This window comes from Gallinula chloropus (genome assembly GCF_964237585.1).
Source record: "Gallinula chloropus genome assembly, chromosome: 15".
NCBI lineage: Eukaryota > Metazoa > Chordata > Aves > Gruiformes > Rallidae > Gallinula > Gallinula chloropus.
Window position 1 is genome coordinate 2,271,058 of NC_140100.1, and position 72,089 is coordinate 2,343,146.

Sequence of the window (72,089 nt, forward strand, 5' to 3'; positions counted from 1 at the left end):
ATCAACATGGGGTCACCCAGCACCAGGCATTAAGTGCTACATGTCTCAAAGGAAAGTATGAGTGCATGGTCATTTCATTGACCAGTGTCAGTCAGCCCACAAGAGAGTACAACCATGCACTACAACCAAAACTTAAACACACACTCCCACACCACCTATTCCCGTTAGGTAATCTTGCGATGCTTTCAGCCAGTTGACACCAGCTTATAGGCAAAAATGGTTGAACCCAGATCAACAGAAAATTGTCTAAATCAGGTTTTTTTTTTGTTTTCTTTTGGAGCCGAGCCTCTTCAGTGTGACAATTCACTGTGTCTTGGAATAAAAGAGAAAAAATTGTCACCGTTCAATACTGTCTTCACATCCTGGAACCTCGTTCTTGCAAAATCTGAAACAGACCAACAAAAATTCTGTGAATGAAAACTGGCTCAATGTCATTCCTGAAGCATGGAGGTCAGAGAGCAACGGAACGACTGCTTCAAGTAACTGATAAAGTGCCAGGGAGCTGGTTGAAGGCCATTCCTGAAGTCTGAGCTTTAAGGCTGGAAAAACACAGATTGATAGATACAACATCCACCATCAAACATAATGAACACAGCTGTACATCACCTCTAGGAAGGGAGTATGATTAATTTCACCAAAGCTTAAGGGTTGGTAGATGTAAGAAGTAAGCCATTTCCCTCATCCTAGTTCTGAGGTAAATGAAATCAGGTACTTTACTAGAAACGGAATTTAATCTTCATTTTTCCTGTTCCAGTGAAGTGTCCTCACCTGTCACAAGTTTCAGCTGCAAAATGTGTCCCACAGATGAGTACTGAAAACATGCTCTAGCGACTCAGCGTGTGCACTGGGTGAGATGATACAGTTTTCAAAGGCCAAGAGTACAAACTGGCAAGAGCTGAATCAATGGACTGATTAAAAATCTGAAATAGATGCCCAGGCACGAGCTAAAGTGAACCAACTACCTGTCTTCACAGATTTTTACTACACTGCTCAGACGTACAAAGCTTATCAGCTGGACTGAGCAGCTATATGCAAAGCACTATGGCAGCAGTTTCAAAATATTATTTGCTCATGCAAGTTCTCACCAGTTTTTTTGGCATCCTTGTCCACATGAAAATTGTTTCTGTGGACACAGGACATAGCACACTGACATTTTCAGGCATTACCTAGTCCATTATTGTACTTTGAAATGCACAAGCCTGGCACACAAGAGGCAGTGGGGGCTCTGACTTCATGAGGAGGAATATATTTCTCCAGAATTCTCTCTGAGAATATGATTCTCCCACTGTTACCATGGCACTGAGATTCCCCTCACAGTGAGTAATGGGATTTTTTTTTTCCCCTAAAAGCAGTTGATTTGTGTAACGGTCATTTTAAAAGGCATGTACTAAACATACGGAAAACAAAATATCTACCTCGGGAAAACCTGGGAATCCTTGTCTATAGTATCTTACAGGGTAAAGGCCACCTATTTTACTTCCTATCTGGCTGTTTTTTTCCTTTTCTATTTCAGTTCTCTCTGGCTCCTCCAGTGAGGAAAGGATCCAAGCCTCAGGATCGACTGCCCAAGCAGCATTTCTCACGCCGCCTCTCCAACCTGAATGGCAATCAGCAAGCATGAAGTCAACTCTCAGGCTGTGCAGTACTGCAGGGAAGCTGCTCAGCAAACAGCAGAACCAATGTGACAGCAGCCCAAAAAAAACCCCAAAGCACCAAGCAAAGCTTCAAAAGTACTAAGCAGAAAGAAGTACTTCACAATGTTAATCTGTAAGTAAGAGTATTTCCAACAATACTTATTTTCTTTTCCTTCTTTAGAGTTTTCCTAGTACTAGGAAGGGCTCCTGATTTCAAAAGCAAAGCACAATTCCCAGACAATGGCATGGTTGTCTTCAATGTAGAATCTCCTATGATGATTTCAGTGAAGTTCAAACACCTGATGCTCGTAGCAGGTTCCTTCCCAGAAGACTCACAGAACCTGACAGCACACAAACACTTCAGTCTCTGTGCTTGCAGGGTGACAGCTGGCAACCACTTAACACAGCACAGCACTTACAGGGACAGTCTTAAATTTTAAGAGAAGCCTTTGGTTTCTTGTAATACTGTGGGAATGTGGACAATGTAAATCATCAGCCTCTATCAGTCAGGAAGCCTAATATGTCTTTTATAGTGACTGGAGACAAGTAGGATCTCACCTGCTTTGCACAACTCCAGGGGATTTTATTAAGGACTGGAGTTCACAAAGAGCCCATCACCATTTGTGTGCCTCAGGGACAGTTCAGCAGCACTTCAGTGTTAGCTTAAGGAAATACTCAAAACTCCATCACTTGCTCACTGCACTTCCCACCCTCACCTGGATCTCCCTTTGTTGTGGAAAGTTCTTTTCCATCCACAATTCAGCATTCACTGTGTGAAGTTCAGAAGCCAGATGTCACTGCAGCTACTCTGGTCAATTTTCAACATACAGAAAGATGTTTCCCAGGGCTCATGGCATGCTCTAGGGGGTATTTTAGATGCAAACACTGCTTATTTCATGAAGATAATTTACTATGTGTACTAAGCAAAACCTCTAGGAAGGATACAAGTGAATTCTAGAAGGAAAAGCCAGGCCCTGGAAATGGCCCAGCAGCTGCCAGTGTAATATATTCAAAAGGGATTAGACAAGCTTACAGAAGACAGTGCCACTGATACCTACTCATGGTATCACAGTGTCATTGTAGCTTTCATGCAACAATATGGATGCAGGCTTGAAGCCAAACTTCCTACACTGAGGTTTACTGGAAGGTGGGAAACTGTATCAGGAGTTAATTCTAGAAATGCTTTGTTTTTAAACTCTTTCCTCAATTATTTGCTGTCTTTCACAGCTGAGAATAAAGTGCCAGAGTAAATGTCCATCCACATAACAGGGAACAGACCCAGCAAATGCAGTCAGCAAGTGAAACAGCCTCCAATGGAGACAAACCCATGGCTGAAACAAGCACCTGTGCAATTAGGAAGTAAAAGTGGATCTCTCAGTTTTGTGATCCTTTCCAAGTTAAAATGCAAGAGTTGAGTTTATTCCTTCCAGGAAGACAAAAAGTACTTCTAAGATTAATAGATTCAGAGCTATTTTCTAAAGCTTCAGGTAGATAAAGAGAAGCCAGATCTGGAGGCTGAACTTTGCACACTTTACTGAGACAGTAATCCCAGTGTGAGGCAGAAAATTCTAGCACATCAGGTGATATTTTATCACACTTTGCTTGGTACTGCTGAACAGGTGACTTCCCAGATAACGCTCCTCTGCCTGTACACTTCAGACCACAGAATCACTGAATGGTTTGGGTTGGAAGGGACTTTTTAAAGATCATTTAGTCCAACCCCTCCACTGTGCACAGGCACGTTTGTCACAAGATTAAATTCCTGAAATGATGCTCAAACCCCCACCCAACCCACCCTTGAACACTTCCAGGGATGGAGCATCCACAACTTGTCTGGACAACCTGTTCCAGTGCCTCACTACCCTCCTAGCTAAGAAATCTGTCATTATATCCAATCTAAATCTACCTTCTTTCAGTATAAAAACCGCTGCCCCTTGTCCTGTCACCACCAGCCCTGGTAAAGCCTCTTTCTCCATCTGTCTTACAAGCTCTTTTTAAGGCCACAACATCTCCCTGGAGCCTTCTCTACTCCAGGCTGAACAACCCCAACCCTCTCAGCCTGTCTTCACAGCAGAGGTGATCCAGCCCTGGGACCATCTTCGTGGCCTCCTCTGGACCCACTCCAACAGCTCTGTGTGTTTCTCATAGTGGGAACGCTGGGGCTGGACTCTGTTCCAGGTGGGGTCTCGCAAGGGTGGGGTAGAGGGGGAGGATCCCCTTCCTCGACCTGCTTTTGATGCAGCCCCAGATCACTGCCTTCCTGGGCTATGTATGTGCATGTTGCTGGCTCATATCCAACTCACCCACCAGTATCCCCAGGTCCCTCTCTGCAGCACTGCTCTCCATCCACTCATCATCCACCCTGTACTGACACTGGGGACTCTCCTGACCCTGGTGCAGACCTGCTGAGTTCAGAATTTTCTCTTTTCACATTACTGTTCTGTTTTCCCTCTGGGTGCACCAGTCTCAAAGTTGTCTTATAAACTCTAAGCAGTGCTGAATGAGCTCTCATACCCTTGATGCCAGAGTGTGATTGCTTCTTCGGGAGCAGAACGTGAGAACTATTTCCTCCCACTCAGAATAAATCAGCTGTAGGTAGAATAGCATTTTAAGGACTGTTTCTCTCTCAGGCAGCTTAAGAATCTTGCATTCAATTCCAGTACAGTGCCAGTTTGTTTTTTCAATAAAGCTTCAGATTTGATCCATTCCTTGCAGCCATTCCTGAAGATTTGGCAAAAGGCCTTATTTTACCTCAGCAGTAGGTTCAGTTTGCATCAGTTAAGGAAATAATGTAGGTTCTTCTTCATCCATGCAGAAGCAACACTTCAGAGATAAGTGTAAGTCTGCTTTACAGCTAAAATGTTCAGGTGTGTAGGTGAGGAGCTGGAGTTCACTCTCATGCAATGGTAAATACCTTCAATTTATACAGGCTCAAGTGACTACCTGCACACTGTACCACTGAGCATCCAGTGATAAGTTATCTTCTGGAAATTGGAGAGCAGAGTAAATATGAGCAGTGCTTGCAGACACCTTAGGAAAAGCTCGAAAAGTTGTTCTTTCTGATGCAATTTTTGTGTTCTTCCACTTGTGCCTCTTAAAGTACCCTGACCTTCAATAAGATGTCAAACTAGGTGGAAGGGACCCGATCCCTCCCCAGAGAGAGTCCTTGCCTGTGATAAACGTAACTACCCCACAGGAATCACACTAATTACTTATTACTTGCCAAGGCTTGATTAAAACATTGTTAGTTTCAAAGTTATGGTCTTACCTAATCTTTTGACTAGGTTGCATTTCAGTTTGCTAATTTATTGCCAAATTAGACATTTGCTGGAAATGTAACTTTGTATCAGATGCCTCTGCATGTAAAACCCACATTTGACAGAAAAGCTAGCACACAGAAAATAAAAATGAAAAGCAATTCTGACCCTGCAGCCTACATGAGGAACTCTTCTTCTCAGCAAAGCTTTAAAGGAACCAAACACAATACAGCTCATAACAGCAACGCCAGTTATTGTGTCAAAGAAGTAATATCCAGAACAGGAATTCTATCTCTGCTAACCATGCCACAGCTCTAGTCACGAACACACACACTACCAGGACTAGCCAAGGACAGCACTAGTGGGAGCAGGAATTGGATGGGGCAGAGAAGCATCTGGGTAACATCCCAGGGCAGCTAGTGCTCACCATGACATTTACACTTAATCTGAGTCATTCATATCGTAATCCGTCTCTTCATCCTCACTCTGAGTGGCATGCAGCATGCAGCAAGTATAGAGAAAGGAAGGGAAAAGAAGAGATTGCAAGTGAGTCAAAGCTGCAGCAAAGTACAGTCCACTTACACCTGAAGCATCTGGGAATTATATTTATTTACTTTTCTCTAGGAGCCCCACTGATCAGGGAGTACCACAGCAGACAACTTCAAGGAGGAACATTACAGATCTGTGAAAATTTCTTTTTTCAAGTGTCCTACAGTCAGCAGAGAGAAGCCAATAGTGCCCAACAATGTAACATCAGGGACCAAGAGTAAAGAGGAAATTTAAATCAGACTGTAAAGCTGGAACCTCAACTCTGTGTAGTCTTCATCACAGATGGGAAAGGACAGTGCTTGGAGACAGACGTTATGAACACGCTCTGTCATTTATCCCAAGAGTGACAGGTGAATGAAGTGGTATGAAAGAGAAGAATGCTCATGGGAACACAGGTTATCTTTCAGTAGTGCCCTGGCTATCAGTAAAAGCCACTGGAACAACTTAAATTCAATGTCCCAAATGGCATTAACTTCCTTTGCTTGGGTGTATTAGATGGTCACACTGAAGTCAACTACTACCTTACTATGAAAACTGCTTTCCAAAAAAAGAACTCACAGAAACAATCTCTAGGAGGGACTGAAGGTGAAGCTTGGTTAGATGGGCTACCAGAAAATGCTTTATCCTATTCTGAAAGTCCAGTACTATTAATTAAAATTGAAGTGCTTGTCAATAAAAATTACACACTAACACAACCTGCTGTAAAAGTAACAGAAAAACCCTCTTGGGGTTTCTAAAAGCCAGTCCCAGTACACAAATTATTCTGCACATATAACTGGTTACAGGAATTTCAATTGTATGAACTTTATGAAGACACTAATGAACAGATTGCAGATTAGAGGATTAACACTGGCTAAGAGGGAACAATTGATACAACAGCTGTCAAGGTCCAGACAGGATTCCTGAACACAGTCACTAGAAACCTCACAACAAAAAAGAGTTTTTCCCCTCATGCACAAGATACTCAAATAATAAACCCCCTCAACTATTAGAAACAGAATATATTAAAAAAATATTTTTCAAGTATTGCCATTAATTGCTAGCAACAGCTCCATTCTTCCAGGACAAAAGAAGTGAATGTTTACACCACCAAAGGAAATGAACAGTACATCTTATTCATCACCCTGGTCAAGTTATGCTCTGGTCTCTTCTCTGAAACAATGACCAAGAAGCACTTTAATGGAGAGGTGTAAGATTTGGCTTCTCTCAGAGCCACTGAATTTCCAGACTTGTACTCCACTCTTAACTAGTATTATTATTTAAGGGTTAGCAGTTTCATCTGATCTGGATTTTCTTTTTCATTAAGGATGCAATGGAACTCTGCTTCAGCCATGCAGAAGCAACACTTCAGAGAGAAGGTGAGTTAGAGCTCAAATGTTCAGGTGATAGGAGAGAAGCTGGAGTTCAGTCTCATGCAGTTGAGAAGTTCCCTGCAGACATACTACCAGTCCTTCAGAAGATGTTTATTAAGTTCTAGAATTCCACTTTTTATTTCAGGTACGTATCTCAGCTCTAAATTATTACTACACGCCTCTAACATGGCATTTTTCCCTGAAGCATCCTGGCAAAAGCAGACCTTAACTAGGGTTGTGGAAAGAGTGAGCTGTGGTTTGCTGACACCCACTGTTTACCCTTGACTACATTAATCCCTTACAATTCCTTAGGCATTTTACCTCAACAGTGATAAAAGAGAATAAAAAGATCATTTCACTGAGAATACAACATAAAACTTGGAGTATTTACAAAAATGGCTCTGTATGTGTAGCTACAAGCTCTCCAAGTTACAAGGCACAGACAGCAGTGAAGTTTTATCCACTTGAGGCCTCAGTGCCAAAACCCAGCTCAATTCTTAGCACCATTTGGAAAGCTTTTAAGCCAACTACAGAAGCATCCAGTTTGTCTGTGTCACCTGCTCATACAAAGCAACAATACAGTGATAAGAAGTGTTCAGTGTGCATGGAAGCACACACTTCCATACCTCACTGGTCTGCCTTATTGCTATGCAGTTGTGGGTTCACATTCCCCTTGTTTACTCTGACCAACAGCTGAGGAAATTCTAAGATGTGTGCCCATCACAACCTCACAGAATCACAAGGTTGGGAAAGCCCTTTAAGATCAAGTCCAACCATTCCTGTCCTGTGCTAAACCATATCCCTAAGTGCCTGATCTCCTCAAAAAGCTGGCTGCAGAAAGCAAAGAGAAGTAGGTAGAAGCCTGAAATTACTGTTCACAAATCCCTTCACTTTATACCACACTGCACATGAGACTGCTTTTCAGACACAGCCTATTACCACCTCTGTTCTTGACAGTCAGATTTCTTCAGTTGAACTGAAGCAAGAAAAACAACTTTCAGCTGAACCAGTGGCAGAATGAGGAAGCATTCAAATGTAAGACACAAAACAGATTCTCATCTGCGAGCAGCAAAGATCTGCTGTTATTTGGAAAAAGAAGGACAGGTATCAGGAGCAGCAGAGTGCTGCACTTATAGAACCCATTTGGTGTAACAAACACATGCTGACTGTACCATTTACAGTCTCTCACACAGTGGCCAGGGACCCATTAGTAGTCACAAGTGAGGGGTAAAAATGCAATGAAATAGAGGTCCAGAACAGAGGGAAGGCCTAGCCTTAGTGAAGCCCACCCAACTTGACACCATTTCTTCACTCCAATGCCTAGTAACTTACCTTTGCTTTTTCACTGGGTTCACTGGTTGTGCCATAGGGAGTGTTATGCAATTCCTTTGAGACAACACACAGAAATTCAGCCTGATCTTCATTGCCATAGTTATAGGAAGAACCAATACTGACCAGCTGAAAGAGGAAAAAAGAAGGGAAAGTCAACTGCATTTCCACATAAAGCAAATTCCATGAATTCTCACCATTAGCACAAACACCCCAAACTCTTCAGACTCTTGGCTGTGCCTGAAGCATGATTCTCCACTTCAGTGCAAACACATTTTGATGTTGACGAATACACTGACACTCTGAAGATAAGATAAACATAGCTTTTCTTTTCCAAGATTTACTGGATTAATGATTTACAGTTATGATTATACTGTGAAAGAAAAGGCTACAGAGGCAGGCCAGTGGAGAAGTAGCCTGTCCCGTTTCAGTTATTTACTGGAAAGTTTCCCATCCTCCCAAGTTAATTTTTAAAAACTTTGTATGTGGTACTTTAAGGTGGTGTGATTTCACATGGAAATGGCTGCATGCAGGAAGCACTTTAGCCTGAAGGGATACCCACCACTTTACTTACAGCATAAGGGCACTTCTAGTAAAACATACTTCGAGTGGACAAAGACAAAATTTGCATTTGATTGGAAAACAAGACACAGCATGGTGGGACACCAAGATTAACATCTGAGATTCTATGTACTGCTACAAGAAGTTAATTGAGGAAGCGCTACAAGCAGAAGCCATGTGTAATGAAATGTGACAGATTTACAAGCTTCTACAGATCTTGATACCGAATGATAAGTGACACTTTACTGAGAAAGAAGGATATACTCAACATCAGTACTACCTTGTATGCAGCATGTTTATCAAATGGCAGAAATTGCATGTAACTTGTCTTACCTTACACACAGCACGCTTCCCTAACGCTAGGAGCTTTGTCTAGCCTGCCTTTCCAAGCCAGAATCAATTCAGATGTAGCTGGTTCGTTTATTTTAAAGGTTTATTTCAAAAGCATGACAAGATAATGTATGGTGCTATCAAACTGGCACAGATCAAAGTCCTAAATATCAGCCTCTTGCACAGATCCCCTGTATCTAAATGTCATTATCAAAACTGCGTTAAACCTACCTACCAGTCACCTCCTACATGTGATAAGGCAGTCCTATTCCCCAGTCTCTATTACATCACTCAAGTGCCCTGGTTATAGCCCCACAGAAAAGGCCTGATCTGTGTCCAGGGCTACAGCACTTGAAGCACTGTAGTTACCTGTCTAAGAACAAAGTGTGTGCTGCCACTAGCCTAGCGCAGCACTACAGAGAGTGAAAGCCTTGTTACAGCAGGGAAGATGCAGCCAAGACAAAATCTTGGTCCAGAATCAGTACTTGAGGGATAGGATTATTCCCCCAACACAAGTGGAAGGCAGGCCAAGGTTAAAAGCAGCTTCCACATAGCAACCCTCGTTGTACTTTTAAGGAGAGAGGGGAGAGAGATGCTCAGATGTTCCAGCACTGTGGTAAGACAGCCAAGCAAGCACCTCCACAGACAGACAGAGCCAATGTCTACAAAGAGCAGCAGGCAGTGTGTCTGCATAACAAACCAACTTGATGCCAGGCCTAGGTGATGCAGAAGTTTCTGGACCCTGATGGTATTACAGCAGGCAAGGCTCAGCCTGCATTAAACAGCACTGGCAATCAAAATTCAGCCCTCTCAAACTACCTACTTTAACTACACTGCCTTGGCGTGATCACCAGAAACCTTCCCCTCCCTCCTCCTCTCCTCACATCATTCTAGTTCTGCAAAATATATGCATAGTCAGTAACAAACACAGGCTGGTCAAAAATAAATGTGATAAAGACATTTTTTTTTTTCCACCAAAACCATGTAGTGAAGTTACAAAACCTGAAGGTTTTAGAAGCACCAACACATCCTCATTGGAATACAAAGGCACCGTTTACCTTGAGCTGTTAATTGAGCTAATCCTTCCCAATGGATGCTCTGCAGTCTGCAGCATGATGTATTTGTGAAATACAGAATCACAAACCCCATCAAGTGACTAGTTGCTTAGTTGCACAAAACAGACTGAGAACGTCCACTGAGGAGTTGGAAAATCAACCCAGGCTTACTTCATTTGCTGATTCTCTTCCCTATCAACAAAAATACCATGCACAAACGTTCAGAAAAAAGGAGTTAGCTGGCTCTAAGCATCCTGAAGTGGTATAAAGTTTGTCCTATATATATTATAATCACAAACCACATAATACCAATACAGTGACTGCTTCAATTATTAAGTGTAGGACTATATATTATATATATTATATATAAATGTATATTCTGTATTATACATTATACATGAAGGTAGGACTGTTACTGTGTAACAGTATTTTTAGCTTGCCTACAGGCTAGAAAACATTCAGAAAATGGGATACATGCTTAAATAAAGCCATTCACCTTCACTGAAGAGAAATTTGAAGTGCATGATTTGATTTAGTGCAGTCATCTTTTTTCCTTGCAAAATGGCAAGAACTTTCAATCATATAAACTCTGATAACTACCAGAAGGAAAAACACTTGTTTAGTCAGTGACACTCAAAAGAAAGAAATGACCTCTCTGAAAGCAGACACGATACAAGATCCAGACCATTAATCCTGGTTCAACAAGGTTGATGGGTCCTCAGTTGATAGCTACTTACATCCCCACCGGTGCTTCATAATCCAGATATGATGACCTTTTGCAGATAAGTCTTTAGGAGACTTGGCAGACTGACTACTTATTAGCTACCTGGATAGGACTATTGATTTAGCTGACTGCAAAACACCAGGATGACTTTTTGCCATTATTAATCAGCTGGTGCATTTCAAGATAAAGTCACTTTTGCAACATTAAAAACAGGCTCTTCAAAACTCCATCACAGGATTCTCTTGTGAGCAGTTCCAAACACGTTCAGCTCAGAATGTAGGATCTGCATAGTATCACTACCATACTAGAAACTTCATCGTAGCTTTCTGAGATGCATCAGCAGCAATAAGGGTGATGGTAGAAAGAGAAACAATGGAAAATGATCGTAGATCAGAACTGGATTGTATTCCAAAAGTGGGCACTGCTCCCAGTGTTGGTGGCAGCACTTTAAGAAGGATGCTGATAAACTGGAAGAAATTGTCACACTCCCCCCCACCCTCTGCCCTCCTGTTCTCAGCCCCAGCCCCCACCCTCCCAAAACCCCAAACACAACAAATCAGAGTAATCTGAGGTCTGTAAAGCATGCATTACAATGCAATAGCAAAAAAGGACTTCAGATTATCCAGCCTACTGTTTCTCAGACTTCCTGAAAGGACGTTTTTGTCTCGTGGGGCTTAAGCAGTAGAAAGTTTTAGTGACCAGGAATTTAAAGTAAAAAAAAAACATTTTGAAGCTCTGAATTTTACAGATTTGCATGTTTATAAATATACATATTTTTCCTCATTGTTTTTTTCCTTCCATGACTTGTTTCATTACACTTCTTCCTGCTTGGGCATCCCTGTGAGCCCCAACAGCATCATTACCAAGCACAGGAAAATGTCAGTCCTACTTATGGTAGAAAATTCATTAGATTATGATCCGTTCACTGTTTGCATGGAATAGGGGTGCTGACACTAGTAGGCTGTAACTTAAAAAGGCAGGAATGGAAAGCATTATCATTATTATTACTACTATTACTCCTAGTACAACAAAACTACAATTATTTGCATTATAGTGCTTGATGTGCAAATACTGGTCAGGATTTCCCTGGAAAGACAAAGACATAACAGGGAAGTTTCTGTCTCCTAATGTCTGAACTTACTAGTGATAAGTAATAGAAAATATGAGTTTGGCATAAGTAAAATGGGACAGGGACAACCTGCTGCCTGGCTATGGTCAGGCCTGTTTACAAAGAGGAAAGATTTGAGAATTAATTCAGAGGCAATAATGAAGTAGCTTTCTGAATAATTTCCCAAGTCTGTGAGAGGATAACTGTGTCCTTCCAAAAAGACTATTTAAGAAAACCAGACAGTAATAGTGGTGTAACAGAGAACAGGTCAAATGACTCTGCACCGTTAGTCAGCAGCAGCAAAATACATGAATCTCTTTCTGTCTTAAATCAATGACTATATGCCCCAAAATATCTCTATGAACTGCCATAATGGTTGGTGCATCACTTTTAGCATCCTTATTTTTGAAGTGAACAAATTTCATGCCTAACTGAACTGAGAGAGATCTCAAAGCCAGCCACACTTCAGTAACATGCCTGCAGAGATGCGCTGTGCGGGTTTTGCAGTATCGATTCAGACTCCATACAGGAAATTTACAGGACAGATTAGCAATAGTATTATTACCTTCACACACAACCACTCCAATTTACAAAAACAGCATCCATGTCTGTTGGTGCTTCCTAGTGACTAGCTCATCTACTTCATGACTACCATCTCCTTCTGTGATGATCTGATTCTCAAAACTAAGTTTCCTAACAATTATTCTTAAATTATATTTTAAATATTCTTACACTTTGAGTATTACAGCTTCCATTTCAGATGTGGTGAACTCCTCCTGCACTAGAAAGCTTGTCCTTTTTATTTTTTGATTATGCTAACTGCTAAACTCCTCCCACCAATCTTTTTTAGAGAATTAAATGGTACGAATGTAAGAACGTTCTCCACACCTTTTAGAGTCCTAACACATTGATTCTACTGCCTTCTCCAAGGGTTTGCAAAAGGCCATGAAGATGCACACACATTAAACACAGCACTGATCACTGACATCAGGACCTCCAGCATATTTATTTCAGGGCTCTTCATACAATTGCCAGAATTCAAATCTAGGAGGAGGGAAAAATTTATTCCCTTCCAGATTTATCTATTTTGTACCTGCCTTCATTTCCTCACTGCCTTCCCTCACCACTTCCTATGCTGAATGTTACTTTTAGCTATCTAGGACATGAACACATGAATAACATCATGCTGCCTGTACCCTACACATCCTTAACAACAGGCCACGCTTCCTACTCAGTTCCAGAAAGTCTGCAAACCCAGCGCATTAATGCCACATTCCAAATGGTACCTATGCAACTGCAAGAAACACAGTGTGGGATATTGAAAGCAGATTCTGGAGTACAGCTAGGCAACAGTCTATGTTTAAAATCTAGAACTGCATAGCTAAGTGTCCATGTAAAGTCCCAGGGATGGTGCTGCTCAGAGCAAGTCACTTTACTGCCACGTTATCTTCATGATGTTTTATACTGATCCTTTAGAGTGAACAGCCATATATATATATATAAAGGAAAAGAACAAGTGCCCCAAGCATTTTATTGATGAAAAACACTAAGGAACATCAGGTTCCCAAATCAATTCATGTGAGACACTTCAAAATTGAGCAGAGCTATGGGAAGATCTGGAAGCTGCCTCCAATGGTACTGGTTAGTAAAAAATCCTTCCCAAACACTTGAACGCTGGGAAGTATCACAGCAATTTGAAAAGCAGTGACCCGAAGGCAAGGGGAGCAGGAAGGATGAGACAGCTTAAAAAGCCAGTGAGTGAAGGTATGATTCTTCAGTTGGGTTTAAAGAAAATAATCATCTCAAAGGGAACAGCCCCCTCTTCCCTCAAAAAACCCCAAACCCTCAAAACCCACCACTCATTATGTTCTTTCCACTTGAGAGAAGATTTAAAACTGCTGGTTTTGTTCTCTCCTCACTCCTCCATATTTTATTTCTGAAAAAAGAATCCAGTGTTCGTTGCTCCAGTTTGAATCTATTTTTTTCCACCTAAAGCCCCAGTTAAGTTCTGAGTTACCAGAAATAAAGGGTTTGAACTCAGAACTTAACTGGCTATTTGGCAGATGAAATACACTCAAACTGGAACAATGATTAACACAGAAATATCCTTTCTGAACCCAGTGAACTCAAAGCTTTATTTACAGGGCTCCTAATGTTCAAATTGCACTGTTTTTACTTAACAGGTATTGATCAAAGGCTGTTAACTTTGGAGGAAGTGTTAAGGAAAAGTAGTTAACTACAGAGAAGGTAAGAACTCTGCTTATGAAAGACCTTTATCTAAGTAACTGGTGTGGGGGGCTGTTATTTATTTGGTCTTTTATTATTTTTTACAATATGAACATTCATAATGTATAATGAAATACTGTGAATATAAATAAAAGCCAGTCACAAATACACACAAATTACTATGTGCTGTACATCCAGGAATAAAGTGGAATGATTTGAAAGCAGCAGAAACGCAAGGAGGCCAAGCATATCAGTGTGAGGGCAAAAAGAATGGTGTGACACACCTCACTGCAGCATTTCTGGAAGCATCTCTCTTCCCCTTTCACTTCCCGTGACACTATCAGCAGATACTCTGACTGCTGGGCCCGGCCACAGCTGTACTGGGAACCTATACTGACAAGCTGAAATAACCAATCAAAGCAAAACACAAAAAGAAACCTTTGTAAAGCTGAAGCACATACCATTATCCAAATCGTACAAATAACAGAGGAGCTCAAACGTTCAGGTAACATTTACTTGCCACTAGAACAGTTGCTGTCAAGCTACAACTTTCATTTCAACATAAAATTTATGGAGGCAGTTGCAAAGCCCTTTGTAACTTAGTTAGGAGTTACTGATAGTGAGTCAGGACTCCCCATATCGTTGTGGGGAGTTTGATATCACAAACTACTCTGAAAAACATAAACCAAAGTTTGGTGCATTATGAAAGTGAGCATTATTGTCCTGTCATACTTGCCAAGTGCAGAAGGTAACGTGGATATAAGACTGGAAGGTGTTATGCAAAGCAATATATCAAGCCTGGGTATGAAAGAGCTTCGTCTTGTTCTGTACACTGATAAGCAAAATATGGCTAAGGAAACATATGAAGTCAACCAGAAGCAAAAAAGTTGAGTGCTCTAAATTGGTTTTAGAAGATGTAATTTACAGAAGATCCAAGATAATAACTGGAGGGGAGAAAATTGTCTGTCTTGTTCCCATAAAAATCAGTACCAAGAACTCTGTTCACACGTGCCAAACATCTAATAAATCAGAAGTTCAGAACAGCCTCAGCTACATTTCCCAACTTGTTATTACAAAAAATATTTGATGTTAGTAACACATGGCAATTCCTAGACTGTTTGAATTAAACCACAGCCAGTCAGTGCACTTCAGCAAGATTAGAGCTTTAAATTAAGTGTGAAGAGCTAGACAACAACCACCTATTCTGAGTAAACTAGAGAGTACTTCTGATGAGATGTCTCACGAGCAGTAAATTAATTTTATCCTGCTATTGTTACATGAATAATTTTGAAGGCAGCAGCTAAATACTGTCCTCATACAGGGAGCATATTTAAACCAGCATTATGGTGGCAGACTCAGGTTACATTAATCATTAAAACGTACATGACTGACACACCACTGCTGTCTAAAGCCTCTGTATGTAGTAATTTTGTAGAGCCCAAAGCTTCTCATTATGCAGGTATTTGCCAAAATACTGTTTTTTTTCTGACTGCCTGAAGAAGTAACAATTGAAGCTAAAAATCATCTACAAAATAACCCACTGGAATCACAAAAGTGGGGCAAGCACGACTATTGGCAGTAGTTTTTGGTCGGTGACTGCAGTATTCTAGCAGTGCTTTCACTCCCATTCTTTGAGAAAAGCCCATCAATACATCCAAGCAAGTGCACCAGAAGTTTAACACCTTCCACTCCTATTTAATCACCACATCCAATTGTATTTTGCAATAAAAATTTTAAATGTTCAGAGCAAAGAAATATTTTATTATCAAAACCAGCCACTTAAACACATTATATGGGGCCCTGAGCACAAGGACTCTCAATCCACAGGCATACTGCTCCTCTGAAAACGCTCAGGATTTCTATGCCACCAAGGATAATGTGGACTGAGCATGGCAGGTGCCACCCTGAAGATGGCTGCTGAGCAACACTGGTTTAGAAAAGATAAAAAAATTACAAAAATGCCACAGTGTTCTCAAATCTTAACAGTTAGACTGTTTTGGTTATTCAGACTGTATATAGATACATGTTTCAAGTGAATGATGTCTGCTAAAATCAGGTCTGCAATACAACCAAAGGAGAGAATGGCCTAGTCTGGGGTAATGAGGAGCTGAGTATTATGAGACCACACAGCTGTTGTGTTTATCTACTTCAAACTATGTGTCCAAGAGAGCAACATGGGGGAGGGAAGAAGTAGGGACAAAGCTGGATGAAACAAGGACTTCAGGGTCAAGAAAACCACTGGATTCTTCCAGTTCTAAGAATCTAAATTCTAAAAGAAATTATAAAAGTTCTTTCAGCAGTTCAATTGTCAAAGCAGCATTACTCCCAAATACAATAACCCCGAAGAACACAAGGCTTTAGGACAGATAAAAGCCATAGTATCATTCAATCTGTTAAAAAGTAAAGAGTCTCTATTTGTAATAAAAGCTAATCTCTCATGGGAAGGAATAAAAAAAATAATTGTCAATGCACTGGTCAAAAAACAGTCACATGCATTAAGCAAGAGCTTTTTTCAGGGTCTTAAACAACATTCAGCTTCTGGCATGCCAAACAGACCTTGTAATACTCGAGCCAGAGAAGCTTAAGAAGCTTTCTCTGGGGTGGTTTATTTTACTTGCTCATGACTGTCTCCATGACACCAGCACCTTGAACATTCCACCCAACACAAACAAAACGTTCTCCTTTACCTTTGTGTGCTGTACTTTTAGCTCTGGTGTGTTAGAGTGAGACTGCACAGGCCAAGAGGCTTGTGCTTATGTCAGTCTGTCCTACAGCTGGCACCAGGCACTGATGCTGGTGGCTGAGCACTTGTGTCTCACTCCAGAGTTAAGAGATTCACTGCTCCAATGCAGTTTAAACACTCTGGCAGGTTAGGAATGTGAAAGACGAAGAGGACACGTAGTTAATTTCTTAGTCACAAAGATTAGCAAAGGTAACAGAAAGATCTTCCAATTTTGCAATGTATTCCTGAGTGTACACACAAAGTTAATTTTATGCAGTGCAAAGAATGAAACTATTCATGTGCTCACACCTATCCAGCTTCACATCCACACTGGTTTAGTTCACTCTCCTGTGTCTATCAGGCCTTTAACCAAAAACCATTATTTGGACCTGACAAACAGTTATCTCCCAAGCTCACCTCTCTTACCCATAGCTCTTTATATCTGACCTACTATTTGTATGAACTTGCACTAGTTAATTTTGGTTTATTCACCCTTCAAATGCTCCTGTGTAGACACCAATGAATTACATTTCAAACATGTTGTCAATACAAAGTCAGCAAAATTTACCTCCTGGAAAGCTACAGGTTTCTCATAAATAAGAATACCAATATCAAATTTTAACTTCAGTGTGTATCTTTATCCAATTTCTGAAAAGGATGCACAGAATTGACTTTGTACTCCTCTTCCACACAAGTGAATTTTTAGAAGACTTTATAACTATATCCCATATGGGGTTTTACCTGTTCAAATTTCCAGCCATCAGACATTGTGGAAACCATTTGAGTGAGTTCCTCTTCCTGGCACTGCAGCACCCGGTACACGTGTTTGACTGGCACCTTCGGAAAGCAACAGGAGATGCTCAATCCACCATGGAATTCTCTATGTTCATGACTTATCTAAAGTTGCCCTTATTCTTTAGAAATAAGCCACACCACCTTGAACATCCTGCTTTTTCTTTTTGTTTTACATCTGTTCACAGTCACTGTGCAGCCTCCACGTTTCATACATGCTTAAGGGACTAGAAGTGCTACTTCACAGTTATAACAAAATAATCATAAGTCTTACCTATCATCCCATGTGGTACCAAACCACAGCATGCAAAATGAAGGTTGGGGTTCTGCAGCCTACCTAACTTTAAGGAATATCTGGCCATATTTTAAAATGTCTATATTTCCCTGTCAAAGTTTCCCACCCAGAGCAATGAGTAACTAGGGGCTCATTTCAGCTCAAACCCTTTAGAAAAGGCTATCAGATCAACTCTGCTATATCCCACACAACCTGTCTTTAAGAGAAATTTGGTGACATGATTTTGTACTATCTCCATGAAGACTCACTTATCAGGGAAGGCCAGGGTAGCAGAGGTAAAGAACAAACATGGATACTTTCTTAACAGTTTCTCTAGCACACAGACTCTCATGAAAAAATATCCATGAGCTGCTGTGAGAAGAGGCAGAGTTCTCAACTACAGAGTGCTACAAATAAAGAAACTTAACTTTGCTACAAATGTGTATGACAGGAGCTAAGCAGCACCTGTATGTATGTTGTATAAACTCACAGCAGTTATACCACAGTTAGGCAATCTCATCATATCCAGAGCTTTTAAGTGTACATGAGAAAAATATATTCTACAAAAGCTGTTTTCTAAAATCAGTATTTCCAGAAAGGATATTATGACCAACTCTATTACAGGACATTTTGGAACAATTCTTTAGAATGTTTTCAGGTTTTGAACAAGAACTGGAACCATATGCCTGTGGCCCTTGTAAAGGGACTGGCAGGTACTGGTGGGTTAAGAATATTAATCTTTGTGTACTGACAGTTCAAGCTCAGGCAGTGGTGGAGGCAGCCATCCACAATCTTTCTGGATACTGTTAAAGGAAAGTTAATGGAAACCACCCACCATTTCCCATGGAACAAATAATGAAAAACAGCCTAGAAAACAGCCTCACCTGTGAGATTTTGCTGTCTCTTTCTCTTATTTTGTCCTTTACCAGTTTTATTAGTGATGTGATATTGTAGAATTCAGCTTCTTCCAGTACACCTAGTATGAGAACATTATTTGCAGTAACCAAAGATTCCAGGACAAAAGTTCCTGACATTATCTTCTCTACAGCTACAGAAAATTCTGTATTTTGCCCTAAGAAAAGTTCATTTACCAACACAACAATTCTGGCTTCTCTGAGGCACAGGTAGTTCAAACTTCAGCTCATTCTGAAAAACTGTTCTAAAAAAAATCCACAAGACAACTGATGCCATTTCACATGTAGAATGAGAGCCACAAACCAAGCAGCACAAATGCCATTCCCCAGCAGACCAATGGACCACCACAGCTCAGGCTGGAATACGACAGAGAAATTCAAGCTCTTCAGCTGACAGCAGAATTTCACTCTTATGTCACTTTACATTTTCTACAGCTTGCTTCACAGCCAGCATTCTTTTACTTGAAGTGGACTAAATCCAAATATTTCACTCAGTCGTACAGGAAAGGTAGAAGTTTATGCAGTAAAAGGCATCTCCCCTCACATCTGGATGTTTATGTTCTATTTCTAAATGGGGACAAATGGTGTGAAATCAGGAATACTCCTCAAAACACTCAAATGACACCATATATGAAAACTGTACTGAAACAACCACCTTTGCTTGAAATCAGATTGAAACACTAGATTGATTAAGATTTACTAGGTACTTGTAAATTACTTCTGGTGACTCAAAACAGTGAAAATAATAAACAAGTGACATGAAGCAAAAGTTTTAGTAACATCTTACCTTCCTCAGCGAGGTCCTTGTTAATAACCAGTTTCCCATGTCTGAGATAGTTCAGCACTGGCCCAAAGTAGGTCGGGTCTCTGTCTATTAAATAGGCACCTGTTTCATCCTAGATTAGAAAAAAAACAAAACACAAACCAAAAAACAAAACAGAACACCACAAAAAAAAAAAACCCACACCACAAAAAAATCCCAAACACACACATACAAACAAAGCAAAAAAAAACCCCATTATGATTTGAACATCCAAGCAGGAATTGTAAGCTAATACTCAGTTTGGCATCTGAGTAGCAAGCAGGGATTCAGACAGAGCCACATTTCTACATTCATTGAAGACATTAAAAGGAAATTATCAATGTAGTAGGAATCCTATCAGACTGATCACTTGATTAGGTATCTGATTTCTCCTACCTGATCAATACTCCCCAACCCCTTATGAATAGATTATCAACCCCGTTAGCATGAAAAATCTAAGCAGAAAGTGAGAACACTGAAAATTATGGTTAAAAAAAAATACTTAGAACCAGGAAACTGTAATTTTCCTTAGAAACCTGCAAAATCAGAACAAAGGCTACGTTCCAGTGAGAGGTTTTTTTGTTTGGTTTGGTTATTTTTGTGTTTGGTTTTTTTTAAAGGCAAACAAATCTACCTCCTCTTCACTTTTTTTCTAAAAACTTCTGATTTTGTTTTAGCTCAAATGTACAACTACTCAGAGGGTACTGACAACAGCTGTATAGCAAGCAAGGGCTGTATGTACATCTTCTAAAAAAAATCAAGGATACTGAAGATGCAGTTCCCCCCTACCTCACAGAGAGCAAGAAGGGACAGATCAAACTACCCAATGCTGGGTGTACTGACTGGAGCAGCACGTTTTGTGGAATGCAAAGCAGAGGTCAAGAAATTCGCCTGCACAGCTGATATTCTTGACAAAGAGGGATCAAAAGAGAAAAGCTGCTATTTCCTATCTCATCTGGAGTCTATGTGTGAACACCTGCAATCAATGCAGTGCTGTCATATACCACGCTGGCCAGAAGTAGAAGGAAGACTGGTAAGACTGTTGTCTAATAGATCCCTGATCCTTTCTACAATCAAGTGGATCACTGACAGTATAACTGCTTTAGTACCTGAAGATTTGGTGCAATATACATCCTGCAGATACAAACTGGAGAGATGTGGCAGCACCCCAAATACTTTTAAAATTTATTTCTAATATGCCAATAGTTTATAGGAGGTAATAAAAAAGCATCACCCCCACCAATCCCAGCTAAATCTGAATCATTGTTCCCAAAACCAACATGTGACCATTATACTCATGTTTCACATGAAAATAAAAATATCTTCTGCCCCAGTCCTTTGCATCTGGATATTAAACCTGCTGTGCAAAGGTTTGATTGCTGAACCATTGTACCTCAAAACTCTGTACTCAGCAGTATCTGCAGTTCCCTAAATGTTTCAGTGCAGAGAAAAGGTGGTTGCATATTCAGGCACACGGCTTTAGTTTCCAAATAATTGTGCTTGTCTCACCAGAGCTGGTGGAACGCAGGAAGACCACAGCCTGCACTAGAAAACCCAAGCATCTTTCTATAATTACAAGCTAGATGCTTTCTGTGCTTAGACACACTGTCATTTTAGAAGTGAAGGGGTGTTGCAGTTGACATAAAATCAGCTGTTCAAGAAAATGCTAGTATGTTAGAACGTGCTGTCAGTTAGCCTTCACTCAGCACACAGCACCCGATGAAGGCTGACCACAACTTCTTCTGGCCTAAACTCATCCTCTTGCAGAAGCAAGACTATGTGCCAAACCCTGCACACAGAGAGGTGCATAACATGGTATATTCTTAATGCTGCACGTTTAAATATGTATTGTACTACCAAAACACTTCAAGAATGAACTACAGATACAACCCCAAGAAATTCAATTAGCTGACAACTGCATGAATTATAAGCTGAAAAGTATTATTTAATACAGGAACACAGTGGAGCTGGAAGGGAGGATCTAAAACTGCTAAAAAGAAACACTTGAAAAGCAAGCAGCCTGTGGGCATCAGCTGAACTGAACTGAGAAACATATGGGCTCACAAAACTGGAAGCCCTCCCAGTTAATGGAAAAAACTCTCTAGAAAGAAGCTTCTTCAGTAAGATTATTGTATTCTTCTACACAGCAGTTTTCTCACATCACTTTCCAAAGCAGTATTGGCCACCAGCTCTACACCATTACATAGGTGTGTCACAGAAGCAAAACACCCAAAAGCTCTGAATGGAAAGCCAAGTAAGGATGGTTATTTCACTCCTTACACAAAAGGCTGCAAACAATTGTATATTTTAATTTTTTTTTTTTATTAAGGACTACAGCATGTGAAATTACTCTTCCCTGAGTAGATTCCTACACCCTGAACAAGCCCCAGACAAAAATACAATGGAAACAAGCTATGTCTGACCTCCTCTTTCAACTTGCACCTACGGAGAGGTCACCAGCAACCTGCACTACCTGAACTCACTGCCCCAGCGTGCCCAGCACAGCTTATCATCAGCACCCCAACCAAGCACGTTTTACACATGCTGACAGCATCTGCTCTGTGAAACAGAAGACAGAATTGCTTTTGTCTTCTACCTATTTTTAACCTTTTTCCTCTTCATCTTTTTTTCCCCCTCCCATTCTACCATTCCTCATCTCACTTTTCCTGAAACACTCATTCCTCGCCCAACCCCTACCCAGTTTTCTCACTGAAGAGACTCTAAAATGCTTAATCTTTGATAAATACAAATACCATACTGAACATATGTACAATATACCACATACAAGTGAAATGCCATCTCACTAAGTGCCACAGTTTACTCTATGAAGCCTTTCAGGCAAAAATGTGACTTCAGAAAATAAGGAAAAAACAAAACCACACCAAAAAAAAAAAAAAAAAGGAAGAAAAAAAAGAAAAACCCAAACAAACCCCAAAGTCTTGCAGCTTATGGTGTAATTGTGTTGGGGTGTTTCTGTTGTTGGGTTTTGTTCTGTTTCCCTTTTTACATTAGTAAATATCAATAGTTAAAGTTTTAGGACGTTGGCTGGATTCGAGCAGTGAGCAATCCAGATTCTGTCAACAGGAACCACTTTACTATGCAAAATCCATGCAAAATTACAGACAGACTGCAGAATTCAGAGCAGCTGGCCACTTGCTCACCCAGATTAAGGTGTGGAAAATGTGCACTAATAACCATTCTCCCAAAGAGGAAAACATGTGTCTTGGACTTGGCCCTTACAACTCCAGTACACTACAGAGCAGTGCCAGGGGGTCAAGACCCAGAGCTGAACCATTCCATAAAGGCTGCTGTAGCACTATGCAGAGGAGGCACAGGCAAGAGGCACAAAACTGGCTTCTCAGGTGTCTTCCTATACAAAATGCTTTCTCACTCCTCCTTCAGAGCGAGCTGCCTGATTATCCTTCAACATACACTAAGCACTTCGTGTTGAAATCACTAAGAGAAGCCGATTACACAAGACCTTTAAGGATATTTATATAAACATAAATCCAATAGAAGCTGACAGAGTAACGTAGTCACCTGCTCAACCTAAAACTCTCAAAACATGGTCATAAGTCTTTCCACACTTTGAGAATAGTGTTGGGACTGGCTGCATGGGCATGAAAACACACTGTATTCTCATGGGACATTTTCCAAAAGAAACTTTCTTGGTTTAAGATAAGAATAACAGATTGCACCTCAAATGTGATCTATCAGCTTAAGGTGCAGCTGTAGTCTGCAGAGATGTGACTGAACCAGCTTTAAGCTTGCTAGCTTGAATATTAATAGATCATGTTGTCTCAGCTATGCTACTTCCTCTGCTAACTAGTTGATTAGGTTTATAGAAGCTTTGAGCAAGTCTGAGTCTTCACTGACACTGGTGTGGGTATTCTGAAGCCGTTCCCTGAGCTTCAGCTGACTACCACAAATGCCAGACAAACCTACATTCTAGTGAGGTCTGTTTTCTCTCTTGCAATGTATTTTATACAAACAGGTGTTAATTTTAACCAGAACAGCAGCTGGAACTCAACTGTCCTCTCTATTCAGTGTGATCACATCACCCCACATGCCCAGCCCACAGGTGCTCCTTACAAATGTTCCACCAATTGCAAGACACTCAGAGCAAACACTCGCTTTGTGCATCCAGCACAAAGGTGCTAATTCCCCACAGGGACCCCTGTGTATTTACCCAGTTCTGGGTTTGTGTTACATTCTTCTCTCTAGCAAGAGTTTTTCTGTCCTTGTCTGTAGGTCCTAGACCTTTTCTACACCTGCTCCTTTTCACGAGGACACCATTTAAAGACAACACTGCTGAGGTACAGTGAAGGCTGCATTTGTTTATTACCCTTCTCCCACACCCATGTTTAGTCCATGTTACAAATACCATGGAATTTTATGGGAAACCTAAAAACTTGCTCTTAACTTTTCAATCACCTGATTCAGCACACCAATGAAAGTCAACACTTCTTAAGAATTAACCCTCAAGCATATCTACAGCCCACAATTCGTGGTCACAGGAGACTCACGTATTTTTGAAGTATTTTAAAGATATTGCCCAGAACATTCAAATGATAAAATATTCCAGTCTCAAACATTTCCACTTCAATCTTTATAGAGACCGAGGCTCAAAAGAATCATAGTGAATACTTAGCTTGATCTTCATTTAAAACACACAAGACTCAATTTATTTACAGTGAAATTTAATCTTCAGAACGCAGTGCTGAAGCCCAACCATTCTCTGCAAGCTATTCCACTAACTGCTCACTATTGCTGCTAAAGACATGTACTTTTTAGCCCAGACATATTTATAGTTTCACACTTCACCAGCTGGATCTCACAATACCTTTGCTAGACCGAACAGGCTTCACTGTCAGATTTCTGTACATGTCATGCCTTAAACTCCTTGCCAAAACACAGGTTTTGCTCTTTAAACCTTCTGCCAAATGGCATTTCATCTGGTGACTACCCTTCAAGTTCCCCAACTTCTGAAGTAACCTTGAACTGTGGATACTAGAATCAGGTACAGGATTCCAGAACTCAAAAGTAGGACCAAATACACACATCTCTCCACTCCCACTTAATATTCTCCCCCAAAATTTAATTAATATGCTAGCTGACAGGTCAAAATTGTATTTCCAGTTAATTAGCTTCACTGAGGTTAGAACTAGTCTGAAGACTTCTCCTCAAATACTTTTCCAGAACGGACACACTCAGAATCCACACTGCCAAGCTCTTGGCTCCCAGCCCTGTGCTCTACCTTGGGTATCTAAAAACCTGACATCACACAGACTGAGCAAGCAGAAGTTCTGCTAAAGGCAGCTTTATGCTCAGAAATACAATAATATTTGGCACTAAATCTGGATTTAGAAATAATCATCTCCCCTTCTCTCTCTGCTTTATAAATCTTGAGCTGGAACACATTTTTCTCAAACTATGTGACCTAAAAACTCTGAGCATCAGCAGACTGCCAGTGCGAATCAAAACTGCACTCATAACACAACCCACCTAACTGGTCAGAAATCTCATGGACAAATAGGACAAATAAACTTTCTCTCAGCTGTATCTTAGAATAATGACTACAACCAGATACTTTTGAGTGCTCCCAGGAAGATTTTGAATTTTCTAAATCATTCAGTGGTTGCTGCTTTCTCCCTTCCATAACAGATCCTACCTCAGGTTGATTATGCTTCACTTTAGAAAGGCATTAAAAATCAAGCACAAGTACTCTTGCCAAAAACCTTATTAAGAAAGGCTGGTAATCTTGCTTAGGGGAAAGTTTAAAGAATGGTAAGAGAGTTTATTAAAGAAAAACTGGTATCCAAATAAAATAGGAAGGTGCTGAAATCAGGAAATACCTGGCAGTAAAACTCACAATGTAAGTGTTAAATAAGTTAAACAAGAATGACAAAGCGAGCAAGACTCTGCTTGTCTGTTTCTACAGTCATGTCTAAAGCAAGATTTAAATATTCTGGAAAACAAATCTTATGGTGAACAGTAGGCATCACCACCACCACTCATTTATTTACTGAAATGAAGCACAAAGATGCACCTCACATTGTGAAACAGGCTAAATGCAGAGGATCATCATCTCTATCTCATTCCATTCTACAGTTTTGCCACAGGGTGTGTGTCAGGGTTAGTATTTCTTATGTTGCAACTGGGAACAACCTGATACCAAGAGACAGGCTCCACAGCCTTGGTTAGCACTAGTGCCTGGAGAAAATCTGAAGGTAAACATGCTACTTTTCTTGAAGCCCTCCAAATCTTTTTACTAGTACAAGCTATTTTTTATTCTCATTTCTAACAAACTCAGCCAGTTAACCTCTTTCAGAACTTCTTAATGCATCAACACAGTGAATTTTGAAGTGCCTCACTTGTTCATTTTAGGCAGAAACAGCCCAAGTACTAACATTTTGTTTGCTTATAAGTCTATTCTCGTCTGAGAGAAACATCTCTTATGGCTTCATTTGCTACAGATTCTGACGTGGTGATCTTGCAAAGCAAGAAAGAATGGAAACTAAACTTTTTTTCTTCAAAGACGTGTATTGACTGGTGTAGAATCTCATTTCATTATTGGCTCTTCTGCTTGGTCTTGCCTCTAGATCTGCAATCTGCCCCCATTCCTTTTATCAGCTGGAACCACATTAGAGCTTTTCCACAAGCTGTTTTAACCCACTGATGTTATAAAAAAATACACCTCCTCCTTCATTTTTGCTGAGTTACATATTTATCAGATGGTGCATGATCAGAGAAATATGAAATGTGCCTATGAACTACAAAATACACCTTGTATTATGAGCACAATTCAGTATCAACATATTGTAAATCCATCTAAAACTTCCCAAAGTTAGTTGCTCAAGTGCATCCCAGACAAACTCTTTATGCAGAAACATGATACACCTCGTTAAGGCTAGGGTTGTCATAATTCTTTCAAGCAGAGGGCTGTGGCTATCAGCTTTGACAGTCTCACCTGCTGGCTCATTGCTCAGGATTCTCTCTGTCCTGCCTCCCCCACACCCTCATCTGGAGGCAGGGACAAGTCTGGGATGGAGATAGCAGGCATCAGCCTACACACCAGCTCTGATACACATTCTCTAACTCTAAAGGTTAAAAGGACGTGTTTAAAGCCCATGTGGTTTTTAGGAAGAAAACACAGTGAAATCAAACCCAGGGAATTACAGGTCAAAGACCAGCTCTAATGCCCAATGCTGATTTGCACCTGGTAAAGATAACTACACCAGCTGCAATCTACTCACAGTGACACCACAATGCATTTTGTTTGCATCGTGCTACAGTGGTTTCCATCAGACTTCTACACTGAATGAATAACACCTAAACAGCTCAGTGTACAGGCACGATCCTTGTAAGCAAAGGACATCTCTCTGCAGCCGTGACTGCACCTCGCCTCAAGCTGCTGCATCCAGAAACCTGAGAAAAATTCCCATCTCTCTCCATTCCCTGTCAGACAGCTACAGAACCTTCACATAAATTTACAATTTGCTTCTACAACCCAGATGTGTAGGCAGAGTTAAAAAAGATTTAAATGTCTCATTTCTGCAAGAGGGCAACACCCCACTGACCAGGCTGGGAAAGAGAGGGGACTGATTTCAGCAAGTGGTGAGGAAAGGCAGCCAAATGCCTTCACTAGAACTACGGTGTTTCTTCTAAAAATGCACCTTATTTGTCCCTCTGATGATAATGAGATAGCAAATAAGCCCCTTTTTGCAGTGGAACAACTGAAACAGGCATCTTAATTATTAAGTGTGCCTTATCTTTTATTTACGAAGTCTCAGAAGAAGGTTTTCCTGCTCCCTCCCAAGTAAAGGCCGTGGCTCCTACATTTTAAAATTCATTCTTATAGGTCTGTTTGAGCTAATCCCCTCAGAAAAACCCCAAACTGACCAAACCAAAGAGAAGACAACAAAACCCAAGCGCCTCACCACCACGCTTTTGAGGCATTTTAACTCCAGAACACTGTTCAGGTTCTGTTCCCTATCTCCTGTAGCGTTTAAACACCCTTTCTGGAAGTTATGCATAAGAAAATGAAGAAATTCACCACTAATCTCACTGGAAAATAAATCAAAAACGTATCTATCAACACCAGCTCTTTATTTTCAACCTGTGGGCTACATACGCGAGGGTGATAAGCCATTCCCTTTTCTCCCTCAGCGTGCTGAATTTCAAGTCCATTTTTCCCCTTTATGCTCCCAAATGTCTTTCAGAGTCAGCTCTACTCACTAACTCTCGACATCCACTGCTACACGCGACTCTGTACACGGAATCTTCACCGGTAACTTCTCCTCCCCTACGGAAAACGAGGCAGAACGAGCAGCCGAACACTGTCACCCACCCTCTGCAGCCCGTGCACCGCTTCCCTCGGAGGGTGAGTGAGAGGGGTTATCGCCAGTAGTTCCCTCTGGATCGTGAGATCGAAGGCGCGCGTGATGACAGTGCAGAAACACCCCGCCAGCGGAGGCAGACACTCCACTAAACCGCTAAAGCCGAGCCCGGGCTGAGGCCGCAAACGCTTCTCCGAGGGCGCCGAGCCCCTGCGCTCGCTGCCGTGCTTGCGGGCAGCCGTGTGGCTCGCAGCCGGGCGCCCGGCACGGCACCGGCCCGGCCTCCCCCTCACCGAGTGCGGACCGCGGCCTCGCTCGGCGGCGCGACCCTTGAGGAGCCCCCACAGCGGCGGCGGGGCCCGGCGCGGCCCCTCCCGCGGCGCCGAGCCCCGCGCTCCCCTCAGGGCGGGCAGGGAGGCCGGCAGCCCGCCCCGCGGGAAGGCGACGCGGCACAGCGAGCCCCCGGCGGCGCCGGCTCCCACGCGGGACCGAGGCGCCGGCCGCGACGCTTCCCCACCCCCCCACCCTCCACCCCCATCGCCGGGGGGCGGAACAGGACGGCGGGGCCCCGCGCTCACCTTGTCCGAGTCCAGGTCGGGGTCGGCCTGGCAAAGGCGGAAGAGGAAGGACTTGGGGTCCCTGCAGAGCGTCTGCCGAGTGGTCAGGAAGCAGGTGCCCCCCACGTTCAGCCGGACCCACTTGCCGGGCACCGCGCCGGGCGGCGGCGCCGAGCTGCACCGGCGGCAGGGCCCGCCCGCGCCTCCCAGGCCGAGGCCGCCGGCCGGGGGAACCGGGAAATCGCAGTGGTTCTCCGCCGCCATCCTCGCCGCCGCTGCCGCCGGAAGGGTCCGCCCCAGCTATAGGTCCCCGGGCGCGCCTCCCACCGGAAGCGTCCCGCTCCCAACCGCTCCCTTCCCCCCTGCGCGCCCGGCGCCTGCGCTCCGGGAGCGGCCTGGGCCGCTGGGGCCGTGGCCTACGAGCTGACACCGGGGCAGCCGCGCCCCTTGAACCGCTAAAGCCCAGCCGGGGCTCAGCCGCGCCCGAGCGGCGAACTCGGGCCCAAGCGGAGGTTGCCCCCGCCCCCCCGCGGCGGAAGAAGAGGCGAGGCCGGCCAGGACCCTACATGCCTTTATTACAGACTACCAAGCGTAAGTGAAATCCATCATCCGTCACTAACTACACATCTACAGCACAGAGATCTGTCGAGAGGAGAATAAACAGTCATTAAATTATGAGATATGATTAAATCATCGACCAATAGAAAATTTATATAATAAAGCCAGAAAAAAGGTGTAAAATATAGTTTACAATAATTATTCACATTCAAGGCTGTACATCAATACATACAACACCATGGCCCCGAACATGAATTCAATCCAAATAATTCATATATTAGAATTTAAATAACACAGACTGAACTAGAGGCCAACGAGAGCCAGCAAATAACCTTATAAGAATAAAAATACAAAAGTGTGTATCATGTCCTTGCATTATTTGCTTCTGTTCGAGTTCTTGGAGGAAGGGAGATTGTTGTGTGGTGGTTGTGGGGGGTTGGGAGGGTGTTTTGTTTGGGTTTTTGGTTGGTTTGCCTTGGGTGGGGTTTCTTTTCTTCCTTTTTTTTTTTTTTTTTGTCTTTTTTTAACTTTTAATTTTTTAATCTGTACATCACAGTTACAGCTACAAACCAGGTAGAGAATATTACACACGTAACTGACTGCCACCAACCTGAAAACAGCTAGCATACAACTATCAAAACTGATTATGGTTCCTGGTTCCTATTTTTTTTTTCCTCTTTTGTCAGATACAGTAATTGTAAGTTCTGCTACAATTTAGTACATTTGCCATGTCCAACCAGAGCTAGCACATGGTCATAGGAAGCTGTGTCAAATGGCAACCTTCCACAGTCACTGCCACGCTGACAGGCAGACCAGGTCAGTGGGTGCTTAAGAACCTCTCCCATCGTTTGCTGTACAAAAGTCATATTTATTTTAAGAAAGAGGAAACATTCCTAAATTCCCAGTCTTAACTGAAAGCATGCTGTTTTGGGTCAGAGAATTACTTATCCGTAAGCTCACTTAATCGATCAACTGATGGACAATCTGTGTCATGAAGCTTTGCAGGAGCACTTCCATTTCATTTACAAAACATTTGCATAAAATATTACAGGCATTCAGCAAAATTTCAGATATAAATACCACACCTATTTGTGTAATTCACTAGCAGAAAGAATGATCAGAATCCACAGACCGCATCTTTAGGCAACTATTAATAGGTAAGTTCTCTCCTCAGCAAGGTGTTGAAATCAAACGTTTTGTCCATGGGCCAAGGTAAATAATTGTGTTGACTTTACTAAATCATTGTGAAGAAATTGTTAAATGTACATGTGGGGAAATCATCAGGATTCTTCCAAGTTCCCAGCACAAAAAGTAATGGTATCCAGCTCGTTAAATTAAGCATCTTGTACTATGAAAATTAATTACAATTACTACATCTTTGTTTCAACCTACAGTGTTTTGTTTTTTTTCCAGGTTTATATATAGCAGATACTTCACAAGTAAATCACACCAGAAAGAGAAAATTGAGTACAGTACTATCTGGTAGTTTGAGGTCTTCAGTATCTAAGGGCTTAGCAAACGAGACCTTAGTGGGTACTATTAGTCTGCTCACAATGCCTCAACTTCACATCTGAAGCAAGTCTTAATATAAATCCTTCTCAAAACTGGTCTTTAAGGCCAATGATAAAAACCCTCATCTCCCCAGTTTATCAAAGTTGTTTTAAACTTCTGCCACTGGGCTGAACCAGCGTGACTCAAAAATCCTTTCTAACAGTAGTACTTCATCCTTGCTTAAGCTCCATTCCACAGAAAAACAGATGCAGTAAATACCTTCCTGGAGTTCAAATCCCAAGGGAAACAAATCTACAACATTTCTGAACAGTTCCTTTGTAAATGATTGACAGTTGTTCAAAATGCAAAAGGTGGAATGAAGCAACCAACAGATTGGGTTGTCAGTAGATTTGCAGTGAGGAGACTGAAGAGGAGGCTTCAAGCACCTAACAACCCTTTCTGTCCTTTGAAAGACCTTAGATAAAGAGCAGAGAAATTAACTGGTTTGTCTGCAGCTCTGAAGAATCTCCTTTGTCCATTTCATTCTATGAACTTCCCTGAGCTACAGGAAGGATTTGAGACAAAGATCTGAAGCTATCCCACTTTGGGTGTAAGCATTTAAAACAGGAACCAGCCCTTCATAGCATACAGCACCTGCCAATACACATTTAAGGGGACAAACTGATGAAACACACTTAAATCCACAATTGCTTCATCTTGCCTCACTCTGTTCTTCTGCCACCTTTCAAACCCACAGACTTCATGTACAGTCCAAGACAAATACCTCTCCCAGAAAAGTTCTAGTTCCTTCCCAAAAAAGCAGCAGCTAAGGAAGACTTGATCTGGAGCACTGAAGTTCTGAGGGGAGGGATGCCCGTAAGAGATGCTCACAGTTTTCTAGCGACAGCGCTGTGAAAAGCAAAAGGGAATACTGGAATGCAGGCATCAGCCTTCCAGACACTCTGACAGCTTCCTGCTACCAAGATTTCTTTGGCTGAGAGCTTTTGGTGGGCAGGATGGAAGTCTACTGAGAGAGGATTTTCAAGGTTTGAAAAAGCAGAGTAATTACTTTGTTATGGCAAAGTGACTAAAGTATTACACAAAGCATGGTTAAACATTCCTGGATTTCCACCTAGTGGACAGGCTGATGGAGATGACTCCATTGCCTAATGAAGCTATGTTGCTCCCTATTAGCAGAACAACTTTGCCAAACTTTTTGTACGAGCCACGTTTTGTCACATTGAAGAGCAGTGGCACAGTGAGCCTCCATCACTGCCAAACTGCCCTGCACAAAGTTGGGAATACATCTATATCTCTAAACCAGTGACTGAATCCAAAAGCTGTTGGGATGCCTCCAGTGGGCTCAACATACAGCTGGAATTTGGCAGCCAGAGAACAAATGGATAGTGCTGCAACAGCCCTACATCACCTTGGTTAGAACGGTAAATAGAGGATTAACACCAGCACAAACAGCAGGTGTATTCTGTTACTCAGATTTTAGTGACAAGGAGCATTCCTTGTCTATAACGAAATTCCTCATGATGCAAAGGAAATAGAGCTCTGTCTTTCATCTCAACCATCTTACAGGACACCTTAGCTCTATTAACACCAGGCACTAAGCCAGGGATTTTCTTTTCTCAAGTCCACGTACACAGTGGAGTAACAGAAGACTACAAGAATGCAGTTCCTCCAAAAGAGAGAGACAACTGCACTCTCTCCTTTAAAGACTGAAAGATACCGGAAAAGATGACCTGTCATCATGTTCAACCACGTAACACAGGTTTTAAGAGACCAATAATAAATCTCCTTCACCCTGTACAACAAAATACCCAACATTCAGGTTCTCAGAAATCCTAGTGAGCCACTGCTTTTAAAATGCTGCTTCACAAACAGTAGCCCATGAGGGATTTTTTCAACATAGTAGTGGAACATTTTTTTCTTTGGTGGAAGGAAAATCACATTATAGTACAAGACAGCAAAATGCAAAGAGATGGCATATGAAGAAGGTGAATAAATAGGTGTGATGCTTATACTGCTTTTAAAACCATGAAGGAATGCCTTTGTCCAGACCTAGGTCATTCCTCTCTGCAAATTTCAGGAACACGGGCATGTTGAAAATACCAGTAGGGAAGTTGTTTTTAGCACATAGGAAGTTATGTTTTTGCAACATTACAAGAAATGTTCGACCACAAAAGCCTTAATTTGAAGAGGATCAACATGAAAAATACTTTCATTTTATAGATATGCCTTAAGTACCATATATTTTCCCCTTTGTATCAATATTTTCCTTTGAATTTTTAACCAGATTAATTTATGGATTTGTATTTCAATTGCTTAACATTTTTTTTTCCACCAGAGCTGCTAAATATTTGGCCAAGGACCAAAAATAGGATTATTTGTACATCTCATACAGTAAGACAAAAAAAGTCAAGTAATCAATTGTACAAAGCTTTCACATTTCCTTCTCTACCCAGGTAAATAGGTTGGCCCCACTAAAATGCACAATACATGCACATCCTGGAAAGAAAGCTTCTAGCCCTCATCTCCTGAAAAGGTGAAAAACTAGTCACTACTTCAATAGTAACCTTTACTCCCCCATACTAACTAGTTTGGGTTTTTTTAGTTAGCATTAGTTAAAAGCATGCCGGTAAGTTTATTGTCCCTTGATTAAACACACATATGATTCATATTAAAATTTAAATTGAATGTTTAAAATCTTATCTGCTTCAGAAGCCAACACTTCAGTTTGAGCAATCTTTCAGTGCCACGTTCAGCATTTTACTCTCTCACAACCTGTATCATTGGAGCCTGTCTGCCAGACACACACATCTGATTCATTCACATAATTACTAAAGTACCACATAAATCCTGCAACCAGAACTATATTAGGAATTACACAAGGGTGCAACTGACCTGGCTACAAATGCCATATACCAATAAGCCGGGGGACTGTGAGGAAAGGAAGAGAAAACAAAGAGGTGGTGCTTAGGAGAGGCATATAAAAGCTCCCTGATGAAATACAGTTTAATGATAATCTGAAAGTCACAGAAAACTCCAGCCCCATAAAAGGTGAGGCTGGTACATGATTCGGCGTGTGTGCGTGTGGATTGGTTTTAACTCATCTTAAGTGAAGCCGGTAACGCAGGGTCTATCCACTAGTCTGCAGCAGAAATTGAGCTGAAGTGCACAAAAAGCAAGATCTTCACCGCAATGATATGCATGTGGAAGCCTCAACAGAAGCACAAAGAGCGAGCAAAGCGACCCTGAATTCCATTAGGTTTTTGCTTTTCTTTTTTTTCTTTCCTTTAAAAAAAAAAAACAAAAACAAAACCAAACCCAAACCCAGAACATTTCAGACATCTGCTTCCCCTTGAGATGGTAATAGGTGGGTTGAAAAGAGTCCTCTGATCGGCTGCACACGGAGTTCTAGCAGCAAGTAGGGAAACTGGGAAGTTTTGGATGAGCTTTACTATTTAGCAGCGTTCTGGTGGTATCTGTGCCGCCAAACTTCTTGTATCTTTTTGCACCATTTATGAGCGTTCCCACTCGGGTCCATCAGGTAATATGTCCTGTTTGGCTATAAGTGAACAACATTTGAATGAGTACCCCAAACACAGTTTAACTAAAAAGTAGTAACTATTCCGCACTTCCCAATAAACTGATTATTCAGAATCAGTTAATAAGCTTCCCAAAAGTTAAGTTAAATTACAATTATATTACATATTACTGAATCACCATACATCTGGCATCTCAATATTGTTAAGGAGTCAAGTCAACCAACAATGTGTTATTGATACACTCCTTGTCATCCTCTACATAGAAAGATGGCTGCATTTTAAAAGTACTTGGGAATTTCCTTCAAATCCCCCCTTATAGTTTTCATTTACACATGAATTATAAATAGATGAACTTGCATTTGTGGGAAACACATATGTCAGGGGGTTTTGGGGGTTGGTTTTTCCAGCTTTGTTCTGTTTTAAGGCTATCAACACTTGCATTTAAGGAATGACATCTTCTCCAGAAACACTTGTTAACAGCTTAGAATAATTAACTGCACACCTTAGTGCAACTTACGAAGAAGTGAAAGAGTCACTTACTGTGTGAACAAAAAATGTCTTAAAATTCTTGGCTTCCGGCCGCAACTCCAAGGACCAGGGAATCTCTCCCTTTAGGACTTTGTTGACAGGATCCACGTAATACAGGTGGGGCCCTTCTGTGAGCAGCAGTTGGCGCCGGCGTGCGAACAATCCCTGACAAGAGAAGCAGCAGCAACGCAGAAAAAAAGCATGAGAAAGAGAAATGTGTAGATCTCTGTATTCAGCAGTAGAGGCAGAAGGAAAACAGCTCAGTGACAGCACAGTGGGAGTTTGGGGGACTCTCTGTTTTCCTTTTGCTTTACCTGTTTTACCTCACTTTTTTAGGGGTCGCAGTGCACTCACACCACATGGCAAAACACAAGTGCTGTTTTAAAAGAGCATCTTCAAGTTCTAACAAAACATAAATCGAGTGGCTGCAGAGTAAAGTGAAATCTGCCAAAGATCCCAGCACAGAAACCAATATGCCTGATTTTAGGGAGAGCATTTGGAACAAGCAGCTAGCAACTGATGAAACAGAACCTGTATTCCTGTAAAGCTGACATAGACCATCTTTGCTCATCCATACCACATTAAGTTCATACTTAAAGCTGTCCTAATGTCACCTCTGCCTCTCTCAGGATACAGGCACTACTCAAATCCAGGAAAAACCACACAGTTCAGAATAACAAGGGCTTGTGTTTTATTTTCTGATATTTGTGGCTTGATCCACATGCAGACATGCATCAAGACAAAGCATTTAGTGGGCTACTTCAGATTGGGGGGAGGAGATAGAACAAAAATCTGTTTACTACAGTCTTGAAATTAAACTATCAATAGCACATTTATTTTTAGCCTCTTCCAAAAATCTAGAGGGCACCACTAAAAAAAAAAAAGATCACAAGAGAACACTACATTTAAAAAAATAAACCAATTTCACTCTTATAAGTAAGTGAAACAAGGAAGTTCTAAACCAGGTTCCTTGTCTATGCTGCAACTGTACAAAAATTTGACAGCTGAATCTTCTTACAGGGAATTAAGAAAAGTCCTTACCTTTCTTTTGTCCACTGGACCCATTTTTAGAATTAAGTTATTTTCTACAAACTGATGCCTTAAAGAAAGAAAAAGAAAAAGAACTATTATGCCTGAAGTAATTCTTCCACAGAAACAGCTTTTATTATTATCATCAAGCAATTTTCCATGTCTCTCCCTAGCGTCTCCTTTTCCACCAAAGTCCTGAACAACTTTACTAGATGAGGTTTGGACTCTTCCTCCTTCCACAAAGAGCTTTTTCTGCAACGTGATGGGGAGAAAAATAAAAGTAATCACAGATTAGAAACTCCTCAAGAGTGAAGAGAAATGCTGTAGAGCACATGGTCTGGGAGTATTTTGGTTAGGTATCAACAGAGAATCATTCAAAGCCCAGTTATGGCAACTAGAAAGAGGGAATGTTTTCTAATTCTAGGCCCCTGTAGAGGGATGACTTCTCAGCACTGCAACAGCATAATTTCTACCTATTTTCGGAACGTACTCCATAACATCCTCTAGACACTGTAAATTTTAGAAACATAGTGTTAGGTTTCACTCCTATTGCTTTAAAAGTAGAGGTCAGGAAAAATCTAGTTGCTATTTTTTTGCTTGAAGATATTAAGATTGACTAATATTTATCTGAATCAAAATAACTTCAGCTTTTTGATTCCTTCCTGCTGTGCAAGTAACAGATGAGCTGTATTCAAATATCTTACCAAGGATTTCCACCAGCTTGTTTTGCAAGAAGTAACCTCTTCTCATCTTCAGAAAACTGTAAGTCCAGCTCAAAGGAATTGTTGTCAAGATCATGAATATACTGTTCAATGTTTCCTCCTGATGTCTGTGGTGTACTTGTCTCTGGGGCAGACAGTGAGTGGGAAGAGGCAGAACCAGAAACTTGCATGCAACCAAACTGACTCAGGAGATTGTCATACTAAAGGAGGAAACAAAATGAAGTAAAGAAGTTTTGTTGATTAAAAAGCTTATTTTTCACTGAACTGTGGCTTTTAATCTAAGCACGCTTTTGCACAAAAAGACAGCCTACTCTATAGATTAACAGGCCCTTATCCAAAAAAGTATGTTTTGTCAAGAGCAAGGCAACCAGTAATTATTCCAAACACTTTATTAGAAAAAAAAAGTTGACTAGTTTAAATTTTAATCAGCAATTTCGTATCAGATTCTTAATAACTGAGTCTTCATGAAAATATAATTAACTAGCAGTTGCAATAACAATATTTAATAGACAATAATTATACTTCAACAAAAGTCTCAGGCAGCACAGCTGAATGCAGCAATAGACAAACATACATTTCCATAACAGTCTTCATCATCCTCTGACATAGCAGGTAAATACGCTGTGAGCTTTGGGGGTGTTTGAAGATGTAGGTTTTCCCACACAATGGATTCAAAGAAGGGGTGAGCCTTAAGAGGTCCATATCCTCCCATTTCTTCACAACCTAATCTGTTGGTAGCATCTAGAACCTGAGAAAATTGCAATTAATTAATATGCATCAAATGAGGACAAGGAGTGAGCACTGTTCACACTGGCACAGGGGCATGCAAAAACTTAAAACCAGCTGGTCTCACTGTCCTAATCTAAGTTCTACATATCTGGAACATGCACAATGTTATTTGTCAGTATGTGTTGTCAGCAACACTTTGTATGACACCAGCTCAGAGATCTAGAGAAAGGAGCACCTCTTTGGACCCACACGATTTTTTGGCTTGCTTTCTTCAAAGAGGCAGAAACCAAACCAAACAAACATCTCCCCTGTGAGGAGAGGCTGAGTGAGCAGGGACTGTTCAGCCTGGAGAAAAGAAAACTAAGGGGGAACCTAATTAATGTTTATAAAAATATCTTAAGTATGCAATGCAAGGGGAATTAGCCAGACCCTTTTCAGTGCTCTGTGGGGACAAGTTGGAGCACAGGAAGTTCCACACCAACATGGGAAGAACTTTTACCCAGTGAGGGTGAGGGAGCCCTGGGACAGGGTGCCCAGGGGGTGTGGAGTCTCCATCTCTGGAGATATTCCAGCCCCGTCTGGACACCGACCTGTGCAATATGTGCTGGGGAGCTGCTTTGGCAGGGGGTTGGGCCCAATGATCTCTTGAGGTCCCTTCCAACCCCTGTGATTCTATAATACAGAGAAGGTCTGATGGAGCATAGACAATTTAAGTATAATCCAGCATCACATTCTAGTGATAAAAGCAGCTGTGGAAGCTATAGCTGGTGTCAAACATCAACTTCTCAAGCACCCTAAAAAAACCACACAGCGCTCAGGATGTTGATGCAACCTGGACCTCACCATTCAGCAGGCACTGGCTTAGCCACAGAGCTGGCCTGGAAAAACATGCTGCTACACCCTTTACAATTGTTGCACTCGTCATCATCCACAAACATAAGTCACAGTTTCCTCCTCACCACCCATCCCATGCTAATATGCTAGACTACTGACCTTCAAGCTTATACCACTCTAAATGTTCTCTGCACATTCACTTGAGTGTCACAGCTACGTCTCACTGATGAGACAGAACTATTCTATTCTTCCTGTCAAACATTCACATGCAGAGTAATTCTTTGGCTGATACAACTGAGACATGCATTAAGTGCAGGGTAAGTGCATGCTAAAACACAAGTTAAGTTGATCTCTGCTGTAATGACTATACCTCCTTGTGACCTACAGAACACTGTTTTCAACTAAACAATTCACTGTGCAACTCAAGATTAATCTGAGCACTATGTGATCCTAAGGATTTGAATCTTAACTTCTGTGTAATGCACAGTATTCAGATCTATTTGCTTCCATTTCACTGAGAGACATTCCTTGTCCATGCTTTAGAATTTAGATTTTAAGAAATAATAATCTAAGTGCTGTTGAATAATGGATGTTGATTTTCAATCCTCTCCGCTCCGCAGTCAGCAATGCTCCCAGTCATCCTTATTATCAGGTTTGCAATAGAAACTTTAGGAGAAAAGATCAATGTTTCTAATGTCACCAAATCATTTAACAGCAGCAAATATTTACCAATAGCTTTTCAACAAGGTCTTTTGCCTTGGGAAAAAATTTTTCTGGGAAGTCATATTCCAACTTTATTATCTTCTGGAATATAAGATATTCATTTCTGCAAAAGAGAAAAATATTAGCTCTTGTTATTGGTTCTCCAGTTCTTTCACCTTAGCAGTGCATAACCTGGACAAATATTAAACGGGAGGTCTACAAATTAAGTCACATTCCCATAAATCTTTCCAGGGGGTAAAGGAGTTTACAGTCTTCCAAGTATCTATCATCTTGTAAGCACCAGATACTTGAATAATAACCAGGAAAGTTAAAATGGCTCAATATAGAGGTGCCTCATACCCTCTTCACGTAGGCATAGTAACCTTTATGGCAATAAATTACATATGAAATCCTAGGATAAATTAAGGAATCTCTCTCAGGAACTCTCGTTATAGCTGTCTAAGCATCTTCATGACATCAGAAATGACAAATAAAAGCAAGCATAACAACACCACCAACACTGCACCATAAAAAGTTGTACTTCAGAACTGGTAGTAAGGTAAAAGCCATGACCAGGTCAATATATTTCATGATCCACATATAAAGAATTAGCTTAAATCTCTTACCCAGCTCTAAATGGAGGCAATCCAGCTACAAGCTGATATATTATACATCCCAGAGCCCAGAGGTCGGAGCTTCAAAGGAAAGAGGAAAAACATCATAGCATATTTTCCTATAAGCCTTTAAACTGTAATTTAACAAAAAAAAATTCTTATGCTTTCACTAGCTAGAACACAGCACAAGCACATGGGACAAAACATCATTTCCATACTATTTCCCCTTGTTCCTTGACAAAAGAGTAGGCTATCAACACAACTTTCAAAAGAGCATACAGGAACTGTCTCACAACAACCAACTACAAGCACATGTGCAAGACAGCTGAATTTGTCAAAATAATGGGTTCATAATGAGACTAAAAAGAACACTTATTATCTACTATCACGTTTCCAAGATGCAGCCAGCGTAGAGTAATACATGCTACTTCATAATTCAAATCCTGTCCTCAGTGTTTCATAGAGGAAGCCAAAATACATCTTTCTCACTTAAAGCTTCTCTTCAGGTACAAATAAGGAGGCAGGCAATAAGGTACATGGGGGAGGGAGTCTTAAGTTATAGTGTGTTGGCCTGAAAGTGTATTTTTTAGTTATTTTTCCTCCTATGCATAGATTTGCTCACAGTTTAGAAATCCTCATGGAGACTAAAATACTAACAAAGAATCAAAACTACTCAGATTAAGTTTTGTGTGAAGATGAAGCATTATGTCACTTCTAAAAGGAGATAACCTGATTAAATCCTTCTGTTAGCCAAACCAGTCCTCTTTACTAGAAGCAAAAGGGGAAAGTCTAATGCATTTTCTATCACTTTAAGGAACATTACACAAATTACCACAGTCATTCATACAAGAGATCTCTTTTCCTTATGATTTCTGTGGTTAGCTTGTATATAGCATTGTAATAAGTGTATATACAACAGTCTGCAGGTTGCTATCAAGAACTAACTTAAACGAGCTCAGAAATTTCTTAATGCTGTCACTCATACCAGCACAGTGATGAGCTTTAAACCACTGCAAACCCCAAGCAGAGCCTAGCAAAGGTAACTGCAAGTTGATCTCAAGTCAAAGCAAGGTGTAGCCTTTCACCATACTGACAGAACATGACATTCTGTTCCTTTTACAGCTGGAGTTACCATATTAGAGGAGGTTTATATAAACCAGAATGAAAATAAATTGTATTTGGTAACAGAAAAAGTTTTTCAAATGTATTTGTGGGTAAGAGAAATCCAACTTCACACTGGACACTCTCCTGACAACACCTAATGCTGTCTGTAGAACTCCAGCAGGTAGATGAACTAAGGAAACCAGTGCTTGGATACGAAACAGTATTTTTCAAGAAAAATTTTCAAACTGTCTTACAAAAACCTTTATACTATATAGAAGCATCTTGTTTCTTTGAAATTCTAAGCTTGCTTGCTTCATTTATCCCCTTGCCCCCGTTTGACAAAATCCATACAGAGCCAGTAAAGCTCTGAAACACTGTGCAGTCCTCACCTTTTACAGGCAGATTTCTCTGTCAGCAGTTCTGGGGAAACATACTGTGCCGTCCCTACGAATGAGTTTGCCCGTGCTGGCAAGAAAATGGAAAGAAGTAAATACATACTTACAGAAAAGCCAACCTCCACCTTCCCCCGCTGCCCCCAACCCTGTAAGACCCATCCCCTCACCAAGACAATCTACTGCAAGTTATGTAATGCTACAAAGACCCCACAGGAATTTAATTTCTCTACCCATCCACAGAACCTGCTCAGACAGGCCAATCTCAGTGATATCTATTTGGTTCAAGGGGCTAAGCATCTAGGCACTTTGTTAGGTATAAAATCTACCAAGACAAGCATACTGCATTCAAGTAAAAATTAAGTTTGTCAGATTCAGTTCAGTCTAATGCTTTTTTCAGGCATTGTCTGCAGCATCATTGATTCACAGGTTAATATTAAGCAATTAGTGGCACAAGTATTCTATAATCATCACATCTGACCAATGCTGATAGGCACTGGAGTTACATACATATGCAGAGCTGAGCCACTGGAGTTATACATATGCATACAGCTGAGCCATAGTAGCTACACATATTCTTATCTCACAAGTAAAGAGTAATTCGATGTCATTTAAACTCCCACTGTATTTGGTGACCTGGCTGGTCATACCACAACACCAAATATTACTTCTTCTGACATAATGTAAGTAGCACCAGTCAAAACTGTTTCAGGATCACTCAGTGATTTTGTTAGAGAAGGAGTAATGCTATTTGAAGGTTACAATTTGGTACATACAACATACATTCATTTTCCAAGAACCACCTGCTACAGTTCGGTGTGCCACCCGGTGAACTAAGCAATGGCATACCTTGTCTGCTATCTGCAGATAATACTTTTGCTGTTCCAAAGTCTGTTATTTGGATGTGCATATCTTCATTTAGCAAGATGTTCTCTGGCTTAAGGTCCCTGAAAAAGACAGATTTTTATATTTAAACAGCATAAAAAGTAAAGCTGCGAAACTGTCTAGTGATTTATGTACGTAACTATCATACATGATGCATTCTATAAACATGACTGTGTCAGCTTTCCTCTAACTTGGAGTCAACATGCAGACTGCTAACAGATGTGGAAAAGCATATTCATTCACTATTTTCTAAGAAAACTTGAAGTAATAAATAATCTCAGAACTAAGCTTTTTTGTATCTTACTTGTTCAACAAAAAAAGAAAACCAGAAAACCAAACCAAGTATTATTTGCTTTGCACCAAGGTTCCTCAGCTGACATACTTCCCTCCTAAGAATTATCTCTGGATGCTCATAAAGAATTCTAGAAGCACAGTAGTTGTTTCTGTTGACTGGTAAGAAAAATCAGTGCTAACTCAAAGCCATTTCCATCAACCACTGTACAGTATGATTCTCCTCAGATTACAGCCCCCTATTATTGCAAAGCATGGGTTGTGCAGTTGTACTGTGGACTAGCACAGACAGTGATTGGAATGAAGTCATCATGACATGAGCCATAAAGATCCTGTAACTATTTCTCAGAAAGAAGTAGAAAGTACATGAACAGAGTGGACCTTCTGAAGAGTTCCATGTAGGGTCTTTTTACACACGCATAGGTATGTGTATATATATACACTGTACTCTATACACATATATACATACAGTTTATATGTTTATATTGTGGATCTAGGATACAGCTATATATACAGATACATAGAGAGATGTATCTGTAGTAACATTTCCAGAGTAGCCTGGTCTCTTAAAGTAGTTCTGTCTCATGTCTTATTTCTTTAGACAGCGAAAGCTTTCAGGCAACGTGAGAACTACAGACTCACAATTAAATAAACTTTATACTAAATTATCTAGATGAACTATTTCACTGTTCTCTTTTGAGCTTCTCATAGTGGCCTTCATATGAAGCCAAATACAAAGCAGCTCTTTTATAATATAAGACTGCCAACAGAGGCTTAGTAATACTGACGATCGTGCTATACTCATTTATAAGCATTCTCCCAGTCTAACACATGGACTATATAATCAAAGTGAAACTGTGAGTTCTTGAGCTGTTTTTCCCCAGCAAGAAAATGTTATGCTTTTAGTACTTTCCACATCCAGACCCCTCAGATTCTATTCCTAATTGCTTAACAGAAAAGTATTAGGAAAATATTTTGTCCTTTAAAAAATACATGACAGTAGTAATAACACTATCAGAATTTTGATGAGCCAGGTTTTTGCCAACTAGCACCTACTGTTCATGAACAACTGCTTAGGAACCTAAAAAGTATATTTCTTACCCAAAAAGAAATTTTGCAGCTCAGATTTCTCACACTTACAGCTTCAATTTGCTTAATTATGAATGAGAAAACATGTTTATCCAGACAGTTACATCAAGAACAACTGCAAAAGTCCTAATAAAAGCTTTGCTAAATTTCACTATTTACCTAGTTACTGTTCAGCTTTGTGGAAACTGATGTCAGTTTTCACTGAGTGAATGCTGACATTCATTAATTTTACTTTAATTTCACATGCTACACAAATTCAGTTATTTTTGGTACATAACACAGCAAGGGAAAACAACTAAACAAAACACAAACTTAATTAAACAAAGAGTCAGCTTATGGTTTTAGACCAACTGATCAAGCTTACAAGAGATGAGCTTTTGGTAATGATAGTTCAAAAGATTTCTTAGTTTTTCCCTCTAGAACAGTTGGTCTAACAACAGAGATTGGCTCTCCTAAAGTTTTCTCTGGCTCTCTATGTTAAGAACAGTCCTGATGCTAATGAAATGTTATTGTGCTCTCAGCTTTTCACAGATTCCACATTTGATTTAGAGGTCACAAAGAACATTTCTAGAAAACAATACCTTGTGCATAATCAAATGCTTGGTGGTCTCAACTTTTATTACCTGTGAATTATTCCTTTCCCATGCAGATACTCCAGGGCTGATACAATTTCAGCAGTGTAAAACCTGGTACAGGTCTCATCAAATGAGCCGATTTTGCGTATATACTTTAGCAGCTCTCCATTTTTGGCATAGCTAAGCCCAAAATCTGAATGAAAGTATAGTTAAGGTCTAACACTAAACCATTCTAAAACAAAAATCCCCACACCTCAATCTGAAGGCCAGAATAGTACAAAATATACATGAACAATGGGGGAGAAGGGAAGTTGGTTAATTTAAAATTTTACATAGTAGGAACCCAAAATAATTTCTTTTTTAATATATATATAAATAAGAGAACCTCAGACAGGTCCCCATTTCTTAGCATAGCACAGATTACACAAAGGGTTAAATCTGTAGTTTTCCTAGACAGTCACTTGAATAATTCATTTAAACTGTATACATAATTGCCCTCAGAGAGAACTATTTACAGTCATGGCGAGCATTCAACCTAAGTTTAAAATTGCCCCATCATCTGGAAAGTTCCAAAGTCAGCCTGGTGTTCAGTGAGCAAATGTTTACGTTACAAAAGAGCCCCTAGAAGTTCTATTAGTGTACATGTGTAGGTATGTATGTACATATGCTACAGGACCTGTTAGCACTGCCAGCAGCCTCCATGAAAAACACAACTACTTACCAGCCCCAGAAATAGACTGATTTATCCTTTTACCCTTGGCACAGCCAATTTGAAGCAGGATGTTCAGGAGGAAATTCACATAATTAACCTTTTTTTTTTTCCACAAGGAAAAAAGCCAACTGCAAACCAATGAGCTTTCAAGATGAAACTGCACTTTGCAATTACTGCTAGAGAGAGAACTTGGGAAATGGTGACCCAAACAGAAGAGTTTCAGCTGTCTATCGTTCAGCTTATTCTGTAAGCACTTTTGCACATGACAAGTTTTAATACATCCAATTTTTCAAATAAGGAATAGTAAAGATAGCTGGCTATTTTAAACAGGAATTTTGGTGTTTTCTTGTATACATCAAAAATAAAAGGTTTCCAAAAGGTTTCTCATACAGCACCCAATATTTTGTATTAAACTTAGATTGTTGCAAGTCACCCTTCAGCATTTACTGGCCAATATACGTTACTGTTTTATTCATCTGCCCTGTCATGCAAGTCACCCACTCTTCTCTTTGAGAGCACACACTCATTCTATTTGCCTAATTTCTATTAAGGCCATAACTGCAAAAGTTGCATTGCAAACATTAAGATCTTTTAAATACCTCACGTTATTTTCATCATTCCTGTTTGACAACGTTTCAAAAGGAACCAAAACTGGGGACTGCTACTTCTAAGAAAACATTACAGCAAGTTTTAAAACACGAAGGATACAGAGCTTTTCATCATCCTGAAAGGTGAAGTAGAGTTTCACAAAAAAAGGGTGATCCAGGCGGGACATCACGTCTCTCTCTCGTGTCACATATGGCACCTTGTTTTCTTTGATGATATGACGCTTTTCTAGAATTTTAACTTAATAAAAAAAAGAGAGACAGTGTGAAAATGCAGGAGGTACAACTAAATTGAGTCCATCTAATTTATTTTGGCTTTTTTTGGATAGGTAAAATGATCACAAACCCACTAATTCTCCCTTTTGAACAGGTGTTTTGTAACAGGACTAGACTGATAGTGCATTTTTTCAATTTCCACACTGAAGGAGTCAATACTTACTGGCATATTCTCTAGAACTTGCCAATTCTCGAGCCAAGACAACCTGTCACCAGATGAGAGAAAATATATTGTAACCATTTCTTTGGAATACTGATTGTCTAAAACAAACTATCACAGCTACAACAAACAAAAGATTCACACATGGGTTCATACCCTGCTGGCTTCAGGAAGATACTCAGTTCAGCACAACAACACTTGTTTTGCTAAGAGACCTGACTGGGTAATCACTGATTCACTTTTTTTTCCCCCCTCCCAGAATGCTGAAGAATGTAACCGAAGTTACAGTAAATTGCCAAATCTTCTTAAGGGGAATAAAGAAGCAGCAAGCCTGCCCAGGAATATTTACAAAGACTTAACATTCACAGTACTTTTTACTTAATATAAACAGCAAAGATTGAAAGATATAATGTATCTAAAAGATCAAAAGTAAGAATTGAGACAGAGCTTTCAGCTATTTACAGTTTGTTAGGAAAAAGATTTAAAGAAAGGAATGTGAGAATTCCAATTAGCAGGAGCAAGGGATAAAGTTTCAAGCAAGCAGTTCTACATTTTTTAAGAGAAAAACATTTGGAGGCATGCAAATTAAAGCTCATCTTCAAGAAACAGCTTCTATAAAAGGCAACTTTTAAGACAATCTAAAAAGTCCTGCAGCATGAATCCCAGCAATAATCTTGTAACAATAGAAGACATTTTGTTTTCCTCATTTTAATTTGATATCCAATCCAATACCTTGCTAAATTAGTATAATGTTCAGATTCTACTTTCAATCACTGCATTAGGCTTGCTTCCAACCCACTTATATTCTAACCCCCTGCAAAACCAGTTACAACAGAGCATCACAAAAATATTACATACACGTAATACTAAACATTCAGCGTTAGGAAAAAGAGCTTCTACATAAGGTGGTTTTTCAGTGAAATAAATGCATACTGCTGTGCCCTTTCAGTGTCAGAAAAATGAAATCTCAGTTTACTAGTAAGAGGAGGTGCTTGAAGCTGTCTACAAAGCAAGGAGATTTTCATCGCTTTAGAAGAGCAGAGCAGCCATGAGAAGGCCCTGTGCTTGTGTATCTGTGAAAAACAAGCATGGGTCCAAGAACTGTCAGAGCTGCAGGTCCCACAAAATTGCAGCATGCTCTGAAGATAAATGTCCTGAGGCCAGACCATGTGCATCTCTGCTGAATTTGAAACACAACACCGGCACCAGGTAGAGTCTGTGGTAGCTCAGATTATTCCATTACAACCTTGAGTAACCAATTACTATTTTTTTTTAATCTGGAGCTGTCAGCAGAGGGACAGTAATAGGAAGGGTCCTGCTTTTAGATGAACACTTTCCAGTCAGCATGTCTGTGAAGATCTTGGGGAGTGGAATCAGATCTCTGAATCTACAAACATATTTTATAAGAACAAAGCATAAGTTCTTTTTAAAAAGTTTTGATAACCACATTATACAAACTGTACAGATCAAGAGCAGACAGTAATCTCATGCAGTTCCCTTTGTTGACCTGCAAGCTCCTCCTCCTGAGGGGGAATAACCCCATGAACCCCATCACATCCTGGGGGCTGAAGGGATGGAAAGCAGCTTTGCAGAAGACGACACAGGGGTCTCAGTAGACACCAATCTGAACATGAGCCAACAACGTGCCCTTGCCACAAAGGCAGCAGTGAATGGTATCCTGGGCTGTGTTAGGAGGAATGTTGCCTGTATGTTGATGGAGGGGAACCTTCCTCCCTCTTCAGCACTGGTAAGATCAACCTGCAAGCTGCAAGCTATGTATTTAAGTACAAGTTATGCTTGGTGATTACTAGAGGCCTGCCTCCTAAACGCCACAGTACAACAAGAAGGAAGAACAAGAAAACCCCAACATTTAGAGATCAACAACCAAAAGGTGTGTAGAACAAATGACATGTGAAAAAGATGCAAAAGATACAGAAATATTATTTTCTGTCTTACAGCTCAGCAACTATAAAAGCATCAAATGAAAGTACTAATTGCTTCATGTGTTCTTTGAGATAACTCAGGTAATTAATTCTTGTGGAATGCCATGGACATATAAAGTAAGTTAGAAACAATCCATTCAAGGCTACAGAATACAGAGATACTAACTGTGGCTCATGAAGACCTCGAAGGCCATGATGCTAGAGGCTGAGAAAGGATATTAGAGAAGTATCACTGTTCTTACTCTCTTCCTGAAGCATCTGGCAGTAGCTCTTGCCACAGACAAGACATTGCGTAGAAGTTCTTACCAAGACAAACCCCTTTATATCATGAAGGGTTAACATAATCCATTATGCTATCAAACTCACATTAGAAAGCAGTGCCTCCCAAAAGCCAAGCATCAAGTCATCAGGATACAATGGAACTTTAGATGAGTTTAAAAGGTACTCGAGAAAACCAGCACCCTTTAGTGCAACACTTAATAGCTAAACTTAAACCCACCATGTCCTGCTCATTTACTCTCCAAGGTGTTCTCTTCAGGTTTAAATCTCAGCAATATTACTCACCCCACAAATCTGGAAGTTTATCTAAGATAACTGGCACTCCATATAAAAAGTAAAGTTACCGTTGAAAAGGATCCTTCACCCAGAATTTTCCCAAATTTGAAGTCATCAGGTCGTTTCTTCCGAGGCTGCGGAGGCTGCTGTCCCGTGTGTTGCTGCAAGGAGTTTGAACTGGATCGTGGTTCAGCTGCAGTGGCCTCCATGTTAGATCCCTGTCGGCTGCCACAGGTGGAAATGACAGATGGAGTGCTGGAATCTGCTTGGTTCCTCACCATTGAGGGGGATGAACAGGAGCATAACACCACACTGGACTGGATCGGAACAGCATCATACTGGAAAGAGAAGTGAAACTTATTCTTACACCTTCAAGCTATTACCATACACATCTGCGCTTTATTTCCATACAAGCATCATATAAAGTGCTATTTGGAAGGGTTACCATGAAAATGTCTTTAGCAGGCAATGTTAGTATTTATTCTGGAAATGGCAGCGCTTAATTTGTTAAACAACTGTTTATGTCATGCTGTGCACACACATTCAGCCATAACTCAAAAGCCTGAATGCTTTAATTCCAGGCTGCTTTTCTTTCTTCCAAACACAAAAAAAGCTCCCTAACACCAAGGTGTCAAACTCCAGGGTATGTTCTCCCACAAACACCACCATCTTTAAGCTTTATTTCATGCTTAGAGACAGAGCCATGCGCCCAATCTTAACGGGTACTATTTTTCCTGAAATGAAAAGGATTATCTAGCTGTGCCATGAACACCTGGATTCAAGAGTAACGTCAGTTTAGAGATCCAAGTCACAATGAACTGCAAATTAAAAAGTAAAGCATGAAACTTTAATGGAGACAAAAGATACATTCCTACGTTTTTACTTGGACTCTCACTTTCTCCAATAGTATTTCTCTTTAATACACCTTAGGGAAGGGCAAGAAAAGAAAGAACAACATACAAAAGCCAGATTAGCTGGAGGGTTTAATTATCAGCAATATCTAATACTGTTTTTGAAGACTGCTCTGGTCCACAAGCTTTCACAAGAAGGGAGATCACACTATTTAAATGGTACACATGACCACATCAAGACATCCCAACTCCAGAAAAAAGAACCAGATACAACTCAGAAAATAGCAAGTATAAGATACGTTATTTGGTAATTTTATTTATCACTTTCCCCAGTAAGACCAAGGAGCCTTGCCAAGCTGCCTTCCCTCCCTGTTGGTAATATACCTCAGGCATCTGCCTGCCCAGAAAACACCGACAACATTGAGTGTTCTGCTGCACTACTACTGACAAAAATGGCATGCAAAGGGAATATTAAAACAAATTAACACCATGTCTGAGCATCACTTTTTTATTTCAGTATTCTAACATACATCCAGCAGAATTAAACTATGGCTTAATGAAAATCTCCTAACCTCAAAACCAGACGTATTATACAACCCTGACCTAGTCTGTAACATACCTCATGTTGATATTCAAATGAGCATTGCTTCTGACAAAAAGAATTTTTTCTCTCATGAATTTCAATTTGATTCAAAACTATTTTCTGCATTTCTATCAGAAACCACTTCAGAAATGAATTGGACTTGCATTCCATCATGCAGATGGACTTAAAGCACCTGGCTCCCAAATTAGCAATTACTCACTTGGCTGTGCTCTATGCAGTAGGGAAAAGCAGCCTTATTTACTGCTCAACTTCTTTCAAAAATAAGATACTCGAGAAATACACTTTACTTACACATTTAGCAGGATTGCAGAACAAGGAGACAAACATTTTTCTTCTAAGCATGCAAACGTATACTTTCTAAACTGAGATGAAGACAACAAGGTCAAAACCAGTACAAATTCTCAGTTTTCTCCACTCTCCGTAACTGATATATAAATATCAATTCCCACAAGACTGAAAATCAACTATCATTAAGCAACTATTTTAAACAGTATATTCCAAGCAGCATAAGGGAAGAGTCGCTTCCCAATCTGAGAGCTGCCCACTTGCTCCGGGATCTCTATTGCTCCTTAGGGCTCTTCCCAAGAAGGATGACCACACAGACAGGGCACAGACCAAGAACAGGTCACAGTTTATTAGCCCTTTGTCTGAGCTTGGTCAGAAATCTGCCTCTGACGATGGCTGTCTGCTCTGTTTTGTACAGCTTTGCCAAGGACGAGGGGGCAAAGCTGGGGGAAGACTTGGGAGACAGATGGGAGAATTTTGCTTCTTGGAAGTTCACTAACTCCCCTAGAGCACCATACATGCCCCCTACTCTGTATCAGCTACGCAGCTCTCTTCCCACTGGAGAGAGGAAAGCGTATTGACACTCTCAAGAAAACACATTAACATATGTGAGCTGTAGGTCACGGTTCCCTTTCTGCCTCCTATGCAGATATTTTAGCTGACACCTTCCCCAGACTAGCTATTGTCCCTAATATCCTCATAACCCAGCTGAACCACCTCTCCTTCAGACAGCTACTCAAGCAGCAGCCTGCATAAAGATACACAGCAGCTAGAAGTAAAAACAGATTGTACTTTTTCCTATCAAGAGCACAGCAAGGCTGACACAAGCATGACTGCTCAACAACTGAAGCGATGCCAATGTAAGAAGCATCCCATTAATTGAAATATAGTAAATAAACACACACACACAGACTAAATATTAGTATTTAAATGATGAACTGGCTCCAGTCAGGCTATTCTAGAGCAACTGAGGGTTTGCAGACAAATAAAGCAGCAGCATTGGGGGGGGATCTAATTAGATTCTGCAGCTAGCAGTATCACCTTGAAAAAACAAACAAGAAAAAAACCCACCAAAGCACCAGAGAGCACTGAAAGGGGGGGAAAGGTGCTGAATGCAGTTTATTTTTTCCACAGTATCTGGAACTAAGTCACAATGGGTATCAAGTATAGAAAAGTCCTAAGGGAAGAAGAGACAGGAATCTGTAGGAAGAGAAGGCTATTTCCAGCCAAGGTATAACGTCAATTAGTCCCCTGACTTTCTCAAAAGAAAGTCAAGATTAAGAACAAGGAGGACAGAGGAAAATACAATAGATTTTAAAGTATCAGTTAACCCCAGGAACAACAGAATTCTCCAACTAGATATGTTGCACCTGAATATTTATAGAAAAGGTCATTCCTACACTTGTCTTTCCACACATTCTTGTTTAACTATTTATCTTCTCAACTTTATTTTTAAATATGCCAAAACCAGATGTCTGCAGAGCCTACACACGTTTCTACATACATGACCTCACATACACCAGAGGCAGAACACAGCCTAGCTCATCCAGTCTCATCTCACACAGCCACTCTTCTGCAAAAATCAGACTTAAGATTCTGCTTCTGCTAGATACAGACTTTGTTAGCAAGATATTTATAAGAATTTATAAACCTCCTAAAACTGCATCTGCAGTTCTCCAGAGCTTGAGGATGCTCTCCTTCCAGGAATTGTCAACATTTCTCAGCTGGCAAGCCAGTGAAAGCACAGACCCTCACACAGTGACAAAAGACTTACCTACTGCATGTCATGGATCACCGTGGACTACGCTGACAACCACTGATCTAATTATTCTCCCTCTGCTCTGTTAGTCTCTAACACTACCTACTTTCCTAAGCTCTTAAGGGGGCTGTTTCTAATTTACTTTCATACAGAAATTGTTTCTTAGTGCAACCTAATAAGGAAGAAAAGAACCAGTCTGCTGAAGGTACGTGGAATTATAGATCAACAGACATACCAAAATCTTCATTAACTAATTTTCCCTAAATCACTACAAAAAGGCTTAATTTTATTTACATGCCATGTGAAGCAAGTCCTTAGATCCTTTTACCAGCAGACAGTAAGAATAAACTTCAAGAGAAGAAAACCTGAATCAATGCAGAAGCCCACTAGGTATCACCACATTTTGCCTTTTATACTTCCCTTGCTCCCCTTGGTATACAAAGCCAGCCAAAGCTCCCAGCTGCCTAAAAGGACCTGTATGCTTTGGAATCCTGTCTGCAGCTCAGCAGAATTGACAACAGCACTACCACTACAGCTCTGAATAGCTGTCTGAGCACACAGCACACACCAAGCAAACATCACACATCTCAGCGAGCTTTTCCCCACCACAAAACCCAGCACACAGCTTTATTAACACTAACAGCAGCAAAAGCAACTTGCACAGACTTCTGAAGCTTCCAGCATCTATTCTCACCGACATGATACTGAACCCTGAAGACACCCAAGAACATCTCTGCTACCACCCAAGTTCTCCTAGCAAACTCTCATTTCTGTCACAAAACCTCAGTGTGAATAGGGCCCTACCCTGGCACTGGGCTGGTAACACTGGGTCTAACTGCAGAAGGGATTATGAATCTCCACTGCCTTAAGGCACAGGGCAGACATCAGATCAGAAAAAACTCTTCCATTCACTTACCTACAAGGCCAAATTTTTGGAAACAGAACTTTCTAGCAGAAAATATTATTTACACAAAGCATCATGAGCTCCTACACCTCAACTGGTGCATTTGTTTTGATTCTCAACAACTCTGATGAGACTGTGTAAGCCAGAGCACTGGCACAACCCTCTTAAGAATCTATTTTTTTTAAACAAGTCTCCTTTATGGTATTACTGGTCTATTAAATGGAATAATAAAGATACCCACAACACATCTATCTTGGCATAGCATCTGAAATACATCATACAGTTTAGGAAAATGAATATGGGACATATTCTAAGTAAAACTGGTTAAATTCTTAAACAACTTACAATTAATAGTCATTCCCAAAAAAGGATCTCTTCCAGTTCATGCTGGGATTGACTCTCAAACAATAAAGGTTGAAAGAAAGAGAACTGGATAAATTCAAAGACTGGGAAAAAACCCACCCCACAGCATTTGGAAGAAAAAGCTTAAAGCAACCTGCAGCTTTTGGCAAATCAGACAAATGGTGAAGCATTACTTTTGTCTCTACCAAGACATTATTACAACTTAAAATATGGTCCAAGAACTTAGCTGTAAGGGTGGGAAACATGGACAAAAAAACTTTAAGCTAGTCCATACCTGAACATAGAGAACTAAAAAGCAACAGCTAGGATGAGCAAAATCTTACTGCCACTAGCACTGTGCAAAAATCAAGGAGAAAACCAAAACAAACCCTTTTCAGGGGAATAAAAAAATTGAAGACATTGAACAGCTGGAAAAGCATCTAATCATCTGACTAGATTAAGCTCCTGAAATCTGTGTTTATCAAAGAATCTGATTTTTATAGCTTTTTGATATCAGAGAATACAGAACTGAAAGTTAGTATCTCCTGCAATTCCAGGCAAGTACTACTGGATACAGGAATTAGTGAGCAGCACGTGCCATAAACGTTACACTAAAGGATGATAAGAATTGTCAGACTTTCATGGCAATCAGCCAATACAAACACGTATGCCCAACATCAGCCAAGTCTGCTCCAGAAGTAAGATTCAGAAAGCAACACAGCAAGGCTCTGGGATATCTATGAATGAATCTTTTCACTTGCAAGTGGAATTTGAGAGGCTTTCAAAACAGATACTACAGCATAAGATACCCTACCCAGCTGTCACAGTACCCAATCCCAGCTTTTACATCTCTGCCAAACACAGCCCTTTGATACAGAAAGAGGATGATGTTCCAAAATCTGTGAATCTAAGATTCAATATCCAAATTAATACATTTGTCTTCAAGTTAAAATATGGAGTCCATCTATTTATCTGTGCAATTAAGGAGAAATAAAGGCCTTTCTTTCACATTGAGAGACAGTAATTGCTTTCACTGGACAGGTGTTGCAGTTTTAGAGATAAAGCTGACTTGCTACTACTTATCAATACTGAGATTCTGCTACAGACAATTTAAGTTGGATAAGCTTGGCCCCAGAGGTTTTGTAAATTATTTTGATATTGCCACATAAGTAAAAAATTTTGAAATGGAACTTTTATTTTATAGGGCTTATAATTTAAACACGGAAAACATGGGGTTTCCTAAGGATTTATCTGGAAAGTGCAACTGGAAAAAAGTATACAGCAAGGCACTTATATTTAATATATTCTTTCCACAGCACACTGGTGTTTTAGAGGGTTGACAAAGATGCAGCAACTGCATCTGACACAAATCTCATGCCTGAAAAAGAGCATGAGAAAGAGTGATTAGCAGATGCTAGGGACAGCCTTCCCACAGGCTTGCTCATGCCCCAGTGAAAATGTTTACACTCCTCCAGGTTCTCCAGTACCTGTGGGACAGCCTGCATGTCAAAGGCTGAGCATAACACACCCTGGAAGTCCCAGAATATTCCAAAAGGAAAAAAAGCAACTCAACAGAGCAGATACTGAGATGGGCCTGAATATAGGTCCTCAAGCTATTCCTCACAGAGCCTAAGAGGAGGAGGAGGAAGAGGAGGAGGGTGCAGGCAAAAGCAGGGTGGAAGGAAACATCAGCAGCTACAAAAAGCATAAATTAAGATACAAAGAAACACTGATTCACAACAACAAAATCCAACTACAAGCCTCACCTCCCAGTGCCAAGAGGACAGCACAGGTGGCACTTTCCATTACATACCAATCCCACCCAGGAGTGGTTTCCAGGAAGCATACTGATCATCATGTGATCCCTATCAGTATTCAACACCAGTTTTCCTTTCATAAACCCTGTACACTGCTACACCAGAGCGATTGCCATGAATGATGGCAGCCCAGAACAATAATGGACAGTGTGCTTTCATAAACTGCAGTGAACATCAATTCCCCCACCTTGTATCCTCAAGCTTGCTTATGGGCCAGGCTTCTGATTAAACACAGATCGTCACACCTTCTGCTAAGTGACCCACAGCATCCTCTTCCCACCAGCCAGGACTACAGGTGTGTGTACACAGAGAGAAACAGCACACTGAATAATTCATGAAACTGTTGCTTGCCAGTCTCCCTTTATATATCCACAGAAGTTTGCCAGATAATTTAAAGAATTTATTAATACCTCTATTTGCCAGCATTATTATTACCTTTAAGGAAGTGAAATATTTGCCTAATGAGAAAATCCATTCACATGCCTTAAGAAGTGTCACTTGATGCTGTCTTGTCATTATAACATAAGAACACACACGTGATGGACAGGACAGAACTCAGGTTAAGCTGAGCCTCATCAGTACTTCTGAATGCACTACAGACCTAGTAAACTGTTCACTCACCTAACAGGTTAACCTTGACACTCAAATACACAAAGACATATTAAATACCTCCCAATTTCTATAGTGTTTTCATCTTATTTTTAAAAACATGCACTCTGCTCACACCTTCAGCTTGAACAGATAGTGCATCTCCCCAGTCAGGTAGGAATACCATCAGACCAGAACAGCAAGGAAACCAGACTTAGAAGTATGCTTTCAGATTCTGAAATAGCTAGTCTTCTCTGGGATGAAAACAGCAAGCCATGCTTAAAAGACTTGCTCTGTGCAGCAGAGTGTGCAAAACGTAGCACTAAAAAAGGTTATAAAAAAAACCAGATCAAAAGGCATTTCCAAAAATCTCCTCTTTTTAGATGTTATACAAAACAGATAACAGGATGGTTAATCTTCAACATATCAGAAGTGAAGTTTATACTGAAATGACAGATCTTCAGCCTTTTTTAAGGCAGATGATTCAAATGTCTAAAAAAAAAAATCATAATAAACAAAATCAACATGAATTTCTAAGCACACCCCTCTCCAAAAAACCAAATGAGGCACTTACTTAAAAACTGTCCTAGGTTACAAAGACACCAAAGATACTTTCCTGGGACAAGAGGATTTTTTTTTCTACAGAGTAGTTCTTTGAAGATGGTAACCAGGCATTTTCTTCAAACTGCCGTAAACAACCCCTATTCCAGTACTAGTTATTTGCAGATATTAAAAAAGCATTAACATTAATCTTCTATAGCACAGCAGTTTGTATTTATGTTGTGTAGAGCTGCATCAGCACTTCCAAACCTCATCACCAAACGGTTTGAAAGATTACTGTAGAGAAGTTCAGGTCTAGCTCGTAACACAACAAATTGCCCATCAAATCCACGTGCCTTGAAGAAACAGACAATTACAGTCAGCAAAATAGTCTGAAGCAAACAATCTATCAAAATCTATAGATTGATCAAGGTTCATAAATGGCTACTGACTGCAACATTTAAAAGAACAGATTGGAATTTCTTACTTCAATTATAAAAGACATTTTAAAACAACTTTGCTTTGCAAAAGAACCCCAAGTCAGACATCTAGTTGGAGTGAGGGGTTTTTTTTAATCTCAGAAGTTACTTGAAAAATCTGTTGCTTATTAGACTGCTTTTATCATTAAACCATGCACATCTCAAAAGCATTCAGTTGTGTAAAAGGAGGATCTTTTTGTTGTTTAATCAGACTGCCATGCTAACAGCTGAAAGAAGTCTTGGCTCTGGCCCACCAGCACAACTACACTCACTGTCATGAAACCTGTTGAATGCTGGTTGAAGGTAAAGCATTCACTGAAGCACTGCATGAACACATTCCCTCTCTAAAAACATCTCTCAACTAACCACCTTGATAGACATGACCATCATTTAAAGGAAGAATTCTTTAAAATTAATGTCCTGGTACTACACTGCAGATTAAAGATTTTAAGCGTTAATGGAAGGGGAAAGAATGGAGCAGGTAATTCTTCCAAGATGCTATTCCACCTAAACTGGCTGCAGCAGTGGGAAAGAGAGGTATGAAAAGAATTCAAGGTGACGTAGTCTGCTTGATATATTAACAGCCCTAATACAATTTAAAGAAAAATTACAACAGTATGAAGGCAATGCTGAAAACACTTTAAGAAATCATTACAAGATCAAGTTATTACTTCAGAGGAAGTATATATAAGAAGCCCTAGCTAAGCCTGATGTAATACCATGCTCAAATAACCTATGAGGATTTGATTAGTAAAATTGTTTTCAGGGACTTTTCTTCGTATTACTCCAAGGCCCAAGCAGGGTGTTAAAAAAGACTTCAGTACCTGGTTGGCAGTTGCTTGCCTCATGTTTGAGAACAATTTTGGAAGATACAAATCCTACTGTCAGAATATAACTGAGAAGGCTAACTTTGAAGAATCAAAATCAATGGGTTCTTCTTCTTAAGCTTTCTGGATGTACATCCTCACAAAGTTCATGGTATACAAAGAAGTGTTTTAAAGTTTGAGAAGACACACTGTATTGTTCATATAAGATAATGTCAACACACTAGAACAAGCTCAGCTCTGACACTCTACCCTCCTTTGCAGCTGAACTGGTCATCTACCACCACCTCCTTTCTGCAGTAAATCTGTAACTCAGTTTATCCAGAAGTCAGTAGTGGGAAATCAGATTTGTGTTGTACCAGCAAGAGTACCACAAATAAGCTCATGGATTTTGAAGCACAGAGGACACCACTACATTGTTAGATTGTTTTGACTCTTCGTGTTGGCACAAAAGGTATTCTATCCACAGGACAGATTCTGCTTCTAGAGAAATTGATTTCTTGCAGAGTGATGTTGGCCCAAACACTTCAGTCAATGCAAATGCCTTTTTCTGGATTTCAGTAATTGACACTTACAGTGGTATTTCCTGCCACTGGTTTCCAGGATTCTAATTCCAAATTCAGGTAGGGATTAAAGGGAATGAAAGGATTTATAAGAACCTGCATATCAGCCAGCTACCCTCTAGCCTCCTCTACTGCTAAGCAAAGGACTTAAGTTTCAAGCACCTTCAGGGGCAGAGACTATTTCAGGCCTCCTTCCTCCGCCTCCCCCCGCTGCGAGCCTCAAAACAGATCAGAAACAGGAAACCACAAAAATCTCTAAGAACGTAAAGTCAGCCTATGGCCCAAATAGCTCTGTATGTAAACAAGCCATTGAGAATTCATTTCACACAAACAGAGCCAGGCCGGCTCGCAAGAAAACAAGAGTCATCTGTCATGGCAGCAGCCTGGACCCCATCCTACACCACCCGATCCCTCACGGAGCACACCGGCACCCGGACGTGTGGCACAGCTCGGATGGGGGCCCGTGCTAGCACGAAGGGGCTTCCTCCAGCAGGCTCCTGGCTAGCAGTTCTCAGAGCAGGGAGAGCAGCTTTGGGTACAGCGCAGAGAGGGGCTGTATGTAGACAGTGTACAGAGGCTGGACAGCGCAGTCAAGAGCTGTAAATTAAATTCCTGCAGGATTACTGAAGAACTGAACATCAAATTTCATACTTTCTTTGCGGAAGAATGTGCTAAGCAAGTTAATCCTTGCAATTCTTCACCATAAAGAGCTACAGAGCATTTGCCAGGTGAAGTATTTACAGCTTGTCTTTTAAATCAGAAAGCAAGTCTCAACTTCAGTACTGAGTCACACAAACCAGTTATTTCCTACAGCACCATCGAGTAGAACCCATAAAGTGTGAAAAATAAGGTTCTAGATCAAGCAGCTGACTCTGTGTGTGTTCAGTCTTTCCATATGCTTTAGTTAGACCTCAGTAACTTTCCACAAGCTTACCTGCAAATAAGTTGCCAGAAAGGGAAGTGGGGGAGGGAGGGAGAAAAAAAAAAAATCAGCTCCTTCCCCTTTTTTACTTCTTTATTACATACACATAATCTAACTTGGCCACCTGCAAAAGAAGTTTTCCCGTTTGAAGTACCAGAAACAACAATTCCTTGGCCTCGTACAAATTCTTCAGGAACCTCAAATCTGAGGAGCTTGGAGAAAGTCTTATCTTGCAGAGTGTTTTCTGAATTAGGTTTTTAATCTTTCTGTATTAGAAAATCATTTCTCACATATTTTCTGATGCAATAAATACATTAGTTCTACTGCAATCCATACAGCCTTTCTAGGAAAAAAAAAAAAAAAAGGTGAGATAAAATATTTACTGTTATAAAACAGGGATTACTAAAATATTTCACATGGCTCATAGACCAAACCTATTTTTTATCACCTTGCCAGTTCATCACTTTTTTTTCAATCTGCCAAAGTGACTGCACCCCAGGTTTCATGCCTTTCCTAAGAAAAATCCTGTGTGTTCAACAGGCAGCATCCCTTTCCAAGGGCTTCCTGCAACGCTGCCTTCCACTGACCTGCTTTAGGGAAGTGAAATGAGTCTGCAGCACCTTACAATGTCCAGCTACAGCAGCACTGTGAGTAACAGACCAACAGCCCAAGGAATAATTTGCTTAAAGAAAAACACCTACCCACACAACAGATACATTTTTCATTTGAACATCACTATTATATCCAGATTATTCTCTATACCATCCCCTTTCCAGTAGCTACCACAGCACTTGTTCACAGCACAAATGCATACAAAATTGCTCCTCTGAAGCTTGATTTCCACCCTTTGAGCACTCTCAACATGTGTTATCTTTTACTACTTCCTATTCCCACTGCCTGCTTTGGTAAGACACACAGAGAAAACTTAGCCCACTGAAAAGCCTATGCATGAGTGATAAAGGCCTGTCAGAGTCTTACAGTGAAAAGACAAGCGAAGAGAATAATAAGTAGATGTGTATGTAGGGAAAACCCTCAAGCCTGTCTGAAAGTTTGATACCTACAAATAACTACAAAGAGAACTCTTACCATAGCCTAGACCAATTTCTAGCACAGGTGCAGAACTTAATAGAGTAAGTTCTTAAGAAGCCAGCGCTTTGGAAAGTGCAGTTCATGTTAGTTCCACAGGCTGGGGGGAAACAAACTAGCAGTTTTATTCAGACATACTCATGACTTCACTACGAGTTTTATCAGATCAGAAACACTGGCAGAATGTAATGATCACTAGAGCTGCTAAACCTTCCAGCAAAGCTGTCGCTGAAAATGAAAATGTAAATAACCATTCTTCCAGGCTCTTCCTTTTGAGAGATTATAAACAGCAAACTACACTGACACCTGCAACTAAAGCAGTACTAAAGTTGTGTCCTTCTTACAAGAGCAACTCTCTCCTTGGTACCACTCTACCACCAAACAGTAGAATGTTGCAGGAATTGTCCCCACATACACAAATACAAAAATTAACTGTTTCAGCAGAGCAATGCTGGAATATTCCTTGCAAAGCTCTACTCCCTTCCCCCACCCCAAGTATTTGGCAATTATAGTAAAATGATCACAGAAGTCATTAATGTCATTAATTCCATCAGACAGATGTTAACTTGCTCAGAGCCTCAGAAGCACTGGATTGCCCTTATTTGATAGCATCTCACTTACAAAAAGGTTAGCTGAATCCAGCCATCTCTATCTGCTGCTGCCCATCAGTGCACTCACCTCCCCAGAGAAATATTAAACAGGATGGAAGAGATGAAATTAGAAATAAGTTACCCCCTGAGAAAATATTTTGGTTTTAAACAAAAATGGTTGTCAACTTTCTTCTTCATTCTCTCTGTATGTTTCTCTTACAGGCAGAGACCTAAGCTGTATATAGAAAAGGAACAGCAATGTACTTTGGAGAGAAAAACCTGGAAAGAGGGGCAACAAGCAAGGACAGAAGCACAACAGGAAGCATAGTCTCTGTGTATGAGAGTTCAAGTACACAGAAGTCATCTCTGATGCTAGAAGTGGCCACATGGAGTTCTATCAAGCAGCAGGAAAGCAAAACTAATTCCTTTAACAACCAAACATTGCTTTATTTCATAATCCTTGATGCGGTAGTTTGTGTCCTCCCCTGTAAATCTACTCCAGACAATAATTCTTGTCCTGGGCCAAATATGATTATGTGTAACACCCTGGTGAAAAAAAATAAAAAGCACAGAGCAGGAGGAGGAGAGGAGAGGAGGCAAAGAGGGCTGAGAGAGCCAGGGCAGCCCTGCCAGGGCAGCCCTGCCAGCGCCCCTGCAACAGGCCCTCCTCAGCGGAGTGCTGCAGAGCAGAGCTTGGCACCACACACACACACACCAGACCCAAAGCCAGAGCAGCACACACCCCAGGATGAGGAACGCACATCCCTGACAGCTCACTACCCTGGCATCAACGAGAGCCGGGGGTTATTGGCGTAGAAAAACCCCTCCTGTCACAAGGGAATTCCTACACCAGCCCAACCGCCACAGAGCGAGCTCAGGGTGCCCATCCACCGCTCCTGTGCGCCGGCTACAGCTCCATCTTCCATTAGCCAGGGCTCACGCAGCGTTACCGCCTGACGCTGTCAGCCTAACGTAAACAACCGCGTTTGAGCCGGCGTCCTCTCACGACCCTCGGGGTCTTCCTCCCGCGTTTGTTTCCACTAGGAAAGAAATCGGTTACAGAGCAACAGGTGGCTCCCCCCGGGGGCAAGACGCCGGCTGTACGGTGGGAGACGGCCCGGCAAAGCCACGCCAACGCCCCGTACCCGGAACCGAGAGCGAAGCTCCGCCGGAGGCCGCGGGGCGGCCGCTCCGGCCCCGGCCTCGCTTCCTCCCGCTGCCGGGCCGGAATCGGGTCGCCCGCCGCCGCGCTCACCTCGCGCCTCAGGGCCCGCCGGCGCCTGGGAGGGTGCGGGGCCCTCCCGCGAGGCCCGCGGCGACCCGGGAAGGCGGAACGAGGAGCGGGGGAGCGGCGGCGCCGAGGCCGGTCCCGCGGAGGGCAGCGCTCGCCCGGCCGCGCCGCGCGCCCCCCCCACCCCCTTCCCTTCCCCGCCCCGTCCGAGCGGGCGAAGGGGCCGGCCCGGAAACCCCACCACGACCCCGCCGCCTGGCAGCGTGCGGGGCACGGGTGGCCACCCCCTCACGGGCCGGGGCCGGCCCTAGAGCCCGGACCCGCTTCTTCCTCCGGCGGGCCGCGGCTTCCCGCCGCCCCGGCCGGCCGCACGGCTGCCCCCGTGCCCCGGACTCACCAGGTGGCTGCTGGTGCTGGCCATGGGCCCCGCCCGGCCGGCGCGGCCCGCGCTCCGGTCGCCCTTTAAGATCCCAGCGCACGGCGGCCGAGCCCGAGCCAATGGGGCGCCCGCATCCTCCCCCTGTGTCGTCACCCACAACAATACCCCCCCCTCCGCCGCCACCAGAATTTCCGCGCAGGCCGCTCGCTCATTGGTGACGCCGCCTGCTACTCACGTGCGAGCCCGGGCCGAGCGTCCCCCGTCAGCCTCCGCGTCCTTTCGGCAGGGCGAGCATGCGCACTCGTAAGGGTGACGCTGCCGGCTCCGGTTCCTGTCAGGGGGGCCGAGCGGGGTGAGGGCGGAAGAAGAAGGCGGGACCGCCGGGCAGCGCCGCGTCCCCCCGCCTCCGCCGCGCGCTCACATCCGGGTTCGTGCCACGACGCCGGAGCGCTGCGGGAGCGAGGCCGTGGTGACGCCGGGAGGGGTGGGGGGAGGTGCCGAGGCGATGCCTGGCGTGCCCGCTGCCTGCGCCGCTGGTCCGTTGTGGGGCAACGAGCCCTCATCACAGCCGCGACCTCAGGTGCGGCCTACATACCGTGTGAGCGGGGATGTGCGCGCCCCGCAGGCTGCCGTCCCCGGGGAGCGCGCCCTGGGCCCCTCCTGTGCGGGCTCAGCGATTCTCAGGCGCTCCCGGCGCGGGGCGGCCTTTGCAGCCCAGGAACCGAGCGGGCCTTGGTTACCCTGCGCAGTGGACGTGCCGGGGAGTGTGCAGGGCAAGAGCGTGTGGATGAGCTGCTGGAGAAGTGCTCTACGGAGAAGGACCTGGGGGTCCTGGTTGATGACAAGGTGGCCATGAGCCAGCAGTGTGCCCTGGGGGCTGAGAGAGACAATGGGATCCTGGGGGGCATCCAGAGGAGTGTGGCCAGCAGGTCACAGGAGGGGATCCTCCCCCTCTGCTCTGCCCTGGTCAGGCCCCACTGGAGTGTTGTGTCCAGTTCTGGGCTCCTTAGTATAAAAAGGACAGGGATCTCCTGGAGAGAGTCCAGAGAAGGGCTACGAAGATGATTAAGGGCCTGGAGCATCTCCCCTATGAGGAGAGGCTGAATAAGCTGGGGCTGTTCAGCCTTGAGAAGAGAAGACTAAGGGGGGACCTAATTAATGTCTATAAGTATCTTAAGCATGGGATGCAGGGGAAATTAGCCAGCCCCTTTTCAGTGCTTTGTGGGGACAGGACAAGGGACAATGGCTGCAACTTGGAGCACAGGAAGTTCCACACCAACATGGGGAAGAACTTTTACACAGTGAGGGTGAAGGAGCCCTGGGACAGGCTGCCCAGGGGGTGTGGAGTCTCCTTCACTGGAGATACTCAAGACCTGCCTGGACGCCTATCTGAGTGATACGTGCTAGGGAGCTGCTCTGGCAGGGGGGTTGGACCCGATGGGCTTTCAAGGTCCCTTCCAACCCGGTTGATTCTGTGACTCTGTGTCCGTGCCTGCTGATGGTGTACCAAAGGGCACTTCTGCACAGGGCTCAGCCGGACCTGCTGTGAACCAGAACCAACCCCGGGCCCACGGGTGTTTGTGCGCCGCGCTTCGCAGGCACCGATCGCAATCTGGGGAGGGATGACTGGGGTTGTGAGGGGCCGCTCGAAAGGGCGGTGCAGGAAAGGGCGTCTGAACCGCGTCAGCATCCACGAGATGCAGATACCTGGCTTCAGGCAGGGGATGGATGAGGTGGGGGGCGAGGGCAGCTGCGGCGTCCCTGGGCTGTGCTTTATAGATTTGTGCAGGAGCCAGCTCAAATCAACTTTCCTTTATGGTGGTTTTCTCTTCCTTTTGTTCAGCAGACAAGTAGAACAACTGACCCGAATCTTCTAGTGGGTTGGGCACCCGCCTCTGTGTGCGTTTCTTTGTTTTTAGGATACACCATCACAGAGTCACTAGGCTGGAAAAGACCTTTGACATCATTGAGTCCAACCGTACCCATCCTCTACTAACCCATATCCCTGAGCACCTCATCAATCATCTTTTAAATACATCCAGGGTCGGTGACTCAAGCCCCTCCCTGGGCAGCCTGTTCCAGTGCCCAATAACCCTTTTGGTGAAGAACTGTTTTCTAATATCTAATCTGACCCTGCCCTGGCACAGCTTGAATCACTCTACTCCAGACCATAGCTGAACTCTTGGCCTCTCTCATAGGTGGTGGTTACTTCCTCCAACTTTCACCAACAGCTTTGCATCCTCCTGAAGGTATCATACCTAGACTTGGATAGTCCAGTCATTCAACTATGGCCTCATTTGTTATAAAAAGTACCAAATCAGTACTTGCTGCCACTCTTGAATTTCGTCTCTTACTTTGTGCTGTAACAGTATTTGTCTGTTTGCCGTAACACCCCGCTGTGGATTTGTTATTTATCTTATGGCACACTGCAGCCCTCTCATCCTCTTTATTGCTATGAGACTGTTTATCTTTCAAAAGTCCTCCAGGTTTCTTATTCAGCATGACTTCTAAGAAATAACTTGATGTTGCAAAGACCACTTCAGGTAGTTATTTATGTTTACTTGGGGGGGTGTTACTTTTACAAAAAGTACTTCAGGGTGAATTCCATCTGGCTCTGTAGAATTTAACACACCTGTTAAAGAATTTAACTCAGATTTTGTGTATGGTACTATCATCTTGTTAAAATGCATCGTATTAATTATCTTCCTTGTTAAACTATATTGTTCCACTGAAATAAAGAGAGTGCTGTATCCATCAATCCATTATACATCATGTATTATTCACTCCCCTTCCTACTGGGGCCTCTACTCTCCTTTTTAATTCTGAGTGTTGACAAACTCATAGATGTTCAGAGATTCACAGAATCACAGGGGTTAGAAGGGGGACCACCCCCACCCCCGCCCCCCCGCCAGAGCAGGTTCCCTAGGACAGGTTGCACAGGGAGGCATCCAGATGGGTCTTAAATATCTCCAGTGAAGGAGACTCCACACCCCCTGGGCAGCCTGTCCCAGGGCTCCCTCACCCTCACTGTGAAAAAGTTCTTCTGCATGTTGGTGTGGAACTTCCTATACTCTAATTTGCAGCCATTGCCCCTTGTCCTGTCTCCACAGACCACTGAAAATGGTCTGGCCATTTCCCCCTGCATCCCATACTTAAGATATTTATAAACAGTAATCTGATCCCCTCAAAAGTCTTCCTTTCTCAAGTTCATTCAGCCTTTCCTCATATTTCCTCATGCTGTTGTTGCCCCCTTTCCTATTTAATTCTAGATTCTCAGTTTGTTTTCAAACGAGCAAGAGAAAAATCTCCACTGTCCAAGTTTTCCAGCAGGCCCAGTACCCTGAACTCTGCAAGATGAAGCCATTGGACTCTGCAGCATTGTCTACATTTCAAAGGACATCACAGCAAAACTTCTCTCTCCAGCATCAGTGAACACTTTACAAGCTGAAAGCGAGATATACTAGTATTTCATGAAGCAGCTTTAGATGTTGCTGTGTGCTTTACTACCTCTGGTCTGAAGGCACCACTATGTTTTTCCTGTAAAGAAAAATGCTACAGTGCTGGTGTTAAGCAGCAGGACCTATTAAATTGCCTATAGTGATGCTGCTGCCTGGTTTGTGGTTGCATCAGCTCACACATGGTGAGATGCACGCATAGCTGGTATGCTGATCCACAGCCCAGATAAGCAGGGATACAAATGAATCAGAATATTATGTCTGCCTAAGTTAGCCCTACTGGAATAGGAAATGAGTCTGAACAGAACTGCCCTGATCACAGAGCTTAATTGAGTAGTCATGCAATATTATTGCGAGTCTGCCCTGCTTCATTCCTTCCTTTTCTGTGCTAACAGCTCTCAGCCATGTAGCATTTGACATACCTGTAAACTGTGCGCCCTGCCATCCATAAATTGTACTAGGACTGTGACAAGCCTGGTACTTTTTAAGCCTTATAAAAATATGCAGGAACATAAACAAACATAAACCCAACTGTTCAATCAGCTGTGTGGACCATTATGATACTGTCCAGTTATAAAGCCAAAACTGTGAACAGAGGAGGGAAAAATTTTGCCAGATCAAATGGAAAAGAGTCTGTGTTTTGGCCAGGAGCATCTGTTTGATTCACATACATCACAGCCAGCAGACCAACAGAACATTCAGCAGCCACAGATGCTGTTACAGCATTAATGCCCTATGCTATTAAAAGTTTGTTGCTACTTGGCAGAGTTTCTCCTACTTTTCTTACCATGGTTCTGCATCGATATTTCCCCAGAAGCCTTTCCTTTCCACCAGACCAGTGTATATACAAAATTTGTAAAATACAACAAATCTTGTGCTTACCATTTCTAGATAAGTGGATCTTATGCTTTTTGCCTACTGAAATTACTAGTAACTTCCTACTCCACCAGGCAATACGACCTCAACAGCATCACTCAGAAAATGTCTTTACAGTTTGCCAAGTATCAAATTCAACTGCAAATGTATGTCTCTGCAGTCCTGAGTGCTAACCTTCTCCTGCCACCGTGACCTCTACATTGAGACAGCTTGGGAAAAGCCTACTGTAGCTTTAGGTACAATGCCCAAACCATTAGTCCTGTCAAGAAACTAAAGTGGTGCTTTACACCAGCAGCTCAGTTCTGCTGTAGCCTTCTTGCTGTGCGGTGCGTGCACTTGCGTTTCGCAGCGGAAGCTGTGGAAGCCAAGTTAACAGCTAATCTCTCTACTACTTTGCAAATGTAGTTTTATTTTAAGAAGAAAACCCCGTTCTATTTGTAAAATAAAGAGAAGTGCGCACAATTTGTATAAAGAGAATTTAAATAGGAGGGTAGCTCTACCCAAAATGCAGGGAAAAAAATTAAATCAACAGAAGCAACAGCAGCAGCATAAACAGGAGTCACAAAGCAGTGTAACTGATGCAGCCTTTCACCAGGAAAGAAGCAGAAGAGAGAACGCTTTGGCACCTGTAAAATGTAGGCAATTAAATTAGGTGTCTAAAATACCTTTCCTGTTCTGTCTCTGACTGTAGAGATCCTATTTTAAGCATAATTTAAATCCCATTTGCATGGTCCTCAAATGTGAACATGGAAATAGAATTCCCTTCCTACTCTGATGCACATTTTGAAGCCGCTTAGATGTTTTGCTCCAGTTCCTTTCAGTACAGAATGTTTTCAGAAGACCCTCCTTGCTGTGCGTGATGAGGTGCGTTCACTGACATGAAGCCTGTTCATAATCAATTTACAGGAGAAGCATTCTGTGAATCCTTACGAATGACATACTCAGCATACGTGATTAAGCTGAAGGTTCCACACTGGCCACATGTAAGCTTCCAAGCCTGGCACCCTGTTTAAGTAGCTCAACCCCTTCGCGTTCCTTGCCAGCCTGGAAACACCATCACTCCTCTTCCAGTGCCCATCGCAGCCTTGGTTAAGCTCCTGAACCTGGGTGACCAGATTTATTTTGGATGCACAGTATTGCAGAGAAACACGGATGTGAGGAAGAACTCCTCTCCTGGAGGAAAGGATCAGTTGTCTCGGGTCAGACACCCCGAGAGACGAACCGCACCTCCCGGCGCTGCTGCGCTGGATCCTCGCTGCCGGCGGGCGCCTGGGTACCGGGCTGAGGGGAAAGGCCGAGGTGATTTAGGAGATCCAGAGCGGGCTTTGGAGGCGCCAGAGGGATGGCAGAGTCCTGCTTCGCGGGCAGGGCGGCTGTGGAAAGGGGCTCGGCCAGCAGATGGCAATGACATGCTGCGGGACGAGGCGGCGGCACGGAGCCGGGAGCGGCGGGGCGCGGGCTGCGCGGCGGGGCTGCCCCGGCGGCCAGAGCCCCGCGCTGCTGTCGGGGTTCGTTGTCGCTTCAGAGAGGGTGAGGGGACGGGCCAGGTCCGGGGGCCATGCAGGGAGCCCAGGAACAGCCGGGATGCGGAGGCAAGGCTCTAACAGAGGTCCAAGGTCTCTCTGGGAAGTAGGGCTGGAAACCAAGCTCTGACACCGGTCCGGAGACCATCGGGAGCCAGGGACAGAGAGAGGGCTGGAGAGGAGCCACCACATCCACCCAAGGGGTGCATCCAAAATACCACCTACCTAAAGCAGAGGTCCAGGGGCTGCCCAGGAAATGACAGACAGAGTTGAAGACAAATTGTGTTGCTCAGGTCTACAGGGAGGGTAAATGGAGCTCCCAGAACCTGGCCAAGGATGCTGGTGGGAAGCCCAGGTGAGACTGGTCAGGCTAGTTAAGGCCTATCGATGCACTTTAGAACGTGAGACTCCCACAGCAATCCACTCACACAGACACATTCCAGCTGTGTTCTCACTGCAGTCTCTGAATCATATCTCTACGGAAAGCCGTTCTGTAACTGACTGTACAGTTGCAAAATCACATGTAGCTCTGTGGGTATTAGACCCAGAGAAAGAAATTAATGGTTAACACGCAGTTTGCAAATGCAAGCAACTCTACTGCAGCACTGGGAAAACTTCGACTACAACAAACATCAGGGGATCTGAGACAGGGATGTTAGAAACAAGCCCTGCACTTTTCCTCAGTTCACACAGACGAGTTCCATGCAGATTGGCAGGTGGCTTCCACGCCACTGGACTGCCTAGCCCCAGAAATATTGCTGAGCTGACTGCATTTACTTGCTCGGAGCTGGTCCAAGATTTCCCAGCCAAGGAAGAATTCATCCTGTCTTCTCCCGCCCACAGAGTGCTGATTAAATAACTAACTACATCCTTATCTCCATCAGACAAAAAAACCTCAGTTTGGTGGTAGTAGTAGCAGTGCAGATTTTAGGGCACAGACAGAAGGTGATGGGAAAGATCAATAGTCTTTAACTAGCATATATGATCTAACTGTATAAGGAAGAAACTGGTGTTAGGAGTCAAAGGGTTGACTCACCCATGTGTCGAGCACTGGTGCACCTCCTACTGCACTGTACTGAACTGTGGGAACTGCTGTGCAAGCTATTGAAAACTGTAATCTCGTTATAAAGATGAGGTAACCAGTTGTGCACACTGAAACCAGGGGAGGCATGCGATTGAGTTCTGTGAAAGCAGACTTCATTTTATTCTCTAGCACTGCGTACTGAATACATCCATTGTCTGGTTTTGAAAGCAAAAGTATGTTATGGAAAAGTCTTCGCTGGGCTGTCCACGTTGATTCCTTTCTTACATTAATGCTTTATTTGGATTTGCCTCTGGCTTACAACTTTTACAGCATTTGGCAGACCTTCTTAGAAAAGGATAATACAGCAGACAACTCATTACTCGTGTTTTGGCTCTCATGGCTGTTACTTCTGTGCACTGGCATTGCCTATATTAGGCTCCACGTGAATCAGCTTGGCTCCAACAGCCATAGTGTGGGGCCTGCAGCACCGTATGAATATAAATATACTGCTTGTAGAGAGAAGCAAATAGCACATAATACTGGGCTGCTCTGCATGCACATGGTATCTGGAGCTGATGCTGTCACAGCAGTTTCTGCACTGTGCTCCAATACGCACTGAACATAGGAAGTGTGATGATCAAATCAATCTGTTCACCAGCCCTAAAATGATAAGATTTCTCAGAGATTTTGTCAATTAACTTGGTGACATGAGCATGAAGGAAGAAGTAATTCCAGTGCAGTTTTGCATTGCAACTCAATCCTTGGCTTGCATGTTGCTAAAACAAAGCCCCCTGTGTGTTCATTCCCTTTCCTAGCATACAAAGAGCACTCCGTCCTCTTTCCCAGTTATGATCACCAGTACATAAATATGTATGTCATCAAATGTTACAGTTCTTGCTTTAGAACTGATAATTTAGATCTCTGTACTTGATTAGCGCCTCTGTCTTCAGAATTGCTGTGCCTCTAGCAGGGACAGATCTGCAGATTAGATTAAATTACAGAAGATTAAACAGACTATTTTTACTTTTCAGTGTTTTTACTGGCTAGATGCGTGAACACGTGGATGGCTCTGTGAAAGGGTGTACTCTCTGCTGAGGGATGCTGGGAGACTCAAGGTGTTTTGCTTGTCCTGAAAGACCTGTGGTGATGGAGAAAGCCTTCTGCAGCACAGGACTGGTGACTCACAGGAGCACAGCCATACAGGAATGCTGGAGTGGTGGGGCTGTGGAGCTGGAACTGCTGGAATTCACACTGGGCAGTTTGTGAGATGGTGCTGCTCTGAGTCTAGCCACCATCCTCTGTCCTGTGTTTGCACAATGATCAAATTTAACACAAGTGGAGTAAAAAGAGGAAGCTTGTTTCTCTTGTCTCTGGAATGACTCTCCTATCTGCTTACTTAACCAGAAAGAGATTTATGGCTTTATTTGGCCAATGACTAATGGCAGGCTCGGGAAGAAAGATTGCTTTCACAAGCTAGGCTTCTGCTCCTTTGAGAAGGAGGTTGCAGATCAATGATCTTCAGCCCTGAAGCTCAGGGCTGTGGGGAATCTTTCAGCACGCCAAACACCACTATTTGACACCTCATTTTCCTTTGATGCATTGGAAGCTGGAGGAAGACAAGTCATCCTCACTGAGGGCACAACAGGTTGAGTGCTGTGTCTTAATGGTTGTGACTTGCTTGCTGCTCTTTCAAAATTAGTTTCTATCAGAGCTGTGATACCTATACTGTTGAGAAACTTGCAGTCTGATCTTCTTACTCCTCTTGAAATGAGCGTACAGATGAGTAAACAGCAGAATGTCTGACTGAGATACAGCTTCTATCACTCATTACTGGGAACACAAGTGCTTCACCAGAGGTATAACTATTGGGTGGGCACTACCAGAACTGTACTGGTGCTCACATGCTAGACACCATGAGATAGCTTACCATGCTGGTCCCTCATGGCTTTATGAGCTCTTAAACACATCTTCTTCACTCAGGAGCCTTCTTAGCCCTTTTTCTGTTGATGGTGGTAGCAGCAGCACTTGCTTAGTGCTTTGGTCTGCAAACTAGGGAGAACATTTAGTTCTTCCCTCTCCTGCTTCTATGATATCTTCAAAGCAACTTTTGCTGATGATTCATATAGCCACTGTTTGCTACACTAAAGTCCTTTGCAAAGCTCTCAGGCACTAACTTCTGAAAATCAAAGTCTGGATTAATTTATCTGCTCTATGTACTTATCACACAGTGTTAGTTCTTTTACTTTATTCACTACAAGGAATAAAAAAAAAAAAACCCAAAACAATAAACAACCAAAAAATTAACCCCCAATTAAAACAAAGTCTTTGTCACAGAACACTTTCAACTCCTTAGTGGCTTACAAGCATCACACACATATAATTGTTTCCTCTGCAGAACTCAGCAGGAAGAAAGGGGAAAATACTGGCCACTTTGTTCTGGTTGCAGATGACACACATAGCCTGGGCTTGGTAGTCCCAGGGAATGAAAGGCTTCAAAGGCTTGCTCAGAGCCCACCTTATGTCTCCTTACTAGGTGGCAGTTCTCTGTCTTTCACTGGAAAGATATGTATCACATTTAGAGGCAAAACTCAGCTTTAGAATAGTTTGGAGATTCTGGGAGAAGCTGTGAAACAGATATATGTATCTTGAACCTACATACAGCTTGAACCTATACTGATCTCAGACATGATGCAAAACCCCAAACAAAATGAGAAAACAAAAGTACATTAAAAATGGCTTTTATACACCACTTTTCTAGGAAAATTGTAGGTTTTCATTAGCTGAATAAAAAGGAGGCTTTGGTTTTTCCAAAGACCTAATTGTAACGCAGAGGCCTTTTGTTAATCTTTTTTTCTAGCTGCAACAACTAACACATTCTATGGTACCTTTTCTCTTTGCACTTTTCCCATTTTATAAGTAGCTGCATAAAAGCAGAAGCAGCTCAAAGCTGTTATGAGTTTCACCTGGAGAACTGCTGATGCTGCAATATCATTTCAGCCCATTAACCATCAGCCTGTTATCAACTCCAAACTCAGTACTTACAGTCTTCCTGACCTGATGGACACAGGCAGCATCAGCTTTGACTTTTCATTTCTCTCAAGTAATTTCCTACTACATTCAATCTCTCTATTTCCTTTTGCTTCTCTATCTCATTAAGTTTTGTGCTCTCCCTTCCATAGCTTGACCTGCTGCTTCTTCCTCGTATCTGGATGTAATTGTTCCCATTCTCCTTTTGCTGATATTACCAGAAAGAATACCTTGTTAACTGAACGAGATTTTATGAAGCTGGTTCGATTTCTTTGCAGACATGTTCAGAAGCAAGGGCTGTCAAGATCTGAAAGATTTAAGGTACAATTGATCTGACAGTTTCAGGAAGCATACCCCTGCATCTGAAGATCTGAAATTTGGGACACGACATCAAAAGCCACGCTAGCGGGTCCAAAAGTTTGGGATCAGCAAAATCCTTCGGGCATGTGGTTTTGTTTTACAGGTATTCTTCTCCAGAGGAAATGATAGCAACTGTTAATGACAGTAACATCACATTCTTCTCCTGCGGTTCGTTTGTGGTATA

General features: G+C 42.1%; 2 protein-coding genes across 2 annotated transcripts; both read right to left on the reverse strand.

Moving 5' to 3' along the window:
- Positions 1-233: 233 nt before the first annotated feature.
- On the reverse strand, positions 234-28,789 carry KCTD5 (potassium channel tetramerization domain containing 5; the record flags this gene model as incomplete). Its single annotated transcript, XM_084270838.1, has 6 exons — positions 234-385; positions 8,125-8,250; positions 17,589-17,684; positions 18,798-18,889; positions 19,615-19,723; positions 28,547-28,789. The coding sequence occupies 6 exons, from the start codon at positions 28,787-28,789 to the stop codon at positions 356-358; spliced, it is 696 nt and encodes a 231-aa protein (XP_084126964.1). The 3' UTR covers positions 234-355.
- Positions 28,790-33,274: 4,485 nt separating this feature from the next.
- PDPK1 (3-phosphoinositide dependent protein kinase 1) lies at positions 33,275-50,136 on the reverse strand (the record flags this gene model as incomplete). Its single annotated transcript, XM_084270922.1, has 14 exons — positions 33,275-34,151; positions 34,672-34,824; positions 35,701-35,758; positions 36,393-36,610; positions 36,985-37,158; positions 38,703-38,799; positions 39,302-39,370; positions 40,783-40,858; positions 41,635-41,732; positions 43,674-43,818; positions 45,046-45,183; positions 45,382-45,424; positions 47,945-48,214; positions 50,008-50,136. The coding sequence occupies 14 exons, from the start codon at positions 50,134-50,136 to the stop codon at positions 34,044-34,046; spliced, it is 1,776 nt and encodes a 591-aa protein (XP_084127048.1). The 3' UTR covers positions 33,275-34,043.
- Positions 50,137-72,089: the final 21,953 nt, after the last annotated feature.